This window comes from Globicephala melas, chromosome 10 (genome assembly GCF_963455315.2).
Source record: "Globicephala melas chromosome 10, mGloMel1.2, whole genome shotgun sequence".
NCBI classification, from domain to species: Eukaryota; Metazoa; Chordata; class Mammalia; order Artiodactyla; family Delphinidae; genus Globicephala; species Globicephala melas.
In genome coordinates, this window is record NC_083323.1 from 5,371,292 (window position 1) to 5,433,351 (window position 62,060).

The 62,060-nt window shown below is 55.4% G+C and overlaps 2 protein-coding genes across 2 annotated transcripts; both read left to right on the forward strand.

Annotated features, from left to right (window-relative positions):
• Positions 1-638: 638 nt before the first annotated feature.
• On the forward strand, positions 639-10,082 carry PNPLA5 (patatin like phospholipase domain containing 5). Its single transcript, XM_030855420.2, is given in 12 exon segments — positions 639-644; positions 1,812-1,877; positions 2,169-2,202; positions 2,205-2,369; positions 3,671-3,727; positions 4,801-4,887; positions 4,890-4,956; positions 6,894-6,970; positions 6,973-7,020; positions 9,270-9,293; positions 9,296-9,383; positions 9,968-10,082. Coding segments are annotated over 12 exon segments (834 nt in total).
• Positions 10,083-20,858: 10,776 nt separating this feature from the next.
• SULT4A1 (sulfotransferase family 4A member 1) lies at positions 20,859-52,908 on the forward strand. The gene is made up of 7 exons (XM_030855703.2): positions 20,859-21,091; positions 38,842-38,972; positions 40,247-40,327; positions 41,523-41,649; positions 45,635-45,729; positions 48,143-48,281; positions 51,384-52,908. The coding sequence occupies exons 1-7, from the start codon at positions 20,923-20,925 to the stop codon at positions 51,494-51,496; spliced, it is 855 nt and encodes a 284-aa protein (XP_030711563.1). The 5' UTR covers positions 20,859-20,922; the 3' UTR covers positions 51,497-52,908.
• The last annotated feature ends 9,152 nt before the right edge of the window (positions 52,909-62,060 follow it).

Here is a 62,060-nt window from a genome sequence, read left to right on the forward strand (position 1 = left end):
CAGCTTGGCCCTAACTGGCTGTGTTACTTGAGCGAGCCCCCTGGCATCTCTGGGCTCCAGTCCCTTCATCTGTGAAAAGGGATACTAGTCCTGCTTCATAGGATTGGGGGGCTGCATGGGAAAAGACTTTGCTCAGTGCCCGACCCTGGAAAGGCACCCGAGGGGGGACCTTCCACCCTTGGTCTCCTGAGGACAAATAAGGAGGTTGGACCCTGCGTCCTGAAGGAGGCCTGGGGAGCCATCCCAGCCCCTGCCCGCTTCTCCATGGGCCTCTGCTGGTCTCTGTCTGTCCCTCCGCCCTGCACACACCGAGCAGCGGGGGCCTTTGGACAGCGCTCCCAGCCCCTCAAGTCCCGTTTGTCCGGAATAGCTCGGACTCCAATGTCTTACAGGCAAAGCCTCAGAGCTGGTCGTCTGAAGTCTTTTTATAAATACTCTGTGCAAATCATTCTCCTGGACTTCTTAAAGTGGGACTTGGGTGGACTCTCTGGTCCCTATGCCTGCCCCCCAGGCCCACGGCCCTGTTGCCTCTAGACAGAGTCAGGACCTGCTGTGCCCAGGCTCCATGCTGGGCATTGGGCACGTGGAAGGGAACTGGTGGAGGCCCCAGACCTGGGTCCACACCATGCAAGCCTGTGATGGAGGTAAACAGATCGCTTTGGACACACAGGGACAAGCATTTTCCAGTATTTGTTGTGACCAATACACTGCTCACCTTTACCCAAGTGTTGCTGAATTCACAGCAGCTCTTGGTCGTTCGGTATTTTCTCCGTCAGTGGATGCTAAAACGACAATTGCCAGGCGACTCCCCGGGTGTGTGCGTGAAGTGAGACCCTCATTCTTGAAAAGGTTGAGGTCTATGATGTAGCTCAATTTCCCCGACTTACAGGTGGGGAAACTGAGGCCCAGAGAGAGGCAGTGACTTGTCCCAAGCCTCAGTGGCAGAGTCCACCCCAGAACCCAAGTAGGCTGGCATCCACTTGTCCAATCTGGGTCTTGGGTCCTGGGTGAAATGCTCCTGGAAGATCCTGGCCCATCCCCAGGATGTGCACATGGGCACTAAGTACTGGCATCTCGAGGATACAGACCAGGGACGGTTGCGAAACGTCCTGCAGTGCACAGGACAGCGGCCCTTCCCCCATCAGAGAATTCTCCAGCCCCAAACGTCACTAGTCACTAGCGTCAGGGTCTCTGTTAAGCACCTTTTTCACTGCAGGACTTGTCAGAGCCTCTACTGGGAAGAGTAGACCATGTTTTCCAAGTGGGGAGAGAATCAGGATTTCTTGTTTGAGGTACCCGTGGTAGGACCAGTGTCCAGGGAACGCACTTTGGGAGACATAACTAGATTCTCAGTGGGGAATTCCTGGATGTTGGATGAAGGAGAAATGGTACTTGATGCCTGTCTGTCCTTGGGGGAAAGGTTTCTGCAGCAGTCCTGAGTCAGCAAGGGTCCTGTCAGTAGGAAGAGGAGGGCGGGTGTCAAGATGAACCTGTGTTCAAATCCCCCCCCCTTTTTTTTTTTTTTGCTGTGCCTCACGGCTTCCGAGATCTTACTTCCCCCACCAGGGATCGAACCTGTGCCCCCAGCAGTGGACGTGTGGAGCTCTAACCACTGGACCGCCAGGGAATTCCCTCAGATCCCTTCTTAACTTTGAGAACTTGGCTGGGATGTGGCGACGCCTCCCTGGCCCTCAGCCCCCCTCCCTGGACACAGCACTCCTGACACCCACGGGTGCAGACTGCTCTCGGGTTAGACACCATGCCCAGAGCAGGTTCTGAACAATCGTGTTGCCACTGACTTTTTTCCCCAGGCCTTGGTCTGCACCTTATCCTTCCCTTTCTACTGTGGGATGATTCTCCCCGACTTCAGAGGGGAGGTAAGTGCGCTTTGGGGGCTCAATGACCGGGCCCTGCCTTGTGCTCTGGGCCGCCCGGGTCCCTACTGCTGAGAGGTGTGTGGGTGGAGAAAACAGTGCTCCTGGAAGACTTACTGTGTGCCAGGGCCCCTCCCCCCGCTGCTCCCGGGGTGCTCAGAGCATCCTGGACTGGGGTCCACCTAGTGGTTTGGGGCAGCTAGAGGTGACTGGCTACAGCGTGTTTCCTGGGGTGGCTTCGGGGCTGTGTGGGCAGAGGGCACCCTGAGAGCAGCACGGCCGCCTGAACTGCAGCGCTACATCGACGGCGCTCTGAGCAACAACTTGCCCTTGTGGACTCCCCCTCCACCATCACTGTGTTTCCCTTCCACGGGACAGTGGACATCTGCCCCCAGAGCAGCTTGGCCAGCATGCATGAGCTGAACGCCTTCAATGCCACCTTCCAGATCTGCACCAAGAACTTCTTCCCGGGGGTCACCTCCAGCCCCGAGGTAGGTCGGGACCCCGTGAACGGCCTTGAAGGTTTTAGAGGTTTGGCTGTGATCTAGTGCCCCCTTGAGTCAGACTCTGTGCCCCTGAGCCCTCCCCACAGCCTCAGGGCAGTCAGGACACATGTCCTGAGTCTCACAGCCAAGCCCTTGAACTCAGCCTGGGCTCCAGTTGTACCCTTACTCGTCCCCCACTTCAAGGCAGTGCACCAAGGCCAACTCTGCTGAACTTCGGTTTAAGCCAGGCCTCTGCCGATGCTCTTCTGGGTCAGGCTCTGTGACAAGGTACTGTTGTCACCTCAGGTTCTTGGGGGAGGATACCAAGGCTCAGAGAGGTTAAGCAACTTCTTCAAAGTCACACAGCCTGGAAGCAGCAGAGCCAGGCTTCAAATCCTCAGCTAGCCCAGACCCACGCTCTTAAATGCTGCCCTAGACAGTGGCCAAATTGACTCTCTGTATGGTGGCAAGGCACAAGCATAGAAAACGATGGACAGTAGACCCGCATTTCCTGCTTTTTGCCCCTTGGTATTTCTGGAAGTATTTCTTGCCAACAGTTTACCGTCATCACACGTTCCTCCACCCCAATCACATCCTGGCCCTCCCCTATTCCTTCACACCTCTTATGGTCCTGCAGTATTTTGTAATTTATGAAACAAGGTCCTGTTCATTTAAGCTGATCCTCCCTATGCCCATGGGGTGGACAGAAAATCTCAGCCCTATTTTATAGACAAGGAAGGCAAGACTCTCAGAAAGACAGTGTGGATGTCTGGAGGTCACACAGAAAGGGAAAGCAGAGCTCCTTCCTGGACCTGCGGGTACTTTTCCCCCACGAGTGGGGCTCTGTTTGAGACAGACAGGGCTGGGCTCCGGCACTCCTCTTCCATCTCAGGCTGGTCCTGGCAGTTCTGGCAGTGAGCATCAAAGGGCAAAGGGAACCACCATGTACTGATCTTCAGGGAACCAGGAATCTCTGGCCAGGCCTGTTTCTCAAGGGATGGAACTGAGGCCAGAGTAGCGTCTGGAGCAACAGCCCGCAGCCAGGGAGTCTCAGAGCCAGAAAGTGAACGAGGCTGCGGGGAAGAAGGCCATTCAAGCAGATCTGCTCCACCTGAGGTCCTGGGACCCTCTCTGCCCAGTGCTGGGCAGGGACCCTCAGGGTCCTTGAGCCCTGCTGAGGGGTCTCTTGGGAAGCATAGGCTGCCCTGGGATCACTTGCAGTTGAAGATGAGTCTCTGGCCTGTGACCACCAACTCGAGGGGCAGGTCCAGGCCTTCCCCATCCCACCCTGACCTGTGTGTTGGCAGGGAGTGGCCGACAACTGCAGACAAGGCTACCTGGACGCCCTGAGGTTCCTGGAGAGATGCAGTAGGTGGCAGCCTCCACAGTAGCTGGGGATCCCTCCCCGACGTGAGTGCCAGGTGAACCCCGCTTTTCAGCTGTTTGAGTTTTTAGCGACCTCGGCTCACTCATTCTCTTCCTCAGCGTCTGCTCTATGTTTGGCCTGAGCTGGGGACACAGAGAGGAATCACACATGTGTCCTACTCTCAAGCTGCCCACCACCTGGTGCGAGGGAGACAGATCCAGAGAGAGCATCTCCTCAGGGTGATGGAGGGATGCTCAGGGCCGTGGGAGCCCAGCGGGGGCACCTAACCCAGCCCAATGGGTTAGGTGGGCAAGGAGGGCTTCCTGGAGCTGGTGACATATAAGCTGGATTTTAACTAGTGATGAAGACTATAGAGAGATGGAGGATGGAAAGGAAGAGGGCACTCTAGGCAGAGGGAAGAAGGACAAGCGCAAAGGAACAGAGCCTGGTACCTTGAGGGCACATACCTCCGTGGGGCTGCAGGAGAGCGTGTGTGTGTGTGTGTGTGTGTGAGTGTGAGTGTGAGTGACAGAGCACTGGGTGGGCCAGAGAGGTTTCTTAGCTGGAGAGCTTGGATGTCATGCCACAGGGCAATGCTCTTCAAAGTGGTAGAACTGAGATTTGAACTCAGGCCGTCTGGCTCCAGAGCCCTTGCCCTGACCCCTGCTCTACAGCCCCAAACACACGGCAGCTGGAAGCATTTGCTGAGCACATACTGTGCCCAGACCTGGGCTTGAGCTTTCTGTATTTATCACATCTAATTCTCGGAACAGCCGTATGCAGTAGGTCTTAATTTCCCCCTCTCCCAGGGAGGGAAACCAAGCATGGAGCTGTTAGGTCACAGAGCTATAGCAGGTGGTGACCACAGGATCTGAACCTTGGGCTGAGTCTTCAGGGCCTGGGGTCTGTTAACCACTAGCAGGTGCGTAGGAATCGGGGGGCAGGGCAGGGCCGGGGAGCACAGGACGGAGTCATTCAGGGCAAGCCACGGGTCCATCCCAGAGCTGGGTAGGCCACTGTCACCGGGAGGCTCCAGATGTGCTGACCTGTTGTATCCCTCCTCTCCCCGACCCAGGACTCACCAGGGAGCCAGTGCTGTGGACGTTGGCATCTAAGGAGCCCCCAGCCCCAACGGATGGGACCCGGGATGCTGACTGTGACAGAGGCCAGTGCCCAGTGTGCTGGTCAGGGATGTGCTCGGCTTTGAGCAGCTCTCCCCGGAGCTGGAGGCTGCTACTGCCCCTCCCGTCCTATACTTGCTCACCTACCAGGTGCCCTGCACGCAGGAGCCCAAGGCCAGGGGCCCTGCCCTGCAGGTTCTCGTGGTCTGAAAGAGGACTCATTTATCGACAATCTAAGTGCTAGGCGTGGAGCTGGGGCTCCTTTCATGCTGCCCCCTTCACTCCTCACCACAACGGGGGCCCATTTTCCTTAGCCCATTTCACTGATGAGGAAACTGAAGCTCAGAGAGGGGAAGGGGCTCACCAAGGTCTCAGAGCCTGCAATTGGGGGATTCAAGCACATGCCTGTGTCTGAGAAAGCCAGGTCTTTGCCCACTGCCCAGGGAAGGGCAAGAGGTGCTGAGGGACAGAGGAGAGGCACACACAGAAGGTTCTGGACTCTCCAGATGGAGATGGACTCATTTCATCCCCCCCCCAATAATTCTCTGAGGATGGTACTGAATTGTCCCCATTGGACAGTTGAGGAAACCATAGCACAGAGAGCTTAAGTGACTTGCCCAAGGCCACACAGCTAACAAACCATTTAGTCAGCTCTCTTGCTCCGTGACCTAAAGGTCACAATTGCCTCAACAGGAAAGGATAGGCACATGTAATCGTGGTGGGAGTGGGAGTTTGAGTGGCATCTAAGTGAGACTTGAAAGGAGGAGTTGGCCAAGCAAAAGAGGGGGAAGGTGAGCATCCAGGTAGCGGGCACAGCAGGTGCAAATGTCCTGGGTTTGGTGGGGGAGAGTTGGAGGCCTCTGTGGCTGAGGGAGGGGTGGGGTAGCAGAGATGAGCCTGGGGAGGCTGGGAGGGTGGGGCAGGCGGCCTTGAAAGCTGCAGGAGGAGAGATGGAGAGCCCCCGGGGTGGGGGGGCGACCCCTCCTTTTCAGAGTTCGCTACTGCTCTGAACTCTGGGTCTAGTGTTTGCTGTACTTAGCCAGGAGGGGACAGGCTGACACGGTGGGAGGCTGGGTGGAGAGATGATGGTGGTCGAGGCCAGAGCAGGGACAAGGGGGTGGGCAAAGGGATAAGGAGGGCACCTCTTTCTGCGCAGGACACCACACAGGGCACGCAGAAGGGGACCTGGATCTGCGCTGAGCCCCTGAGGCCCAAGCTTGGGGCTCTGGGACTCTGGCAGTGTCTCTGCAGCCACATGGGGGCACCAGAGAGCCTCTCAGATGGGGCAGAGACCGCCCCCTCAGGCCCCGCCCTTACACACATCCCTTGATCCTCACCTTCCCCAGGGAGGTAGGTCCTGCCCGTGTTCCCATTTTTCAGAGGAGGTGACCTAGGCTCAGGAACAGGAAGGGACTCGTCCTAGGCCACATGGCAGATAACGGGGTGCCGGGTCCTGGGACTGTTGTTCGTGAACCCCGAGTCGAGGCTGGTGGTGTGTGCGTGGCCGAGCCGTGGTCTGGAGGCCGGGATTCGGGCTCCGGCTCTGCCCCGGCCAGGATGCCGGGCCCTTACGCTCTGGTTCGTTAAGGGGCTGGGGGCTCGGGAAGTGGTCACGTGGTCACGGCTGCTGTTATTAATACCGCTGATGTGTTGCTGTTAGCCAGGGAAGTATGGGGGGACACTTGTCCCACCCTGGGGGCCACAGCAGACTTTCCAGAGGGGCGGGAAAGATGGAAGCAGCGTGGGGAGCCTGACAGGCCTTGGGTCCATCCTGGCCCTGCCACTTCCCGGCAATGGGCTTGGGCGAGTCACTTCACTCTGAGCCTCAGTCTGCTCATCTGCGAAAGGGGTGCACTCTGTCATTTCAGGAATAACAAGGGAGCCTGGTAGGGGTTCCGTAAATGCAGCTGCTTCCTCTGCAGACCGGCTGAGGGTGGGGTGTCCTTCATGGCCTGTGCGAGGTAGAGAGGGGCTCGGGCTATCTTCCCTAAGGGTGACCTTGAGGGGGTGGCTGGGGGAAGGGGTGGGCCACCATGGCCTCTCTTGTAGCACTGAAGAAAGCCTGTCTGAGGGACCCCCGCACCAGGGCTTCCTTCTGCCAGGCGGGCCCTGGGTGGGCGCTAACATACCTTGCACACGGCCCTTTGAGTATGTCTACTTCCAGAGCAGAAGGTGAGGCCTGGCCAGGGGTACTGGGAAGGGCCTGGCTCGTTGAGACCAGTGCCCGTGGCAGGAAGGGCGGCCAGAACACTGCGGGGGGCAGAGCCCGGCTGGTGTCCCGACGCTGCCTGCTGTTGGCTGCATGACCTCGAGGAGTCTGGTGGTCTCCTCTACAAGACAGGACTGATGGGAAGGCGGGGTAGCAGCTGTGACCCATCCATCTGTTGGAAACAGGGCCGCCCGGTCAGTGCCTGGCCCCTCCTGCCTCTAGGATCTTTGGCCCACTGTTGTACCTGTCAGAGCCTCAGAGAAAATGTGATGTTTCTGAGGATAACTCTAGGGGCTGGTCTGCCTCAGATTAACTGTGTGGCCCGGGCCAGGTATCTTGACCTCTCTGGGCCTCAGATTCCTTTTCTACAAAACGAGGCCTTTCCAGGGCAGATTGGCTGTAGTTAGGCCCTCACTAACGGTTCTAACTCTGTTGGTTAATGGATCACTCTGCATTGTTTGTTCGTTCATTCCATCAATAGCTATTGAGGGTCTACCAAGGGCCAAGTCTGGGCTGGGAGCTGGGAGGCAGCACTGACTCAGACCCAGTCCCTTGCCTTGTGGAGCTCACAGCCCACCGATCATCACACATTCCCCTGTGCGCTCCAGCTGTGCCTAGGGATACCTAGAGAGGTCTACCCTGGCTGTAGATTCCTAGGAGAGGTCTACACTGGCTGTGAACTGGGACAGTTCACAAGAGGGTCTATCTGGTCAGGAAAGGTTACCTAGGGGAGATATCTTTTGAGCTATCATCTGAAGGATGAGTAAGAGTCCTCTAGGCAAAGAAGGAATGGAAAAGTGTTCCAGATGGATGAAAGAGCACGTGCAAAGGTCCTGGGGCAGAAGGCAGAAGGGAGTAAGGCTCATCTGAGGAACAGAAAGGGGGGCTGCTGTGGCTGGGGCCAAAATGTGGAGTGTGTACAAGGTGGGGCTGAGGAGGCTGGCAAGGGCTGGACAGGCAGGAGTCTGTAGCCAGGTGAGGGGTGTGCTCTTTATCCTGATGGTTGCATGAAGGCAGTGAAGGGTTTGGGCAGGAAAGTGTCATGGAGAGATCTGTATTTGTAAAACGTCTCTATTCCCTACAAGAAGGTCTACGACAGTGAGCCACAGGTCTCTGTCCTGCTCCATGCTGAGTTAATGACTAGCTCATCCCTGCTGTCTAAATTGCTGGTGACCCAAAGCTGGCAGACAGCTTCCTGCTGACATGAATTTCTCTTATGCTGAGAGCTTCTAGACTGAAACCACAGGTTGAAATCAAAAAGGATAAATGCAAGTGCTAGCCTTTGCAGTTAAAAAAAATCCACTTATGAGCATTGATGGGGAGGCCCGCCCAGACCGCAGGGAAATTCATATTTGGTATTTTCTGTAACCTACAATCTCAACGTGTAGGCTGCAATAATAGAGGCAGAAGGTCCAGAACAAATGAGGGGACAGTCCACTGTGACGCTACACCCTGTGGACTGACTGTCTGCCCAGTTTGAGGCCCTGGTTTAGAGGCCCCTTGAAGGGCAGTACATTGGGAGGGGAGGCCCTGCAGTGTCCAGTAAGTCTGAGACGGTGCCTGGCCAGGTATCCCCTCAGCCACAGCTGGATGCTGCTGCCCTCTGCTGGTCATGAGTGGCCACGGCAGCCATGGGAGGGCGCTGAGCAAGAGAGGACCAAGGTCAGATGTGTGTCTAGAAAGTTGCTGGCTGCCGAGAGGGTAGTGGATGAAGGGGCGTGGAGGATGGAGGGCAGGGGCTGGTCTGAGGAGGAGAGAGAGGAAGGGACAGAAACATGGAGGAGGTGAGGTAATGATCCTCACTTGGCTGTGAGAAACTGAGGCCCAGAGAGGTTCCCTGACCCACCCAGGTCACACAGCTGATGAACAGGGGAGCGGGCTGCATCCCAAGCCAGCCTGACCCCAAAGCCCCGCCCTTTCCACCCCTGGGCTTCCCACTTGTGCCCTGTGGAGCTGATGACCCAAAGGGCCCAGCGGCCTCCACCAAGTTCAGAGTTCATCGGGGATCAGTCCCTGCCCCCTCAGGCCTCTGCAGGTGCCTGTGTTCAGCCTGCTCTGCGGTGGAGCCAACACCCCCTTCCCTTTCCTTTAGCCCTGGCGCCTCGTTGCAGGGCCCCCGGCTCTGCTCTGGACCCGTGGGGACGGTGGGCTTGGGGGCGCTGCTCGCTTGGGCTTGGCCGGGTGGTGGAGCTGTGGCCGCCTCTCCCTCCGGGGTGGTGACGTGGCTGCCCGACATGCCGGCGACCTGCGGTGGATGCGGGGCTTGCTGAGGAACTTGGTCCTCAAAGTCTATTCCAGGATGAAGGACCAGCTCCTCAGGCCGGGCAGGTGAGACGGGCAGACCGGGCAGAACAGGAGTGGCTGAGCCGGGAAGGGAAGGCGCTAGCTGTTTCCCCGGACCCTGGACAGGCAGTCCCACCATCCGTTTCCCTGTCCCTCCATCCGCGCAGCCCCCAGCACGCGTGTTTGGTCCCTGCTGTGGGCCAGACCTGTGATGGGCTAGATGCAGCAGCTGACCCATCGCATCGGTCAGTCTGGGGGGAGTCACTCTGCCTGCTTCACAGAGACGGCCTGAGCTCACGGAGGACGAGTGCATCTCCCTGCTCTGCCAGGTCCCCACCGGTCCTTCTGCCATCCTTCCAGACATCTCCACGGGCCCTGTGTGGGGTCTGGGTGGGGGCTGCCCACCTCTCCCCGACCTGCCCTCCCTTCTGGCTGGAGACCCCGGCAGTCCTCCCACACCCAGTGGAAATCAGTGCAGCGCTCCCAGGGAGTGGCACCCTGGAACCTTTCTGCAATCCCCGCTCAGCCAGAAAAAGGGCTTATTGCAAGGTCTGGGAGAAGAGAGATCCAGGCTTCACCCAACCCCAAGCTCTGAAAACCACATTCGCCGACGTCCTCTTCCTCTGCAGCTACTGGTCGCCAGCCCCCTCCAGCCTGAGGCTGCTCCTCCCAAGGACCTGGCCAAGGAGCCCAGACCCACCCATCAGGCCTGAGGAGACCAAGTTGGACCAGCCCAGTGACTGACCTCTCCTGAATTCCATCGTGGCCCTGGTCCTGTGCCTACATCTGCCCTGAGTCCGTGAGTCCTGACCCATCTCCTGAACTCAGAGCCTGGCCCCTAGCCCAGGGTGGGCACTGGAATTGTCAGCCACATGGAGGACCGAGAGGACAGAGACTCTTGTCCCAGGCCTTGTGGGCAGGTGGCCTCCAAGGGCTGGAAGAGGGCCCCCGAGTCCTTCTGCAGCCCCCGCTCCTGGGGCCCCGGGTACTTCTTTTCTGCGCAAGGTGCAGCCTCAGTCCACCCCGGGTCGCCATGTGCCCAGGTCACCCTGCGTCTGTGTCATCAGTGGGAGAAAGGAAGGCGGGAGGTGAGACACACATCTTGGTTCTGGAATTTCCATATGGGGGCGCTGGGGGCGGAACCTCCTGAGAAGAGGGCTTTGGGAGCCGTTGTAGAGCTGCTTGCAAGGTACTTCACAGAAGATGGAAAAATGCCGCATGCTCATATCAGATTGGGGAGCAGGTTGCAATGATGGGGTGGGGTGTGCCTCCCTTCACATCCTTTCTCTGTCCTGCACCAGCCCTCGGGGGTGACCCATGGTCTACGTCACTCTAGAAACCTTGACCTCTGACTTCCTCTGGGTCCATCGGCAGGGAACCCCTGACTGGAGACGAGAGGGCGGGAGGAGAGAGGGATTAAAATCTTCTCAGAATCCCAGCTGCGTGTGCTTCTGCTGGGGTTCCAAAGGCCCCGGGATGCCACCACACAGCGCTCCCCGCCCCTTGTTCCTCAGGGAGGGTTAGGGGGCAGCAGTGCCTCCAGCCCCGCCCCGCCCCTCCCCCTCTCGGGCACAGAGGATGCTGAGGCCCACACGCCTCCGGCCTCTCCTAGGAGTGGCTGCTGTTCCTGTCCTCAGAGCAGAGCCCACACTACGCCCCTGGCCAGACTCTGTAGAGACATTCAGCCCGAGGAGGGGTGGGGAGGGCGGAGAAAGGCAGGCGGGTGTGAGAGAAAAAGGAGCAAAGGGGTAAATATGTGAGCAAAAGACATATTCATCCATGCACTTGACTTACACTTAATGAGTTATAGGCTCTGGGGACACAGCTGTAAACAAAACTTACATTCTGGTTTGGGTGCAAGAGCAGATGCTAAACAGCAAATGGGAAAATGGGAAAATAAGATCATCCCGAGGAGTGGCAGTGCTGTGAGGAGACAGGAGGCTGAGAATGACGGTGGGGAGGTTTTCAGGAGGAGCAACATGGGACCAGGTGGTCTGGGAAGGCTTCTTGGAGGAGGTGGTATTTGAGGTGAGACCTGAGATGAGAAGTGAGAGCTGGGGAAAAGCTTTACGAGCAGAGGGAACAGCGAGGGCCAAGGCCCTGGGTTGAGAATGAAGGTGGTCTGTTCAAGAAACCGAGCAGCCAGTGTAGCTGGACCATGAGAGTGACGGGGTGCACTGTGGGTGGGGCATGGAGGGCACCGTCGCCGTGATAAGGGGTTTGGATTGGGCAGTCATTGGAGGGTCGAGAGCAGAGAAACAAGAAGGTGAGTGAAGAGTGAGTGGCATCCAGGAGGGCCTGGGGATGGGGGTGGAGGTGAGAGGGAGAGAGGAGAGGGACGGAGAGTGAGGACCTGCAGGAGGGTCTCCAGCTCCCAACCCGTCTCCACGAGCCGAGGGGCCTGAGCTGGCCTTTTCCCCCTCCTGCTGTCAGCTGCATGGGGGCAGGCACAGATGCTCACCCCTGCAGCAGGAAGGGGGCTGTCCCCCCTCGAGTCAGGTGATCTCCAGGCCCTGGCGGTCCTCTCTGACCAGGGCTGGTGTGCTTTGTCCCCACTCCCACGCTCTGGGTTTGGGATTTCCTCTGCCAATGGAGAGGGAGGCCTGGCCACGTGGGTCTCCAGGTTAAGGATTTAGAGCCTCAGGAGGCCTCTGAGTATATCCTTGCTCCCTTGTCCTTTGTCCCCGTCAAGGACACAGGCCTCTATTCCCATGGGCATCAGGCCTCCCCTCATTACCCCCTCTCTCGTCAGTTCTTTGGGGCTTGCCCTGGGGCCACCTTTGTCCCCATTGCTTTGTTTTGTGTCTTAGACGGGGAGAGAGAATCCCACCTTCCGCTCCATCATCCTCCTTCACTCAGCTGCATGTTGTTAAGTGTTCCTGGCTTACCTGGCTGAATATCTCAGCTGCTTATAATACTATGAGGACTTTTCTTTGGTCTTCATTATTTGTGGCTCATGTGTCAAGGTCATCTATTCTCAGCTTGAAAATTGCAGAGACTTTTCCCAAGCATCGCTCATGGTACTTCACAGTTCATAAGGACTTTCCTGCTTTCTCTTTTATTTAGCTCTAGACGTTGTCTCCTGTGGCTTTCCCCCATGGATCCCAGCTCTGCACTCTTGAGCCCATGGACCCTGCCTGCACCCTCTGCCTGGGGGCAGCCTGGCAGAGATGGAAAGGTGGTGACCTGGTCCCTCTGAGGCTGCTCTTCCCCATGGAGAACAGCCCATGTCCTACAACCACTCCTCAGGGACATCCCCAACCCAGGCAGTCTGCTCAGTAAGCTCCAGCCCCTTGCTTGTCCAAGTCCCTCTAGGCACATGGAGTCCAGCCCTGCCCTCAGTATGATATGACCAGCGCCGGGCCTGAATCGCCTTTCACCTCCCACCTCCTGGTCACTGCACCCTATTGATGTGGCCTCAGAATGAATGAGCTTGGTTTGAGCAACCCCTGTGGACTTCACCGGGCCACCATCCACCAACAGTGCTTTGCTCTTCCTTTAGCCTAAAGATGGTTCAGCGGACAAAGCAGACAGCCCAGGAGCTGATCCAGGTCAGAGCTCCCTGATTTGTTACTTTACGGCCTCCTGACACAGCCCTGAGGTGTTACAGAGCAGAGGAGGGATCCTGGGTTCTGAATTCAGGTCGACTCAGGTTTGAGTCCCATCTCTGCAGCTTAGCAGTGAAGTGACCTAGGGAAATCCCCTTACCTGTCAGAGCCTCAGTTTCCCCCTGTATAAAATGGACACAACAGCACATACCTTGTGGAATATTTACTTGAGAAAATTAAACGCTCCTTGCGGACTACATCATATGGGAGGGATTGCTGCTCAGAAAGGGAGAGCAGGGAGTGACAGTGCATTAGCCACACTTCTGCTTTGTGTTAGGCATCCGACTAGGAGGACCTCTGGGCCCCCTTGGTGCCTCATACTGCCCCTGGGTGGGGGAGAGTCCAGACAAAAGTCAGGGGAGCTGAGATGGGGGCCAGGACCTTTATGATGTCAGAGCCCTCCTGGACCCTGCACCATGGTGTCCCATCATGGGTGCTAAAGTCATGGGGCCGCCACCCTCCTCTTTCTCCTGGGGTCCCAGCCAAGGACCTCTCAGGGCCCTGGGGCCTGGTAGAGCCGTGTGGCTCCATTCTTGAGCCGCGTTTCTGGGCTGGCTGCAAGCCCCCCGCCCTGGCTTTCTGAATGCCAGTTGTCTGCTGTGTGTGTCCTGATGCCTGAGGCAGATCTCTGCCCCGAGGAGCTCACATGCCTCTATTGCTATATCTGTGGAGGTAATAGGGAATCTAACCCTCACATGTGCACACCACTTACAGTTTTCAAAGCCAATCATCTCAGTTAATTCTCACAGCACCTCTGGGAGGTAAGCATTATTCTCCCCCATTTTATGGGTGAGGAAACCGAGGCACAGAGAGGTTATGTGCATTGGTAAGTGGTAGAGCTGGAAATGTCCAAGGGCGCTCCAGACAGCAGAAAGATCCCTGGAGCAACACAGCTTCCTTGTGCACCTGCTCTACGATGCTGGGCGAGTTCTTTCCTCGATCAATTCCTCATTTCTTTGTCTTTAAAATCACTAGTTGGCTTCTAAGGGGCTTCCAGCTCTGCTCTGAGCCCATAACATAGACAGTTAATACCACTGTGGTCAGAGGGAAGAGAGATGATTCCAGGAGGGGATTAGCCACAGAGAAATAGGTTTCTGAACTGAGTCTGTACGGAAGCCTAGAATTTAGATTGGCAGAGAGCCATTCCAGGAGTGGGGACTGCAGATGCAGAGGCAGGTTGTGGGTAGCAAGTTAAACAGACAAGGAATCTGAGGCTCAGAGTTGTGACGTGCCTTGTCCCAGGTCCCACAGCAAGTCAGTGGTAGAGCTAGAGTTCTAGCCCAGGCCAGGCTGTGGTCCCATCCTGTCTTCACACTAGAATGCTGGGTAGAAATATTGATGCTCAAGATTCTTCTGCAGAAATTCTGATCTTGAACTAGACCTGTCTGGGCAGGAATGTGGTTGGAGCTTGTAGTCCCTGGGCACTGGTGTCCTCAGGGGCCATCCTGTGGGTATGACCACCTGCCTGAGCCAGTCACCCTGTGACTCAGACTTCCTTAATGTCACCTGTGGCAAGCAGGCTGGTATGTGCCAGTCTGTGTCTGGGGTCACGTGATGCTCGTGGGTGACCTCTGCCCCAGCACTAAATCCTGGCCGCGTTAGGCATCCACAGATACCTCAAACCCTCTGAGATTAGCATCCCACCCATAAATCTGAGAATGTACACTAGCTGGATATTTGGTGATGTTAAGAAATAATCATTGCTTTTTAGTTGTGTTAATGTATTGGGAATGTGTTTTCAAAGCGTTCTTATCTTTTAGAGATCTGTGTCAAAATGTTTGTGAAAGAAGTGATATAATACATGAGTTGCTTCAAAATAATCTGAGTGGGGAGGGGTGGGTGAGAGCTGATGAAACCTGAGTTGGTAACAGTTGACAGTGGGTGATGGGTACACATTGATATAGAAGTTCATCGTAATATACTCTTTAATTTTGTATTTGTTTGACATTTCCTTAATAAAAGAGAACGTAACCTTAAAGATTTGATAGTACATACAAATAGGAAAATATGCATCAACATAGAACATAAAACAAAGCACAACCAGGGCACCTGGGTGTTGTGGCTACCCAGAGTGCCAGATTGGGAGGGCGTTAGGATCTGGTGAGCTGGGTGCTTTCAGCACCGCGGACAGCGGCCGGCGCCGGCTTCCCTGCCTCTTTGCAGCCGCAGCCTTAGGGATCTCAGAGGGCAGGGAACTTCCAGATCCATATTACTTAGGAAGAGTCTCTGCAGGACAAAAGACTATCCAGCCTCTTAAATACCCCCTGATAAGGGACGTTCACTACCCATGGGGAAGACCAGGCCTTGGTGGACGGTTTTGGCTCATAAGAAGCTTCTATTTCCTGCTCTTTAAGGATACCTTTGTCAAAAATGAATCAATCATATATATGTGTGTCTATTTCCGGGCTCTCCGTCCTTCCATTTATTTATGTCTATGCTTATGCCAATCCCACAGTGTCTTGATTTATAGTTTTAAGGTACATAGCTTTATAGTAAGTCTTGAAATCAGGTAGTGTGGTAGTGTGAGCCTTCCAACTTTGCTATTCTTTTTCAAAATAGTTTTGACTATTCTAATTATTTTGCTTTTCCATATAGATTTTAGAACCAGCTTGTTAATTTCTACAAAAAAGCCCATTGGGACTTTGCTTGGGGGTGCATAGACTCTGTACATGAATTTTGAGAGGAACAGGCATCTTAACAATGTTGAGCCTTCCAATTGATGCACAGGGTATATGTCTCCATTTCTTTAGGTTTTCTTTAATTTATCTCCTCAATGTTTTGCAGCTTTTGTTATACAAATCTTGCACGTTTTCTTAGATTTATTCCCAAGCACTTAATGTTTTTTGATGCTATTGCAAATGGTATTTTGAAAATTTCGATTTTCAATTGTTTGTTGCTAGTATGTAGAAATAGAATTGATTTTTGTTTGTTGGCCTTGTGTCTTATGAGCTTGCTAAACTCATTTATTCACTCTAGTAGCTTTTTTGGTAGAGTTCTCAGGGTTTTCTACATTAACAGAAAACAGGGTTTTCTACGTTAAATTCTTTAGATTTCTATTCTGAAACAATTAAACCCAAAGAAAAGGTACAAGAAGTAATACAACCGTGGTAGGCAGAATAAAACCTCCCCCCATCAAAATATGTCCATGTTCCAATGCCCAGAACCTATGAATATGCTATATGTCAAAGGGAATTAAGGTTGCAGATGGAATTAAGGTTGCTAATCAGCTGACCTGAAAATAGATTATTCTGGATTATTTATTGGGTAGACCTAATATAATTATAAGGGACCTTAAAAGTGGAAGAGGTAGATAGAAGGAGAGTCAGTATCAGAGTAATATGATGTGAGAAAGACTAAACCCGGCATTTATGGCCTTGAAGATGGAGGAAGGGACTGACCACGAGCCAAGGAAGTGGGCGGCCTCTAGCGGCTGGAAAAGGCAAGAAACTGGCTTCATCCCTAGAGCCTCCAGAAAGGAATGGCGCTTTGCCGACACCTTGATTTTAGCATAGTGACACGTGCCTTAGACATATGACCTACATAGAACTGTAAGATAATAAATTCGTGTTGTTTTAAGCCACTCAGTTTGTGGTAATTCATTACAGCAGTAATAGAAAACTAATACAACAATGAAATTATACCATCACCTACATTCACCAACTGTGGCATCTGCCACATTTTCCTTCTCTCTCAATGTATATATACACATGCACTCAGAGTGTCATAATTGTTACTTTTTTTTTTTTTGGCAGAACCGTTTGAAAATAATTTGCAGACATAATTATACACTCCCAAATACTTCAGCATGTAACCCCCAAGAAAAAGAACATTCTTTTACATACCCACAGTACAGTTTCAAAACTCATGAAATTTAAAATTAATATATTATTACCAGCTAATATAGAGTCAATATTCATATGTTGCAAATTGTCCCAGGAACGTCCTTGTCAATTATTTTTAGTCTCCTTTTATCTAGAACAGTTCTTTCAACTTTTCTTCATCTTTCATGACGTCGACATTTTTGAAGAGTACTGGTCAGTTGTTTTACAGACTGTCCCTTGGCTTAGGTCTTGTATTTTGTCCTCATTATTAGATTCAGGATATGAATTTTGGGTGGGAAAACCACATAAGTGATTCTGTGTCCTTCTCAGTACATCATATCAGGAGGCACAGGTGTCAGTTTGCCATGCAAACTGGTGATGTTAATTTTGATCATTTGGTTAAGATGGTGTCTGCCAGATTTCTTCTCTATAAAGTTATCCTTTTTCCTTTGTTATTGATAAGTAATATGTGGGTAGATGCGCTGAGATTGGAAAGATACATTTTCCCCGACGATCCTTCACCCATTGATGGTTTTCGCTTCACATGATATACTTATCTGATTCATTATTATTATTATGACTGCAAAATGGTGATTTTATAACTCCATCATTCCTTCTATATTTCTTAGTTGCCATTTTACTGAAAAGACCTTTTTCTTTTTTCCTCATTCATTCATTTGTTTTTCTTAGTTTCAGTATGGAAGTTCTTTTTTCCCACTGTTCCTTTCCTAATTCATTTTAACGTATACCCATTAAAAATATTTTTGTTTAGCTTAAATACAGATATGCATACACAAAGTAAATTGTTATTTAGGTACAGAGTACATACACAAATCTTGTGTACGCCTCAATAATTTTTTGACATGTACAACTTTATAGGACATAATTTGCAGGTCCCAGTGCAAGATTAAAATGTAGAGCCATTAATGTAATGGCATTAAAACATGCCATTAAAATTACTAAAATATAAAACTTTTTGCTTTCTTCCACAATCTCTCAGCCTATCATGGTGTTTTTAATTTCTATTTAATGCCACTCTCTCCAAAACCGGGGTACTCATGGGGTACCTGCAGACCTTCACAGGAGCCTGGGGGACCCAGCCCATGACTTCCAGAGCAGCCCATTGGCTGTCCATGTCCTCCTGTCAGCTGTGGGGCTGAGGCATCTTGCCCTGGCTGGGAGCGAAGACCTCAAGCCAGGCATCACCCCTTCCCACTGGCCTGATGTCCCAAGGGAATTGCAACATTCCCCACCAGAGGAATGGATACCTGAACTGATGGTGGGAGAGAGGTTCACCTTTGTTGATTCATCCACCAAATGTACCAGGGTGCCGCCAGTTTAGGACAGAGAAAGACAGGGATGGTTTCTATCATGCCCCACTCTGAGATGCCATGGGGTGTCAACAACAGACCTGACCCTCTTGGCGCTGGCCCCAAGTCCCCATGGCCATGGGGTTGGGACACTAGAGAACAGAGGAGTGAACAGTCAAGACCTTGGAAGGTGGCAGGAGGTGGGACCTCCCATGAGCCCAGGCTCCAAGCCCTCGGCACATGCCTCATTGATCATCAGACTTCATTTATAAAGCACAAGTTCCAAGATAAAATTATTAAGAATTTTAAGATGCTGACCACACACAGAGCATTAAACCCCAAGTGCAGGGCCCTTCTGACTCCCCTGGTTGCATGACCATGAAGCAGACCCTGTGTCTGCATCTGTATCTATATCCACATCTATATTCATCTATACTTATGCGTATATCACCTTGTGGCCATCACTGAGAGCGAGATATAATGTTTCCAATACTCTGGAGGGTACTCTTATGTCTATTCCCAGTCAACCCCCTCCCGCTGCCCCAAATTAAACACTTTTCTGACCTCTGACCGTAGATTAGTTTTGTTTGTCCTTGAATTGTATATGGATGGAATCATAGAACATATTGCCTTTTGTGTTTGGCTTCTTTCGCTCATCATTTTGACTGTGAAATTCACCTGTGTTGTTGCATATACCAGTAATTCTTTTTTTAAATCACTATGTAGTAAGAATTCCATTGTATGAATACATCACAATTTATCCAGCCTAATGTTGATGGACATTTGAATTGTTTCCAATTCTTTTCTAACATGTGCAAAGTGCTCCTCATTTGATCTTTCAGACTAGCTCCTGCGTTCTTTTGACCTATTCCCATCATTTTAAACAGTTTCTTCTTATTTTTTTTTTTTGCCCCAAAGATATTTTAGGCTCATCTTTCACTTTCTTTGCCCAGCTGTGGAATTAGTCTTTTCTCCAAGAAACCCTGGTTCCTTTTGGTGGGAAGTATTTAGAAACCAAGATTTGCACACTGACTGTGCCTACTATTGCTGGAATACAGAACCTAAAGTCCTTTTCAGCAAAGATAAGAAATAGATAGTTTTTCAAATAATAAATTCATGTCAATACCTTAGACCCCAATCTAAAAAGAGCAAGCGTTCTCCCTTGCTCTTCCATAGTGAGAACCTCACCTGAAACATCAGCTTATTCATTCACTCAATTCCTCTAGCCTTTGGCTACCTGTCTTTGTGCCATTACCTAATTGTTCTTAACAGTGTCTTGGTGCTTGGAATCTTCTCTTTCATTTTTGTAAAGACATCCTTGGGACTTCCCCTGGCGGTCCAGTGGTTAGGGCTCTGCGCTTCCACTGCAGGGGGCACGGGTGAGTTAATGATCTCCTTGTTCTCTCCATCCACCGTGTACATGTGGCCCACGCCTCTCAGCCCACGTGTGTGGCCCCCTTGCCAGACTGCAAGTGTCTCAGTCCAGGGGAAGAAGGAGAGAGAGCAAGTAGGTCCTGTCCACCTGCTCTGCTCTGGATCCTTGCTGGTGTAGTTTCCTCTGTCCTCTCAACTACAGTACCTAGGGGTAGAGATTATTGTTCCCTTTTCAAAGCCAGGGACACTGAACCTCAGAGAATTAGACCAGGACATTATCATTTTCATCTTTGTGTTCCCCTAGGCATACAGTAGGTGCTTAATACAGGCATACCTCAGAGATATTGCAGGAATGGTTCCAGACCACTGCAATGAGGTGAATACTGCCATAAAGCTAGTCACACGAATTATGTTTACACTGTACTGTAGTCTATTAAATGTGCAATAGCATAATTTCTTATAAAAAAAGAATGTACATGACTTAATTAACAAGTACTTTATTGCTAAAAATTGCTAACCATCATTTGACAATGCAGGGTTGTCACAAACGTTCAATTTGTAAAAAAACAGAACATCTGCAAAACACAATAAAATGAGGTATGCCTGCATCTGTTTCTTGAGTGAATGGTTGAGGGGTTGTACTAAAGCTTCTATAGAATCCTCTTGTTCTCAAAATGTGGTCTGCATAAGAAGTACTTTTGAAATGCAGATTTGCGGGGCACGATCCCAAGAGCCTTGGATAGCCGGAGGTCTGCGGCTTGGCCCTGGGAATCTGCAATTAACAGCCCCCTTTCCGCCCTCAGGATATTGTGAAGCATCTCATTCACAGCTCCCATTACGATCTGAAATTATCTCGGTTGTTCACAAATGTAAGCTCCAAGAGGAGCCAGTCTCACTGGTCGGGAACCTCGACCAGAGTCTGGTACAGATCGGATGTTCCCGAAATATTTGTTGAATAAATGAATTAATCTTCAAGGTCACTTCTAGCTGGAGTATTTCTGTGTTGAACGCCTGCTGAATGACGGAGTCACTAGGTTAGTGAATGTACGGGTGATGGAGGTGATGTGGACGGAGGGCTGGGAGGAGGACGGCGGACTGAGGTCTTGGTCGGCCCTCGGGGCGGGTGGGTGGCTGCTGCCGGGTGTGGGGCGGGTCGGGCCCGGAGGCCCCACTACCGCAAGTCTGCGGAGGGCAGCCGGCGCGCGTCGGGCGGGGCCATGACGTCATACCCGCGGAGCGCAGCTTCCACGCCGGCTTGGGCGCCGCGGCGTCGTGACGTCACGGCCACGGAGTGCCTTCGCCAGCGCCGGTTGAGGCGGGGCGCGGGCCGGGCGGCGCCGTGACGTCACGCCTGCAGAGCGCCGCGCGGCGGCTGGGGGTGGCGGGCGCGGGTGAGGGCGCGGGTGAGGGGCGCGGGCCGGGAGCGGGCGGCGCGGCTGCGGGGCCGGGCTGTGGCGGCGGCGGCGGCGGCATGGCGGAGAGCGAGGCCGAGACCCCCAGCACGCCGGGCGAGTTCGAGAGCAAGTACTTCGAGTTCCATGGCGTGCGGCTACCGCCCTTCTGCCGCGGGAAGATGGAGGAGATCGCCAACTTCCCGGTGCGGCCCAGCGACGTGTGGATCGTCACCTACCCCAAGTCCGGTGAGCCCCGGGCAGACCCCGCCCAGCTCTGCGGCGCGCCCGCGTAGACGATGCGCCAGCGCCGGGGGCTTCCCGTCGGGGGCGGAGGGCGAGGGCGCGGTGCCCAGAACCCGACCGGGCGGGGTGGGGGGTGGTCGGCCAGCGTTTGGGGAAACCAGTATTTGGAGGTGGGCCCCGGTGCCCATGGCCAGCTAGCGTCCCGTGGGGATGGAGCCGGTTTGGCAGGAGCTGCCAGGAGGATAGGCCCAGGCCCACCACCCTTCCCTGCTTCCTCTCCCGTTGTCCAGCTGGCTGTGTGACCTTGGACAGTCACTTAACCTCTCTGTTCCTGGGCCCGGTTCAGCCTTTGATGAGTGCAGAGTCCTGGTGGTGATCTGGGGAAGGGGATAAAAGGGGCAGCAGGGCTGTGTGCGTCCCTCATTTCCTGCGTGGGCACCGGGTGGGGGATGGGACTGGCCGTGCCCGGAATGCGTGCCTGGTGTGTTCCCTTGTTTCAGGGCCGCCTCCATCACCCTGGTGTCGGGCAGAACCCAGGGCATTCACATTTCCCAGCATTAACTGATGTCATTTTCATGACAGCCGTGTAAGGTAGAGGTGATCATCCCCACTTTACAGTCTAGGAACTGAGGCTCAGAGAGGGGAAGTTGCTTGCCCAAGGTCACACAGCTGATGAGTGGCAGAGCAGAGATTTAAAGCCAGGCTGGTCTGTGCCCGGGACCTGATATAAGACATTATCGTGTACTGCCCTCTGAGGTTCGTAGGGAAAAGAAGCAGCTTTCCTGTTTGATCGTTCCTGCGGGTTTCGATTGCTGCCGCTGCATTGGAGAGGCAGGGAGACGCCTGAATCCAGACAGTGCAGTGCGTCTGACGCCTGGTGTGGAGGGGGGCAGCCTGGAGGTCGTGTTGGAGGAGCAGGGTGGTAGGTTGCGGGAAGAGCTGTACACTTGGCTGTCCCAGCTGTGCAGGGTCCCAGACACCCGGGGAGTACGCCCGGTCCTCCGAGGAAGCTTGGAGAAGGGGCTGTCAGTGGAGGGTGGGGAAAAGTCTGGAGGTGCTGCTGAGCCATCCTTGGGAAGAAGGACAGGAAGGAGGTATGGGGATTCAGAATTGGTCAGATTTTAGAGCCACAGATACCATTCTTACATGTAAGACCACCCCCCCCACCCAGCTGGGTGTGGTGGGGCTGTACTTTGAACCCTCACGTTAAGTGGGATCAATAAAGACTAAAAATTGTCTCATGTTAGTTTAGGGCAGGGTTTGCCTCCACATGAATTGTGAGAAACTTGGTGTGGGGTGTTCTTGAGGATTTCGGAATTGCAGATGAGCGGTTGTGGTTCTGTGTCCTCCCTCCATTTCATGGCAAGGAGATGGAGGGTGAGAAGTTAAGTAGCTGGCAGGTTGGGGGGGAACCAGGCTTAGAGCTTAGCTGAAAAGCATGTACTTGGGGCTTCTGGGGGATCCTTTAGAGGGGACCTGCACTGGGGGCCTGCTGGGGTTCTTTCTGGGCACCTCGATGGGGAATGAGGTGTAGGTTTAAGGAAGTTTTCTAGGTAACCAAAACTCACATCTTGTTTGTAACTTGCATCTTTCAGAGACAAACAAAAACATATCCTAGAGTTTTTCACAAGGAGAGTAAACATGTGGCTCTTTCTTTTGGTGACGGAGAATCCAACGGTGGCCAGAGATCCTTGTGTGGGGTCCCTTTGCACAGAGCCCCAGGGAGCCTCCTTTTTAAAACTTAAAAAATGTTTTCCACAGACCTTATAGCCTTTCCAGGCCCTCGTTGTTTGTCCGTCTGCCCCCTGCCTGCTCCTTTTATCTTTTACCTTCTACCTGAGGGCTGGGCAACCTGAAGACTCCCTTGTTAGAACTATGTAAGCCAGGAGCAAATGACAGTAGTAACTGCACAGCTGACTACCTGCCGTGCTTTGTCGCTCTGTGTGTGTTCGTCATCGCAGCAAACTCGCTTCAGAGCTCTCTGATCAGAGGTGGTCTCCCCTTTCACAGGTCGGGCACGGAGCCTCTGGGAGGTGAAGTTACGTGCTCAAGCTCATGTGCCCGGTATGAGGCTTGTTTGAGCTGACCACGAGCCCAGGAGTAAAGGAGAAGCAGAGTCCTGGGTTTTGTGTAGGCCAGTATCTTCTGTTCCTTTTTTGCTTTCTTCCTGGTTCTCGACCTTGGCCCAGTCCATCCTTCTCATCCAGTTTGTGGGATGGTGACAGGATAGGTGAGAAGTTTTCTCAGGAAGGATGACCTGCACTAGCTGAAACCAGTGCTTCTGAAGAGCCCCCGTTCCCCCAACCCACACTGCCTGTAAAGTTCATTACACGAAATGATCACGAAGGGGACTGAAGAATTGGTCCCAAAGATCTGCCCGAAAGGTTTTCTCTCAACCAGAGGACGAGGGCCCTGGAAGTCATCTCCAGCGGCAGCTGATGCAGCAGGAGGGGCGGTCTGCGGGGACAGGATCTGGGTTCTCCCAAGTCGTCGCCCTTGGGTGATTCTGAGCCCGTTCTTCCCCTGCTGTGAAATCCACATCATAAATTGCATAGCTGCAGAGGCGACTCTGGCTCTGGGATCCTTGGAGGGACTGTTACTTTGAACACAGGCCATTCACGCTTTGCGATGGGACCTGGGATGCCCTAGGAACAATGAAGCGGCCCCTTGGCGAGTCCCGTGTGCCAGGTGCTCTGCCATGTTAATCCAGAGGCTCAGAGAAGGCAGGAACTTGCTCAGAGTCACACAGCTGCTGAAGGACAGTCAGTCTAGTCAGGTCCCCTGGTCCGCAGCCAGCCTTGCCCCTTCCCCTCCGGAGGAGGACAGCCAGACTCGGGCCTCAAGGCGGAGGGAGGCTCCCACCTTCTCTTGTGCGCTTTGGGATGGAAGCCGCAGGGCACTTTGGGATTTTAGGGTTTTTGTCACTGGTCTGAGTCAGTGAACTTCAGGTGGCCCAGCTCCCGCTTCCTCTCCCTTCCCGTCCCTTCCCTCCCCCGCTTCTCCTCCCCACCAGGTGGATTTGTAGGGGGCACTGGTGCTTAGAGACTCAGAGCCTGGCTTTGGAGCTGGAGGGCCTGGGTTTGAACACAGCTGTGCTACTTACCTGCTGGATGGCCCCGGACAGATGACATCACCCCTCTGAGCTGGGCTTTCCTCGGGGATAGGAGAGACCACCTCAGCGCCTTGCCGGGTGGCTGTGCGGATGAGTGAGATGATGGGCGAGGGCTTCTTCCCGTCCCGGATGCACCGTAAGCACAGGATAGGCTCGTGCTGTTGATGCCAGCTTTCACTCCCTGAGCGCCCGCGGTGCCCAGACGCTTTCCTAGGTGCCGGGGGTGCAGAGCAGAGTCCCATCTGGTGCCTGCCCTCAGTGAGCGCTCAGTCCGCTGGGGTCAGGCAGCTGTAGGGTGGTCGGTGCTGGGACTGGGGTGAGTAGTCAGGTCTAGCAGAGGCCCCTCCTTGCCTTGCAGGGGGCCACGGGGCCCCTTGGGTTTCCAGTGCCCAAGTCTAGGAGGTCTTAGTGAACTTGCAGGTGGCCCCAGGGTCCCTTGTCCACCCTGCCCCCTCTGGTGGGGAACTGGGGTTCACAGGGCAGGGGACGTCTGGTGGTAAAGGTAGTAATAAGTGGATCCTGCTTTTTTCCCACAGCACTCCACTACTTCTAGAACTTTTTTCTGTTTCTGACGTTTGAGCTCGGGTGACAGGTTAGGACTGTGCTGTCTGATACAGGAGCCTCTAGACACAGGTGGGTATTGAAGTTTAATGAATTGAAATGAAATAAAATTAGAGATTCAGTTCCCCGGTGGCAGTCGCCACATTTCACGAGCTCAGGAGCCGCATGGCTAGTGGCTCTCGTGTTGCACAGCACGGATGTCAGCTATGTCCGTCCTCACGCTGGTTCACACCGCAATGCCAGCTGTGGGAGCCCCTTGTGCCTTCTGAGGGGGACCCTTCTCATTGTCGCTTGTTGGTCGTCATCCGTTCTTATAGCCTCTTTGGTCCCAGGATGTTGAGTGTTGAACCCAGTTGTGTCTGGGAGACGTCTTGTGTCTGCCCCCGGGGTCCCCGAGGTCGTGGAGACTGGCTCTGGAACATGCTCCGTGGCTCGGCCAGAGCGCCCACCTCCTGACTTCCCTTTCCTTTTGGTTCCCACCTGTCTTGAAGTGCATCCTCGTTCTCCTGCCACTGATGAGGAGGGAAGCAGCGCGTCACTGCTGGGGAGGGGGGAGCATCTGGCGCCAGCTCTAGCCCTGTCACTGTGCGACTGCCGTTTGCTCATGAAGTATGAGAGGGTTGGGCCTGATGGGTTCATGTAAGTCTTAAATGTTAAGACACCCTGGGGCGGGGAGGCCCACAGGCCCCAGGCTGGAAGAGCTCTTCGTTTTCTTTGACTGTGTGTGTCACCATGCCCAGGAGAGGGGGGCTCGGGAAGTGTCATGAATGAGGTGATGCTGTCCTCAAGGAGCCTGCAGTGATACTGGGAAGCCAGGCCCCTGATGCCGAAAGCCGTCTGACAGGCCAGGGTGGTCATTCCCAGGGTCAGGTCAGGGGCCCAGGCAGGAGGAGGATCACTGGGGGCCTGCATGGAGGAGGTGGGCAGGGAGCCGGCCACGAGGGCAGGTGGGATTACCAATCGCAGCTACTCCCTCTCCCTTGTGTGAGCCTCAGAACAGTCCTGTGTTCTTGCGACTGTTTCCTTTTTTGGATAGAAACAGGCCCAGTGAGGGGAAAGGGTGGTATCGGCATGTGAGCGTACAGTTTTCACTTGTAGATGGTGGAGAGGAAGCAGCCACGGGAAGAGCTGGCAGAGGGACAGTGGGGATGGGAACCGGCGCCCACCCAGCATGCATTCTGTGCCAGACGCTCCCCAGGTTTTCACATGCAGTTACCGCACTGCACTTTCCCACAGTCTGGGGAGGAGCCTGGTCTCAAATGCGGATCAGGAAGCAGCCTGCGAGGTTTTAGGGAGGGACTTGCCACCCACCCTGAGCTCACGTTTGTGCCAAGATCAGGGTGACTGTCCCTCCCTTCCAGCAACACAGGGTGATGAGTGCTACCCAACCCAGCGCTCAGTTCCCCGCCCCCCGGGAGAGCGTGCAGACGCCTGAAGAGGTACCAGGAGGTGTGAGCAGGACAACTGCCGACTTCCTCTCCCCTCTCCCCTCTCCCTCCCTCCTCCCCCTTCCTTCCCTTCGCTCTTACTCAGCATGTTTGCACATAATGAAGAGGGCTTGCAATTGGGGAAGGAGGGGGCAAGTCCAAGCGCCTGGGTTGGCCAGGGGAACATTCTTCTCATCGCTGTATGGGGATTCTGGAGGAAGGAGCAGGGCCTCCGGGAGGAGCATCTTTCTGATACCAGTGGAACAGGAAGAGACCCCCGGCCCCACTCTGAGCTCCAGGGTCTCATCCGGGCTTCTCATTTCTCATTCCCCCAGACAGTGACGGCTTCTCCGCACTCCCCCACCCTCCGCCCCCACGTGCACTTTGTTACTTGCTTCTGTGGCTCCTGCACCCAGTAAAAGGTCTCAGGTCCGTCTGCGCCCTCAGCCCTCGAGACAGTCATGGGACCCTTCCTGTCTGACCTGGACTATTGCATGGCCTCCCCCCTTGGTTCACCTTTCACTCTGCAGCGGAGGTGACCTCTTAGAAACACAAACCTGACCTCGGGCAGTCCCTCGTTACACCTCTTCACTGCCCCCCCCCCCCATTGCCTTCAGTCAACGGTAAACTCCACTCTGTAGCCCATCGTCCTGTGGTCTGATTTCACCTGTTCTGCCCCCTTTCTCCCCAGCCACATAGGACTGTCTGAACACGCCTGCTTCCTTCTTCCCTCCAGTCTTTCTCCCTCTGTCTGGTGTGCTCTTCCGCTCCCCTCTCTTCCTCTCCTTTTCCTTCCCTCTGATTACCTGATGAGGACTTCCCATTTTCCAGCTCCTCTCATCTGTTCATTGTGGGACTGAACATCCTCCCGTGCCTCCCTCCTATCTTTCAGCACTTTAGAGCTGCCACTCCATTGTCTCCTGGCTTGCATCGCTTCTGTTGAAAAGTCAGCTGTGATTCTTTGTTCCTTTTGGAATGGCCCTTTTTATCCCCTGGTTGCCTTCAAGATTTTCTCTTTATCTTTGATTTTCAGCACTTGAATATTATGTGTCTAGGTATGTATTTTTTCAGGGAGGGGGATGCTTATTCTGCTTGGGGTTCTCTGAGCTTCTTGGATCTATGGTTTGATGCCTTTCCTACTTTTGGATGAATTCTCAGCCATTATCCCTACGAATATTTCTTCTGTCTTCTCTTCTTTTGGGATTCCAATTACACATGTGTTAGATTGTTTGATACTATCCTATAGCTCTTGTATATTCTATTTTTTCACCCTTCTTTTCTCCTTGTGTTTCAGCTTGGGTAATTTCTGTTGACCAATCTTCAGCTCAACACATTTTTGACCAGAGGTGTATTATGGCCACAGACATTAGTTTCTGCAAAAATCCCCCAGTCAGTAATGTGTTAACTGCTTCTTCCACTGTGTCAGGTCTACTGATGAGCTCACTGAAAGCATTCTGTATTTCTGTTACTGTGTTTTTATTTTTCCTCTAGTATCTCATTGTTTTGGTAGCTTCCATCTCTCTGCTGAAATATTCATCTGTTTATGCATTTTGTCCATCTTCTCCATGAAATCCTTTAACATTTTAATCAGATTAATTTTAAAGTCTGATTCTGTTGATTGTTTTGTTTCTTGACTGGGATATATATGTGTGTGTGTGTGTGTGTGTGTATATATATATATATAATTTTTTTTTCCTTTTCTTAATGTGTAGTACTTTTTGATTGAATGCTGGACACAGTGTGCCCACATTAGAGATTGGAGTCAGTTGTATTTATACTTGGAAATGGGCCTGGCTTTTCTTGCCATTAGTGTAGGTGGTGAGTCAGTCTGGTAGGAGGAGGGCTGTGTTTGGATTCTGTTGTCCCTCTGGGCACTTGAGTGACGACTGGTTTTAATTCCTATAGCATCACCTTGTGCTTCGCGTGGGAAGCTGAGTTTCCAGAGGGTCTTTCCTCAGTGTTTCTGCCCTACCCTCAGCTTTTGGTCTGAGTCTCAGAGGCGTTTCTCCCCACACCCTGTCCCCTACCTCAGGGGTGGACTGCTGTTTCTGGTTGCTCTGCTGCTGGCTGAGAGGGGAGGTCCTCTGTCACCTGGTCCAGCTGCAGCCTTAGGCAGGCCCTGGGTTCCTGGGTCTTGGTAGGGCTTTCTCAGTGACGCCCTTAGTGGCAGCCAGCTCTGCCTTGATGGTGGGTCTTGCGCAGGAAAGAGTTTCCTGTTCCTCTTTCAGCATTTGGGGGTCTCAGAGCCCAGGGGCAAGTTCCTACCTCTCCCGCAGGGGCAGAGTTCTTTCCTTTCACCCAGTCTCCAGCGTGTTGGGTCTTCACCAGCGCCCTGGGGGGTAACAGGTTTTGCTGCCCCTCCCCCAGTGGCTTAATGCGTTCTTCCCATAGAGGAGAAGAGTCCCAGCAGGTTTCTTTCCTTTTCCTGCAGCCATGATGTTGAGGAACGCTGTCTCCACCCTGCCACCCCTTGTCCTTCTCACGAGCACCTAGTAGGTCTGCAGAAGAGCGTCTGCTTGGTCCCAGCTCTCCCCTTGTGTCTCTTGCTCTGCAAGCCCGCCGTCAGCCTTTGCACCTTGGGGAAATTCCAGCTGGATTCTTCTTTCCTGCGTGCGTGGCGCCTGGCCTCTCCTCCCCCTGGCCCGTCCTCCTGGGGTTCCAGCCTCTTGGCTGCCCCGCAGCTTCAGCTCTCTGACGGACTTGAGTCGGGTGGGGCCTGGCAGCTTGTCTGGCCGTTGCCGGTTAGTGTTGGGCCGCGCTCCTCCCAGCTCTCTGCACCCTGGCTGGGGCGGCACTGCTTCCCGCTGTCCTGATGGTCAGGTGAGGCGGTGGGCATGTCTGCAGCTTCTGGGGGGTCGGACAGGGTCTGGACAGAGTGATGCTCTGCTGTTAGCAGGGGGTGGGGATCCAGCTGGGGCTTCTGGAGCACGTTAGGGCAAGTGCAGGGGCTGTCAGGAGGCAGAAGCCCCCCCAAAACATGCTTTGCAGACTTCCTGGGGTTTCCGGAAGCTACACAAGTCATTCCCAGAGGGGCTGGAGAGCCAGAGAGGCTTGGGCTTCCAGGTGGCTCTCATGAGGCTCAGCTCAGCCTGGGATGAGCCAGGGTCTCCTGGGCCCCCACTCCCACCAGCGGCAGGCCGTGGGTGGGGTGATGGCACAGATGCTCGAGTCTGCATTGATCCTTCTCAAGCCTCAGGCAGACTGGGAGCTGAGAGCGCGGCCCGTCTCTGTGCCGGGAACGGGGGCGGGGGGGGGTGTCCTGTCATCCTCAGAGCCTCACGGCCAGAGATGTCCCTTATCAGGTGAGGAACTGAGGCCCGAGGAGAAACGGGCCCGGGTCCTGGGGGCAGAGCCCCCGGGGGCTGGCTCCGGGGCCCCAGCACGTGGGTCCTGGCGTTTGATCCGTGGGCGGTCCTCCCCTGGGGTGTGGTGGGTAGACCTGCTGGGACGGGCTGAGTCTTCCTGGGGTCCAGGCCTCAGGAAGCGGCCGAGCCGGGATTTCAGATGTGGCCTCTTGAAGCTCGTGCCCACGTGGTCTTGCCTCCCCCATGGGAGGGGCGAGGCCCCGCACGAGGAGGGCGTGAGCCTGGGGCCTGGAGACCTGGAAGCGAGGCTCGGCGTGGAGGAGTGAGGTGGGAGGTGGTCTCAGGAGGTGCGGCAAAGAGGAAGCCAGGAGCGGTACCCTCGGGAGACGGGTGGGCACAGCACGGGGGTCTCCCTCAAGAGGTGGGGGCCGGGCCTCATCCGTCAGCTCCCGCTTCCCAGCAGTGGAGGGTGCTTGGGGCCCAGGGAGAGCGGGTGCAGGAGCTCCTTGTGTGGGGTCTGCCCACCGCGCTCCAGGGCGCCGAGGTGGGATGGTGGGCGCTGACAGGGTCCGCTGGAGGAGGCGTTGTAATGACCTAGGCCTGAATCCGATTTGGGGCAAGGCGCTCAGCCTTCCTGAGTCTCGGTGTGCTCCTTTTCAGATGGGGTGGTGTCTCTCTGGGCTGCTGGGAGGACCGGGCGTGATGATGGGCGTGGAAAGCCTGATACGCTGCTAGCCCTTAATTTCATTTCTTCTCTTTCATTCCGGCTCCACCCGGAGCATTTTCTGCCTGTGGCTGTGTAAGAGACCGCCCAGACTCAGCGCCTAAAGACAGGGGTTATTACTGTAGCCCAGGGTCCGCTGTCCTGATCCCAGCCCGTGCATCTGCGGGCTGCCTGGGGGCCCTGCAGCAGCCTGGTCGCGGCTGGGCGGTTCTCATCAGGTGTCCCTGGACCAGGAGGCTAGGCTGGGAGTGTCCTTCCCTTCGCAATGCTAGAAGCACAGAAGAGCAAGTGGGAGCATGCAAAGCTCTGTGCCTTCGCCTCCCTGGCTACAGCCAGTCCCTGCTGTGCCCGCGATCATGGGGACCCTCTTCTGGGAGGGGCTGTGAAGTCTCAGGGAGACAGTGTGGGTGGGGCAGGGTGGAGAACTGGGGCTCCTACCGCTGTACCCCCAGCCCCTCCCTGATGCGCTGCATCTCGCTGGTCCGTGCTCCTGTCCTTTGGGTCCCAGGTCGAAGGCTGCTGTTTAAGAAGAGCCTTCCCAGACTTTCCCAGACCCTCCTGGAGGTGGGGCCTCTCCCTCCTGGGGGAGCCGCCCGCTCTGCCTGAGGGATCAGCAGCCTCTCGGTAGGGGGCTGTGTGCGGGGTCCTGAGTGTGTGTCCGCATCTCTGAACCCAGGAACCCGAGAGCTCAAGGCCCGGGAGAATTTCACCCTAAGGAAATTGAAGGCTGGAGCCTGGTGGCTTCGTCAGGCCCCCCCAGTCGCTGCAGAGCGCGGCTGGGAATGTGGGCCCCAGATGCCAGGCGTCAGCAGCAGGGACTGTGGCAGCCAGGGCTGTCTGGGGATGGGCAGCCTCGCCGTCAGTCCAGCTGTGTCACAGCATCTGGCATCGCCCCACAGGAGGGACAGTCACACCCAGTAGACAAGTCTGTTTCCCCTCTGTGTCCAGCAGGGCACAGAGCACAGGCCAGGCTCACTTTCCAGGGTGCAGCCCCGCCTCCCTCTGTCTCACCCTTGCTCCATCCGCAGCTGGGAAGTGGTGGGGTCTGCGGTTAGAGCTTCAGCCTGGAAATGAGAACGTGTGGCTTGTGGCCTTGGCTTTGCTGCCCACTTGCTGTGTGAGCCGTGTGTGGTGTGTGTGTATATGTGTGGGGGGGGTGTGTGTGCGTGTGTGTGGGGTGTGTATGGTATATGGGTGTGGTGTCTGTGCTGCGTGCGTGTGGTGTCTGTGTGTATGTGTGTGGGGGGCACATGGGCGTGGCGTGTGTGTGTGCGTGCGTGCATGTGGTGTGGTGTGGTGTGTCGAAGCACTCTGGTTCTGGAGTCAGACTGTTCTGGGTCCTGGGTTCACAGCCCACTCGCGTCTGTGGCCCCAGGCAGTTCGCTTCCAAGTCTGCTTTGTCGTGTGTGAGATGTGGCGGCAGAGGCCGCTGAGCGGCCTGTGTGGCTCAGATGGGGAGGGGCCGTGTGAGCTCCTGGCACAGCGCCTGGCACGCTGAGCACTGTCCTCAGCTGTCCCTGGGGGCCTGCAGGGCGCCTCGTGTGAGCCAGCCTGGGCCTCTTGTCCCGGTTCCCGTCCACTGCAGCCTGAGACGGGAGCTGTGCCCGTCCTTGTTGGGCTCCGTGTCCCCTGAGTGTCAGGATTGTCTCGGGAGCTGAGACAGCCCCTGTGAGGTGCTCAAGGAGAGCAGCTCCCTTTGCTCCTTCCTTTCCAAGGGGCGTGTCCTGGAGGCCTTCTCAGTGTCTGCTGGGTTAGCACATCCCACCCCTGGTGAGGGGCCTGCAGGACCCCAGGCCCGGCTGGTTTGGCAGCTCCGTGGGCTGCAGCTTCAGGTGCGCAGCTGTTGCTGTTTCTGAGGGAGCTGGACTGACCCCAGCTGTGACACCTTGACGTCCGGTGCCTGCAGAGTGCCCGTGGGGCAGACTTGAGCACGCCTGCTCATCGCCGCTTCCTCTTCAAACCTCACTACGTGACGCTCGAGGAGTAGGAAGCTCTGAGGCCCTCCTCCCAGGGAGAAGGAGAGGTGGTGACTGTTTGGAAGCTCAGATGTGGTGGCTCAGTGTTAGCTGACTTAGCAGGTAGAGAACCTAATGCCAGCAGAGGGCAGCGCAGCCAGCACGTGAACCCCTTCGCTGCAGGGCCCCAGGAATCATGCCCCTCAGGGTGGCCGCCGTGATACGCGGAGGCTGAGAGCAGGCAGCTGTTACAAAGACGGGTTTCTTTGGGGGAAGTTGATCCAGAGAAGCTGTGGGCTTGGGGATGCCATGCAGAGCTACAGGCTGGGGTACAGTGCTGAATTGGAAATGGGGGTCGAATGAAAGCTACATGCTTGAAAGGGAGGTTCCCAGCGCCCTCCCCTCCTTGGCTTCTGGGATGCCTGTGGTCCCCCAGGACAGAGAGTGGAGGCATCTTCTCTGGAGAAACTGACCCCAAAGAAAAGACTTACAAATACTTGCGTGTGGGCATCTCCCATCTCAGCTGTGAGGGCACCCAGGCTGGGCTGTGTTTACAGACACATGAAGCCCTGCAGTCAACAAGCCTTGTCCTGGACAAGCCTGGACGCAGATGGCTGCGTCCGGTGGCTCGTTCTTAACCTGTGGATGGACTCAAGGTCTTCAGATCTTAACGTCTCCAACGTGAAGGACAGAGACCTGCAAAAACCGAACAAAACAAAAAGCAGCAAAAGGAGCTTGGCGGAATCAAAGACAATGTACAGAGCAGAAGAAAACCTGAAAAACAAAACACCACCCGCACTCCTTTGTTTTTTTTTTATTTTAAATTCTGCTTCTAGTTGCAAATCCCTAGTATGTAGGACTATGATTGATTTTTTTAAAAAATTAATTAATTAATTTGGTGCGTTGGGTCTTCGTTGCTGCACGCGGGCTTTCTCTAGTTGCGAGCGGGGGCTACTCTTCATTGTGGTGCGCGGGCTTCTCATTGCGTTGGCTTCTCTTGTTGTGGAGCGTGGGCTCTAGGCGTGTGAGTTTCAGTAGTTGTGGCACATGGGCTCAGTAGTTGTGGCTTGTGGGCTCTAGAGCGCAGGCTCAGTAGTTGTGGCTCATGGGCTTAGTTGCTCCATGGCATGTGGGATCTTTCCAGACCAGGGATCGAACCCGTGTCCCCTTCATTGGCAGGTGGATTCTTAACCACTGCGCCGCCAGGGAAGTCCTACCACCTGCACTCCTAACTCTGTAATGTCGTCAGAGAGTGAAGACAGGTATTGTAGTTGAAATTTTAAGAACTCAGTTGTGAGGTTTGGGTGGTCAAGCAGAGGAAATATCCCAGGAAGTAGAGCAAAAATTTTTACAAATTGATGACAAATGGGAGCAAAAAGAGAAGAAAAAGTGGAAGATCTGAGCTGCAGAAGGAGAGAACAGGGAGAATGGGAGAGAGAAAGTGACTGAAACCAGGATTTCCAGAACTCCAGGAGGGAGTTAAAGACTCCCCTTGTGTCTGAATGTGCCCCCAGGCACCGTGATTGAGTAAGAGACCCTGCTGCAGCACTTAGCTGTGAAATTTCAAACCTGAGATACAGAGAAGATTGCAAAGCTTCCGGAAGAACGGCCACGTTCAAAGGACTAGGAACGGAGGACCTCAGAGTTCTCGACGCAGCATGGGCAGCTGGACGACGGGAACAGTGCGTTCAGGGTTCTGAAGGGATGTGGTCCCCAGCCTGGAATTCCATACCCAGCCCAACTGCCGGTCCCGGGCGAGGTAGAAACAGGCACTTGTAGTCACATACCGTCCCACACAGTTGTCACAGTCAGGAGGCAGCTCGGGGTGGACTCTGCCACCGTGTGCATGGACACCAGCGAGGGGCACACGGGTCAAGGACGCAGTCCATCCAGCCCGAGGGAGATTGCAGGAAGACAGTCGTGGGGCGCTGAGGGGCAGGGGCACCACCCCAAGAGATAAATGGGATTAGAGCACACCTCCTGCGTTTGGCCGTACGGAGAGGGTTTGCCACAGAGCTGGAGAAGGAATTCTTAATAGGTCCATAGAACACTAACAAGCAAGCGAAGGAAACACAAAATCTTGTGCAAAGAGGCAGTGTAGTCACTACACGGTGTACTTTGAATTAGGCTGAAAATTGTCCCGGGACCGTGTCGGGGAGGGAAGCCTGCAGGAGGGAACGTGGCTGGGTCGTCGTCTTGCTCAGTCAGAAATCAGTAGCCCATGAAAACACACAGATTGTGAAGCAATGATGTAAGCCCGTCAGAAACCTGAGGGTAAGAGAAGAATCAGCAAGGGTTTGCTCTGGACGTGGGAGTGGGGTGGGGAGGGGACCTGGATTTTCTGTCCTGAGTCTTTTGACTTTTAAACTAGGTACATGTGTGACTTTGGTAAATAATAAAAGTGAAAATAAAAGAATTCCAGGACTTTCCTGGTGACCAGTGGTTAAGAGTCCGCCTCCCAATGCATGGGACACGGGTTCAAGCCCTGGTCTGGGAAGATCCCACATGCTGTGGAGCAACTAAGCCTGTGCAACACAACTACTGAGCCTGCGCTCTAGAGCCTATGCTCCGCAACAAGAGAAGTCGCCGCAATGAGAAGCCCGCGCACCGCAACGAGACCCAACACAGCTGAAAATAAATAATAATAATAATAAAAAGAATTTCAAAGGGTTCCAGCCCCGGGATCCTGGTGGTCGGGGGCTCAGTTCTGATTGGTTCTGACCCTAGAGTGCTGGCGTCCCCGTCCCCAGAGTTCTGGTGGGAATTTTGATGGGCTCCACCCCAGCCTTGTGGCAGGTCGGACTGGACTTTGGATCCCGGGGGAGTTCCGCCCGGAACCCCGGTGGTTTTCTACGGGTCTTGGCCTCAGAGGGCTGGTGTCAGAGTCACTGCCGACGCTGAGGTGCCACCGGGAGTGATTTCACTGCTGTCAGCAGAAGCAGGTCCGTGAAGGATTGCGTCACGTCTGTTGAGTTGAAAACGAGCTGCTGGAAAGCGTGTGGCCTGTGTTACTCCCTGCCAGGCGGTCCCACCCACCCGGCAGCCCTGTGTGTTCCCGGGTTGAAAGCCTGGCTGTGCCCCGCCTCACCTCGGACTTGCTGGGCGGCGGGCTGGCCTCCCGGGCGCCTCTCCCCAGGGGCTTCGAACGCAGGGGGATGGTGGGGTGGGGGCTGAGGCCCCGCTTCGCCCGCACGCACCTGCGGGAGGGGAGGCCCCCCAGCGTCCTGCTGCAGCAACGCGACGGCCTCGCACAGGACCCTCCACCCGTCCCCCCTTCCCTGGGGGTGCTGGGGAGGCCGCGTAGGGAGGTGGGGATGTGGGCTCCCCTTCCGGGGTAGCGCTCCCCTTTCCGGCTCTGTGACCTTGCACTGGAACCTGATCTCTGAGCTTCCTTGTTCATGCGGGGGTGCTTGTAAACCCTCCCTCTGCCGTGTGCAGCCTCGCAGGTAGGGCGCCTCCTGTGGGCTCTAACGAGGCTGGTCTTCCGATGCTGATATTTAATGGAGGCGTGGATGGGGCTTGTGGAACTGGCATGTCGATATTGATGTAAGACATACTAACGAGGTGTGTCTGGGTCATTACCTGCAGGGGCTGCAGGGGCGGGCGTCCCGAAGACCTCCCTGGGAGAGGCCTATTTTGGTGGAAACTCTTCGCACAGTCGTATTTCTAAGAGCACGGACCCGCCCAGTGCAGCTGCCCTGAGCTGCCGGGTGGACGGGCCTCACCAGCAGGAGCGGGCAGGCTCTGTAGCCTTGGGTACAGTTAGGCCGCAGGAGCCTCATCTGTAAATGGGGGTGGTGGTCCCCACCTCTTAGGTTGGTGTGAGGGTCCTGTGGTTGATGGACAGAAGTTCTTTCTGATTGAAGAGCCGCCACAACACTTTCTTCCTTCAGGGCCTTTGCTGCAAAGCTGTCTCCTCAAGGAGTCTTCCTTGATCGACATATCCCGTTGAACAAACCCAGGGTTTGTTCGTGCATTCAGAAAATGTGAACTGAGCCTGGCCATGTGCTGGCTGTCCCGGCAAAGAGCCAGACAAAACCGCTCGTGCCCTGTGGAGGGCGGCGGGGTGGGAGTGCGCAGAGGACCGTGCTCGTGCCCTGTGGAGGGCGGCGGGGTGGGAGCGCGCAGAGGACCGTGCAGAGGACCGTGCAGGCTGTTCCCGGACTGTCGCTGCAGTGGGGACCGGGGCAGGGCGAAGGGTGCTCGTCATGTGGCTGGTCAGGGGAGCGCTCACACCTGAAGGACCTGAGGGAGTGAGGAAAGGGCTCCGGGCACGGGACCAGCCAGGAGGCCGGTAGGAGCTCGGGAAAGGAAGATAGGCGGGGAGAGAGGTGCCGGGCATGGGGCGTGGAGTGTGGCCGGCAGGCCCGCAGGCCAGGTTGAAGACCTTGCTCTGCTCCTCGGAGGGTCCTCGGAGCTGCGGGGTCCTGAGAGGGGCGGGGAGCCCTCGGAAGTCCCTGTGGGGATGGTCGGGTGGTCCTGGCCGCTTTTGTTGGACTGAAAGGAGGCTGAGCAGGGCAGAGGGCTGCGGGGCCTCCAGCAGCGCCCCCGATGGAAGGGTTGGCTCTGCGCTCACCTTGATGGTAGGTGGGCGAGGCGGGCTTTGGGGGGGCAGGAGGCAGGGCACCTGGTCCGGCGGGGAGCTGGGCGGCAGGTTCCATGTGGGTCGGTGCGTGCGGGGGTCAGCGTGGAGCTGGCCTTCGGGGTGGGGCTGCTGGAGGCCCCAGGGGAGTGTGTGCAGCTGGGAGACGAGGGGGCAGCGCTTTCAGGGGGCGGGGGGAGATGAGGAATCAGCAGCAGAGACCGATTCCCCCGAAGCGAAGGGACCAGGGTGGTTGGGGAGGAGGACCTGGCCAGCGTGTCTCTTCTGGGGGGTCAGATGGGGTGATGACCGGGCAGGCCCTGGCTGGCCGCGGTCCCAGAGTGGAGCTGAAAGCCTGGACGGAGTGGGGCCGCGCAAGGGCTGGGGGAGCACAGAGAGCTGCCTTTCTCCCCAGGCTCCCTTCCTGCCACCCCAGGGTGCTGCTGGGGTTCTGCCCTTGTGGGGTCGGCCCACTGCGTGTCCTGACCCAGGCCCCTGCTTTTCCTTCCTGCACAGATGCTGAGATGTTGGGTTTGCCTGCCGTGTCCTGTGTGCTGGGCCCCGGGGGTGTTGGCGGGGAGACGGCGCTGTCGCCTCTGGAGTGAGGCCTTGCAGTCGGTGTGGTAATTGGGAGCGTCGTAAGCAATTCGCGCCGGGCGAGGATGAGTAATGGGGGACGTGGGGGTCCGGGAAGGCCAGCTTGCTGGAGGAGACGACTTGAAGCCACTGTGCACGGGCTGCAGGGTGAGGGCCAGCAGGGAGCCTCCGGGGGAGGGGAACCCGCACCCCAGGGGGCTGGTGCAGAGTACAGGTGAAGGGACCACCGGACTCCAGTGTATGGACACTGGGAAGCTGCAGAAGGGTCTAGGCTGGGAGCCATCCACCCTGAATCTGAAATTCGCTGTTCATAAGGCACAGAAGGGCTGTCCTCGAGTCTGGATGGGGGACCTGTCCAAGCCGCGTTGCTGGGACAGCCCGTGGGGTGGTCTGAGAGGAAGGAGTTGGCAGGCAGGGCTGCAGCTGCGGCCCCACGAGCGGGGGAGGCGCCCTTGACACACACGAGTGCACCTGTTCCCTGGAGGGCCTCTCTCCGTCTTTGAGGGTCTAGGGTGTCCCTGGGCTGAGTTGTCCCATCTCCATGCTGGCTGGGCCCCCTCCATCTTTCTTGGGGAGCAGGTTCTGCTGACCACAGTGCTGGGCAGACAGGTGGTGTTTCCTTTGAATTGAATTATACCTTGTGTGTGCATACTTCCATGTAACTGCCACCAGACCAAGGCAAAGAGCCATCCCGGCACCCCAGAAACTCCTTCATGTCCTCTTTGAGTCGATAAGCTTCCCCCGGAGAAGCACTGTCCTCACCTGTCACTGCATCGTACTTCCCCATTCCGGAACCCACAGGAATGGGGACGTGCAGAATCACACAGCAGACGCCCTTTGCTGTCTGGCTTCCACTGCTGCCTAGTGTCCCGTTGTCTGAGTATCCTGGCTTATTCATTCTGCTGCTGACCGATGTTTCCGAGGTTTGCTCTTCTGAGTAACGCTGCAGGGTCGTTCCGGTACGTGTCTGTCGGTGTTGTCTTGTACATTTCTCCGGTCACAGGGCATAGCTGTGTTTCACTTTAGCAGGTACCAGTAGACATAGTTTTCATTGTAAATCATTATTGGCTGGCGAGTCATTCCCCTGGACCTTCATCACTCCTGGGTAAACGAAAATTCAGCTTCTGGAAACCCAGGACTGAGAATCGTCCGTTCATGACAGTCCTCGAGCCCTGGGGAGGCAGGTACTGTGTGTCCTGTTCACTCCTCACAACAGCCTTGAGAAATCTCCTGCCTGCGTTTAGTGCCAAGAAAACAGGAGCTCAGAAAACCTGGCTCACCCGCGGTCACCCCGAGAGGTGGCGTTCAGGCCAAGGTCTCACGCCTAGGCCGGTGTTCTTCCACTAGACTCGAGGCATTCCTGGGACGCTGCACGCCCCCCAGCTCTGCGGCCCTTCAGCCCTTTTTCTGGGTGGCAGGTGCTGACCCAAGAGTGGGGCTGGCCCTTGGGCTTCCTCTGGGCGCCCCTCACTGGGCTTCTCTCCCTCCAGGCACCAGCCTGCTGCAGGAGGTGGTCTATTTGGTGAGCCAGGGGGCCGACCCTGATGAGATCGGCTTGATGAACATCGACGAGCAGCTCCCGGTCCTGGAGTACCCGCAGCCGGGCCTGGACATTATCAAGGTGGGCCCTGGGCGGGTGGCAGCAGCCCACACGGCCCACTTGGGGCCTTTCCACGGTTGCACCCTGAGTGACGGGTGCTCCTGAGGGGTTCCTGGGGGCCTTGTGGGCGGAGGGAGAGCAGTGAGCTCCCGGGACCCCCAGGTAGCTGGTGGGAGGGGGGAAGACTGATGGGCCTGAGCCGGTGGCAGTGACCCTGGAACTGAACCAGTGGGTGACGTGGGTGGCTTGGAGGGGGAAAGGAGGCAGATGCCAGGAGTAGGGGAGATGGGGGGGAGTGTCGGGGTGAGGGGCCTCCCGCTGTGGCTCATCCCATCTGTTGAGGGGGCTGGGTGGGGTGTGTTTGCATCGAACATTTGGTGTCAGGAGTGAAAAAAACATATTCCCAAGTCCCATCCTTTCTACTCCTCAGACAGATCTGGAGTTTTTTCTCTCCATCCTCCCCTCTGCCACCTCTTCGTTCAGGCCTCATTTCCTGCGTGGCCCGCCTGTCCCTTCTCCCACTAGACGAGCAGCCTGAAATAAGCTCTGAGAATGCCCCCCACCACCGGGTCGTTGTCCCGCATAAGCCGGTCTCTGCACCCCAGCCTCCAGCGTTGGCCCACCTGCGTCCAGCCCCTCCCGCCCCTGTGCCCGCCACGGTGCTGCAGCCCGTGTTGACCCAGCGCTGAGCCTTCCAGTAGAGCTGCGTGGGCCCCTGCCGCGGGCTGCCCTGCTCTTGGCTTTGGGGTCCCGCCGAGGACTGAACTGACCGTGATGTCACAGCCCTCACAGAGCTGAGATCCCAGTGAGGGAGCCCCCAGGACAGGAAAACCGAGAGTCCTAGTGGTTGAAGGGTGACCACGCCAGACGGGAGCAAAGTGGGACGGGACCGGGCCTCTCGGGGAGCGGGGGGCACGTCTGAGTCACGGCCTGGGAGCGGAGCGCTGGCCGAGGGAGGGACCGGTCCGGTCCAGGAGCCGCAGGAGTTCTGCGCTGAGGCTGACTGCGGGGCCCCCTCTCTGCGACCGCTCCGGGCTGCCATCGCGGCCCACGTCCTCTGAGCAGACCCCTGACGATACACTGTGACTCAGGCCACGGGGGCCGAGGACGGGGACCGCGTCGGCCCGTGTCTGCCCCCAGGGTCCAGCCTGGGCAGGGCTGGGGGGTCCTGTCTCAGGTGAGAAGGTTGTTCGGGGTGCAGGTGGTGCCGGTCCTGACTCTCTGTGGCCCTGTCCGCCTGGGCCCCAGAGAAAGGGCGCGTGTCCTCTGAGCACCTCCCCTCTGCCCTGCTGCAGGAGCTGACGTCCCCCCGCCTCATCAAAAGCCACCTCCCTTACCGCTTCCTGCCCTCAGACCTCCACAGCGGCGACTCCAAGGTAACTCCGCGCCCCACCGCTCCCCGCTGCTCCCGGAACCAGCGGCCCATGTGCCAGTCCAAACGGTGGTATGTCACAGGCCCAAGTTCCCAGACAACCTCGGTGTGCTAAGAGCGCCGGAGAGGCTGTCCTTGGCCCCATGTCTCTAGCACTTGATCCATGCCTCTCACTTTCGCTTTTCCTCACAGCTGAACTCGACCAGCCAGAGCCCAGCCTCTGCCCATTGAAGGCCTGAGGACTCATGGCTGCTTTCACTGTCTCTGATTTTTTTCCTTTTTTCTCAACTGCATTAGACGTATGAGGCCTATAATTCTCATCACCAGGGTCAGGGCTGTAAGTTTTCTGTCTTCCGCTGATTTTAAAGTAGCGCTAGAGACACCCCAGTGTCACAGCAGCACTGCTTACAATAGCCGAGACATGGAAGCAGCCTGAGCATTCATCAGCGGATGCATGGATAAAGAAGTGTGGGTTATGTAGACAGTGGAATATTACTCAGCCATGAGAAAGAACAAAATGTTGCCATCTGCAGCAGCATGGATGGACTTGGAGAGCACTATGCTAAGTCAGACAGGGATAGACAAATACTGTTTGACACCACTTTTATGTGGAATCTAAAAAAAATACAACAAACTAGTGAGTATAATAAAAAAGCAGCAGACTCACAGATACAGAGAACAAACTAGTGGTTACCGGTGGGGAGAGGGAAGCGGGGAGGGGCAGGATAGGGGTAGGGCATTAAGAAATACAAACTATTACGTATAAAATAAGCTACAAGGATATATTGTACAACTTGGGGAGTATAGCCAATATTTTATAATAACTGTAAATGGAATGAATATAACCTTTAAAAGTTGTGAATCACTATATTGTGCACCTGTAACTTATATAATATTGTACAGCAACTATACCTCGATTAAAAAAAAAAGGAGCGCTAGAGAAGAGAAATATACTAAAACACTCAAGTAGCTGTCCAGCTGATGCTATTGCGTGGACACGAGTGCATCTCTGCTGAGACGGAATGATAGAGAAAAAGCGTTTGGCCTTGGTGCACGAGGGGCTGACTTTGCTGTTGGAAACGGGGTCAAAAGAGTGGGTTGTAGGTCCGTGGAACCTGCACAGGGCGGCCTGCCTGGGACGGAGGATCGCAGACTGACCTCGTCCGTCCCTCTGTCCCCCCCGCCACTCCCTCTTGCAGGTCATATACATGGCCCGGAACCCCAAGGACCTGGTGGTGTCCTATTACCAGTTCCACCGCTCCCTGCGGACCATGAGCTACCGAGGCACATTCCAGGAGTTCTGCCGGAGGTTCATGAACGACAAGTGTAAGTGTCTGCGAGATGTTACAGCGGGGGTGCTCACTGCTCGCTGAGCACCCGCGTGTCCTTCGCGGTGCCCCCAGTTCTACAGTAACCGCGGGCTTGGCCTGCTTTCCCGCTGGCGGGCAGAGGAGCTGGGGCTGAGGGCTGTCAGGAAGCTTGTCCGAGGTCGAGCTAGTGCCAGACAGAGTGGGTGTCCAACGCTGAAGCCCTTCTCTCTCGCCACATCCTTGGGGTTCTGAGAAGTTTCCCGATTAGAAGCATCCCTCTTCCTGCCTAGATTCCGAGCAGTGAAAACAGTGGCCCAGGTACCACTGTTACCGGTGCCTGAGGCCAGAGTGGAGGCTGTGGCTTCATGTGAGAGCCCTGTGGGCCTTTAGCTGGACTTGTGGGTCAGGCTTGGCCCCCAGCCCCAGGCCCGTGTGACAGGCGGGGTGCACTTTGGGGGAGGGGGAAGGCAGTGTTCTGGGCAGGATGCCTGTTCCCAGGGGAGAGGGGCGAGCTGGGCCGAGCGAGCCGGGGCCCTTCCACGTCTCCCCTCCCCGGGGCGGAGTGGGCCAGGCAGTGGGCCAGGGAGGGAGCCGTCCCCTTGGCAGTGGGGCTGGCAGCTCCTCACTACGGTTCTGTTCCCCGCACCCCCCAGGTGGCTCCCCCATCGCCAACCCTGGCTTCTCTGGGCACCTTCTGTTTAGAGTTTGCGCCCAGGAGGGTTTTGAAAGGGGTCTTACGTACCTGTTGATTAAACCGGCACCCAGACTCCTCTGCACCCGAGGAGTGTACAGATGCGCTCAAGTAACCCTCAGCCTCGCGGTCCATTTGCTGTCCAACCCAGTCAGGGGTTCTGCGGTGAGGTCATGGGACGGGGTGGGGTAGGGTGCATAATGGCGGTCCAGGAGTACAGCGCCCCAAATTTAAATGGGTGGCCCGACTGGAGCTGCCTCCCGAGCCTGGCTGAAGACCAGGTCCTCCTTGGTGCGCCGCCCGCACCGCCTGGAGGCCCTCTCTTCCCTGCCCTTGAGTCTTTGCTTCAGCTGGGACTGGGGGGGGGCGGTGCGAGGGGACAGGCGTCGGTGGCCCCAGCGCGGTACCCTAAGGCCCCTGGCGCCTGCTGAAGGCCTCTGTCCAGCCTCCCTTCCCCCCAGCCCACCCACCGCCTGGCTCAGGCCCCTCGGGGTCTGCCAGGCATTCGGAGCAAGCCACTCCCGTGGTTCCCAAAGCCATATTTCTGAGGCCCACTGTGCATCCCTGCCTTTGCAGAAGCAGTCACTTGCATGGGGACACTGTCGTAGATAGCAGTGTCCCCCAAGTGCAGACTGCCCTGCGGTGCAGGGCTGAAAGCCTCCTGCCTGGGCCAGAGCCGTTACAGGTTGTCTAGTACAGGCCTCTCCGCGCTGTGAAGGTCACAGCACTGCCCGGCACTGAAGTTCAAGGCTGCACACGCTGGCTGTGGTCCCGCCAAGGCCTCTGCGCCCATGTACTGATCCTCCCCAGTCCTGTTCACTCTCTGCTCCCACCCAATTCCGGCTCTCGAGGAGGCTTGCCTTCTCTGTCCGAGGTTCTGAAGAACTTGAAGAATGAAGTGCGGAAGGGGCAGTGAAATGATGCTGTTCGCTAACAGGGCGAGGACACGCTGCCCGAGCCCTGTGTTGGGGGTCGTGACCTGCGCACTGCAGGGCTGGGGGGCCCTGGAGCCATGTGCCTGGGGGACAGGAGCAGGGTGGAGGAGTCCCTGTGTGTGACCACTGTCCTGTCACCCCTGTCCCCGTGCGAGCGACCCTGTCTTCACGTCCTCGCGGTCCCCGAGTCACCGCCCGTCCAGCCTCCCCCGTCCCCGTCCCCAGCAGCCCTGGCCGTCTATCTGCGAGTGTTCTCTGGGAAGGAGTGGCGTTTTCTTACCTCCGTGTCCACGCCCAATGGACTGCTCGGCCCCGGGGCGCGGCTCACCTGGTCTGCGTGCCAGCTGTGGGCCCAGACTTGGGAGACTCCGCTCGGGGCCCCGAGGTCATCAGCCTGTCCGTGAGCTGCGCAGGTCCCTTCCTTCTCTGGACTCGCCCTTGTCCTGTAAAGCGGGAAGGCCGGCCTGGCTGTTATGTCCTGCCCTGTGCGTGCACGGAGCGGGGATGTGCCAGGCCTGGAGTCCAGGGCCCCGCAGCTAGAACTCTGCCGTGGGAGCACCGGGGCCCAGAGAGGGCCAGGATTCGCCCAGCAAGGCCTTTGGCTGAAGCCTGCCCTGTGTTGGTTCATTTCCGTCCCCTTACCCCTCCCCTTCCAGAGCTCCCCCCCTTCGTTCCACATGAAGTATTGGAGGGGCGCCTAGTTGGCCCGAAGAGGGCCTTCTGCTCTGATCTGGTCCCCAGGGCCCGCCCCTCAGCGACCCCTGACCTGCGCCTCCATCCCTCAGGACCTCTCGTGGGGCTGCGGGGCCCAGGCTGCTGCTGTGCTGCCACCTGCTGGCGGGATGGCAGGCTGACGTTGTCGGGTCGCGCTGCCTGGGACCCAGGCGTTGGGTCACCCCTGTTTTCCCAGCCTTGGTCACGCGTGTAGGTGTGAGAGGTTGTCAGCACCTTGAGGTGTGCCTGTGCGGGGGCGGGAGCGGCCCTGCCACCCAGGGGCCTCAGCGCTACAAGTAGGACCCTCGCTGGCACCTTGCCCGTCCCACCCCGTGGAACCTTCCACCAGAGAGGAGGACGCACAGGCGCTGCCCCTGCAGGCCCTCCCGTACGCAGGGCTCTCCGTGCCGCGGCAGCCCTGGGGGGGCGGCAGAAAGGCTCAGGGCCCGCCGGGTCTCACGGCCAGCGAGGAGATGAGGGGCCGGCTGCTTCTGTCCCGAGCCCTTGTCCTTTGCCCTCCGCCCTCTGACCTTGCCAGCTGCTTCTGACCCGCTCCGCGGGCCCCCGCGGCCACTTCTTATGTCTTTAAGGCCCATTTGCAGGCCTTGCCTCTGTGCGCCGTTTCCCCTGCTGCCTCTTCCCCTCCGCTGCCTGCCCAGCCCTCACTGATCCTTCGAGGCCTGCCTGTGTCCGCGGGGCCTCCCTCCCAGTGCCGGTCACTCCATGTCGCCGTGCCAGTCTCCTTGGGGCTTTGCCGCCAGGCCGGGAGCTCCACTGCAGGGCCCAGTGCTTGCGAGCTGGACGGGCGCTCGGGCGAGTGAGGACACAGGCAGCAGGGCCACCACCCCTGACTGGCCCCTGTTATGCAGCCGGACCTGCTTCCCGATGCCCAGCAGGCCCAGGGGCCCCCATGTTCTTCAGCCGAGACCTTCCTCTGATTAACGTGGAAGCCCCCTCGGGAGATGTCCTCACAGCGATGGGCACACCAGTGTGAATCGGCAGTGAGAATCAATCGTTTTTATGAAAAATGTTGTGAAGCAGCTGGGCCACACTGATCTGTCTCTGCCTGTGTGACCTCAACCCCACACCAAGGCCCTAAGGAGCGTGGGAAATGCGAGGGCTGGGGTGTGGGTGTGACCTGTCGTCCCGTCCGGCCCAACCTCATGTGCCAGGACGGGGCCCGCTGCCCGCCTTCATCCCCGCGCCTTCCTGGTTCTGCCTGGTTCCAGGATTCTGGCTGTGACGCGTTTGCCTGGCGAGCCCCATTCGCAGCTCTGTCTGGAGCCTCCCGCACCCCATCCTAGCCCCGACAGCAAAACTCACGGGTCCTGTGTCCCACTTCCTCTGGGCGTCATTCTCTTCCTGGTCACCCCTTGTTAGAGGAACTCGTGGGTGCCGGGTACCGTCAGTACCCCCGGAGAACAGAGACTTCCACGGAAGGGTCGGGGCTTCTAGGCATCCGGGAGGCAGGGGCCGAGCTTGGGCAGGAGGCCAGGGCACGTGGCTCATCTGGGGGGCTGCTGGAGGAGCCCAGGGCTTCCTGAAACATAGCTACTGGGCAGAGGAGGGGAGCCTTCTGGCAGGGAAGGCGGGGAGCAAGGCCGCCTCACACATGCCCGCTCCCTCCCTGTGACTGGTCACCTGTCCCCTTGTCTCCACAGTGGGCTACGGCTCCTGGTTTGAGCACGTGCAGGAGTTCTGGGAGCACCGTATGGACTCGAACGTGCTTTTCCTCAAGTACGAAGACATGCACCGGGTGAGTGCCGTAGCGGTGGTGCCACGGGGGTGAGCGCCACGGGAGGCAGCTGCCGGCACCGCCCTCAGTCTCACAGCCGCCGCCCCCAGTGCGGGCGGGTGGGCGGGGCCTGCAGCGCCAAGACCCCGGGCATCAGGGGTGACAGCTGGACTCAGGAGTTCCAGGAGGGCCCAGGGTCCCCCTGACCAGTGTTTCGCCTCTAGCCGGTGCTGGCCCCCCAGGCCTCTACCCTGCCCTGGCCCCTGGCCAAGCACAGCTTCTGGGTTGGTGGCATGCGGTGCTTTCGAGAGGCCCATTTATTGTTTTTCTGCTTCAACGGCAGTGGAGTGATAGCCGGACTCACCCTGCTGCCACCCAGCACCCTCTCCGTAGGTGACCAGCTTGGGGCAAAGGGCTGAGATGGCAGAGTCCGAATTTCTTGTCCCAGCCTGTTTGCCTTAGGGTGGCAATTCTCAAAGTGCTGAGAACCCCGGCGGGTGTACCTGTGAATCCATTCCTGTGACGAGTTCCTGAGCGCCCGGCACAGAGGGTGGCGGGCACTAGGTGGTGGTTGAGTGCACGTGCCAGGCTGGGCGGTGGTGCTGGGGCAGCGAGGCAGGACCTCTCCTGTGCCCTCGGGAAAGCGAGGTCTGGAAGGGGGGCCGGCACGTCCCGTCCCGCCTCGGCGTCAGCACCATCGTGCGGAACCCCGCTGCCCCCTGCCGGGTCTGAACCCTGCCGCTGCCCGCGCAGAAGTGCTGATGCCCCTCCTTTCTCAGGGCGACAGTGCGAACCTCCCCCAGCCCAGCCCTCCTCCCCGCAACGTCCTTCCCTTTCCTCAGCTCCTCTTTGCCGAGGGACCTCAGACTTGTCTCTGCTCCTGAGCCCCTCCAGGCAGCCACACTGCCTCCAGGCAGTAGTCCCCAGGCTACTCTGTCAAGGTCACCACGACCCCCATGTGTCTGGGTCCCACGGTCCCGCCCTCCTAGCAGCAGGCAACAGGCAGTCGGTCATGCTTGGTCCTGCGTCCCCGCATCCCTGGACGCTCCCCTTGACTCCTCCATGGCAGCAGCCCTGCCTCTGCCCCCAGACCTCAGCTCTGGTCTCCGCCATCCACACTCCCTCCCCTGGTGGCCTCAGGCGGGCCTCGGGCCCCCAGGTCCGATTTGGACCCTCTCCAGGCTCATCTCCGTCCACCCACTGCACCTTTCTGCCAGGGTGTGTGGTGCAGATCGCAGACTTAACGTCTCCAAACCAAACTCCGGAGGTGTCCCCTCGGGTCCTCCGCAGTTTCACCCGTCTGCATCCAGGGCAGCGGCTCCGTCCTCGCTGCTCACGCAGAAGTCTGGACTCATCCTTGACTTCTCCCTCTCTCACACCTGGCCTTCATTTTCCAAATCCTGTTGGCTCTACCTTCAAAACGTCTCTCTTATCTGACTGTTTCTCCCCAGTTCTGCCCCCGTTTCCCTGGTCCAGGTCGGTGTCACTGTGGCCTGCGTTTTCACAGCCTCCCTGCCTCTTCCTCCCGCCCCCCCCCCAACAAACACAAACAGTGAAATGCACTGGATGATGATAAATGCTGAAAAATAAAGCAGAAAAGGGAAGTGCTGGGGAGGGGTGGTGGCAGGTTTAGGTGCAGGTCAGGAAAAGCGGCACTGATGGGGACAGAGACCTGAAAGAAGTGAGGGAGTGACCCATGTGGACACCTGGAGATGAACATTCCAGACCGGACACAGCAAACTAAAGAAAGAACCTGCCTGACAGGCTGAAGGAACAGCATGGAAGCCAGCGTGGTCCCGGCTGTCAGGCCCTGCAGGTCGGGGTGCGGGTCCGGGTGTCTGCCCAGAGGGACGTGGGCCAGAGCGAGCAGGTGGGCGGGGCCCCTCCGGAGGCTGCTGGGCTGCGCCCGTAATGCTCCGCTCTCAGGAATGGTGCGGCGATGGGGCCCAGAGGTGGCTTTATGTCAGCGAGTCAAGTAGAGCTGAATCTTGCTTCACACCAAGCCAGCTCCGCCTGTCCGGTGGGGTGGGCCGGCCCTGAGGCCTGTCTGGGGTCCCGGGGTCTCCCAGTTCTCCCGAGTGCCAGTCGAGATCCCAGCCGATGGCGGGGCGGGGCGGGGCGGGCGGGAGAGAGCGAGCTGCTCTTGCTCCTGGCGCAGCTCCGAAGTGCTTTTCCTTCCTGCTGCTGCTTAGAATGACCGCAGCTGTATCAGGACCTCACGTCTGCCTCCGTGGGACCTGGCTTTGAATCCCAGGTCTGCCACTTGAGAGCTGAGTGCCCTTGGGCCGTTTCTTAACCCGGATTTTATTTCCAGACGAGGCCGGTTTCAGGCTTGTCTTGAGGCCTAAGTAAGGCTGTGGATACAGTCCCCGAAGTCGTGTTCTGTAAAGGCGCCACCTCCGACAGGCTCCCGCGCTCTGCTCTTGTCTTCCAGGACCTGGTGACGATGGTGGAGCAGCTGGCCCGGTTCCTGGGGGTGTCGTGTGACAAGGCCCAGCTGGAGTCCCTGATCGAGCACTGCCACCAGCTGGTGGACCAGTGCTGCAACGCCGAGGCCCTGCCTGTGGGCCGGGGTACGCGCCCGCCTGTCCCACCCTCCTTCTCTCTGCCTCTGCCTGGGGCCCCGGGGGCCTCCTCCCCCTTCCTGCCGGTGTCCTCGCGCTTTCTGGACCACAGTCCCCCCATGTCAGGGTTCCGCTGCCCTGAGCCTCATTTCTCCGGAGCCCTGTGTTCTTCGAGGGGCAGGAAGGTAACCCACGAAGTGTTGCTGAGGCTCCCTGGAGGTCCCCGCTGGAGTTGGTCTTGTCACCCCGCACACGGTGCCGGAGTTTGCGGGTGTGGCTGCCGGGATGTCTCAGGCTCTGTGGGCAAGAGGTGTTTCAGGCGGGCGCCTTCCCAGATGCCCCACAGGGCAGACCCTGGGGATGGGTTGGGGGCTGTCATGTTTAGAAGCGCAGCGTGTGCACGTGGCCTCCTTGAGTTCCAGCTGGCCCGTGGGAGTCGAGGGAAGAGGGTGCAGAGAGTCCGTGTGCGGAAGGGCCGTTTCCCTCCATCCCCCGGGGAACTAGCAGCCTGGGAGGAGCAGCCCCGTCGGGGGAGGGGTGTGTGGTGTGCGCGCGTGCGCACGCGTGTGTGTGTGGTGTGTGTTTGGTGTGTGTGCGTGAGAGAGAGAGCGCGCGCGCGAGCTGGAGGTGCAGGCCTCGGCCGTCACAGAGGCTGGCGCTCCCTCCTGGTGCGAGAGCTGTGTCTTGCGCGTGAAGCAGTTCGAGGTGAGGCAGGTGTTGCAGGCAGGAATCCTCCCCGGGCCCACTTGGGTTGCTCTCCGTGCCCTCAGGGCTTGTGGTATTTGAGGCTGCTCGACTGTGGAGAGCTCGGGCATTAAACTCCCCGGCACTGCTGGGTGCCGGCCCAGGCCTGTGAGCACCCCTTCAGCAAGAGTCGCGCCTGACTCGGTGCTGTGGACCGGAGGCCGGTTCCCAGCTCCCTCGGGTGGTGCCGGTGCCGGTGCCGGTGCCGAGAGGAGGGCCCGGAAACGACGCCGGACTCTGCAGGCAGCTGCCTGGAGCGGAGAGAAGAGCTGGGCTGCGGCCTGGCCTGGCCAAGCTCGGGCCGCGCCTTTGAGCTTCTCTGGCCTTTTGTCCTTCCTCTAAGGAGGGCGGGTCGGGGCTGCCAACCCGCTTGGCTCCCGGGGCTGTTCTGAAGGTCAGGGGGCGAGCGCCTTCCTGTAAAGGCAGGTGGGCCGCTCTCCAAGAAGACACTAACAAGCCGCCTCACCCTGCCGTTTCGTTCCTGGCTGCATCGTCACAAATGTTTATTATTTAAAATTTATTTGCTCTTTTTTATTTTGCTTTCACTGTGTTTTGTTATCCTTGGGTGTGACCTTCTCCAGAATCCCCCTTTCGGTTCATTTGTGTGGTTAAGAAGTGTCGAGAACATACTGCGTGCCCATATGCTCCTTCCGATGTGTTTGCTTTATCATCGTTTACCTTGGTTTTGCTTTATTTCAGTTCTTTGATTTTGTTTTCTTTTAGCATATTGCCTCTTTGCTCAGAAGACCTCCTTGCGTTGGTGAGAATGCAGGGGCTTGAGTAGCCAGCTGCATTGCTTAGATTTGATTCATATCACAGCATAAATTGCACTGTCTTGATTCCAAATCCTAAACCAGGTGGGTGACTCCTTTGATGAGCTCTCAGCTGCCTCAGCTGAGAAAAATAATCATGGAAAAATATATTTATGGTGTGACTGGTCTAGAAGCTTCTAGTTTTGTCCCTTAGGTATCATGAGAGGGTAGCAAGCACAGTTTTTTCCTCTCCAACACTGACATATAATTTTTCATCACCGAAGAGAAAATCCTTGCCACTTTGGATCTGTTAGCACAGCATTTGCAGGGTTGCAGTTTCATATGTGAGGTCCTGCGAGGACAAGGACGACTGTTAATAACAGAGCTAACGAAGGATGTTTGCTGGAGACGGTCAGAGCTCTGATCTCAGAGATGCTGACGGTGAATAGAATTCTAAATGGGCATTTCAGTCCCCCGAGGCAGCTATATAAAAGCACAGCCCCAGCTCTCCGGGTGATGCGTTCACAGCTCCTGTAGGTGGGAGGGCGGGACCCCCACTTGTGACATCTTCACAGTCGCCATTCATATGTGACCAGAACAACTGAAGATTTTGTAGTTAAGGAAAGTGGGTTCAGCAGTTTTCATCATTTTGAGCTCTCTCTTCCCTTCATAAAGGGATGGGTAGGCCTGTGCCTGCACCTCAGTCTGCACTCTCCAGGCTCCCTCACATCTGCCAGGAGGAGGTCTCATTTTCTTTTCTTTTTTTTTTTTTTTGCGGTACGCGGACCTCTCACTGTTGTGGCCTCTCCCGTTGCGGAGCACAGGCTCCGGACGTGCAGGCTCAGTGGCCATGGCTCACAGGCCCAGCCGCTCCGCGGCATGCGGGATCCTCCCGGACCGGGGCACGAACCCGCGTCCCCTGCACCGGCAGGCGGACTCTCAACCACTGCGCCACCAGGGAAGCCCGGAGGTCTCATTTTCTGACCAAGCCTCGCTGAGCTGTGGCTGCGATGGAGTGGCCGGGGGCCCGGGGCTCCTTTTGATGTTGAGTTGGGAGCTCCGACTTTTTCTCCCTTTAAATTCCTCCCTGACGATGCATGAGCAGGCTTCTTGAAATCTTCACCCTTGACCTGGTCAGGAGGCTTCCTGCTCACCATAAAATGTTCTACCTTTTTGGATGATTTTTTTTTTCCTTTTAAAATTCTCCAGAAGCAAATCCTGCCTTGGTGGAGCTGTTGAGCCGTGAGTGAGTAGTGGTGTCACGAGGACCCAGATCCACGTGGTGCCCGGAGCCGCAGATCTGTCCCACAGACACTGTCTGTCCTCTGGGGTGTTGTGACCCACCCGCTTTGTGCCTGGCTGGGGATTCAGTGGTGGATGGGCAAGGCCCGCAGCTCTGCACACTTGTGGTGCTGGGCGGAAAGCGCGTCGGGATGACCAGACTCAGGGAAGAGGGTTCAGCTGGTCTGTAGTCCACATGGCCCATCCTGCCCCAATAGGCCAGGTTCAGAGGGGTCCGGGAATAGATCTGGAACCTTCCAGATCCATTTCCTGTGGTTTGGTAGCTGGCCTGACAGCAAGTGAATTCAGCACATTCTGCTCGTTTGTGTTCTAGGAAGAGTCGGGCTGTGGAAGGACATCTTCACTGTCTCCATGAACGAGAAGTTTGATTTGGTGTATAAACAGAAGATGGGAAAGTGTGACCTCATGTTCGACTTTTACTTATAATAACAGCAACAGCAAACTTGCATGCTCACAGTACCCAGACACTAATAGCTCAGAGTCCCGTTTGCACTCATTTGTTACCCGCTGGACAAACTCTGGAAGCAGCGTAAGACACGGCGGAGAAATGGAGGAAGTGGGGTTATTTCCGATCCAGAGCAGCTGTCTCACCTTTGGAATTTGAAGTCTACATGTCTGATTACAAAGATTGCGGTTCTGATGACCTGGACCATACGTATCCTGTCTGTAACATATGCAGCTAGAATGTCTACCTTTTACAGCCCACATTATTTATTGTATTTTATAGAGCTTTTCACTGGAAATCTAAATAAATGTCAGTAAACCAAATAAAAGTTCATTTCCGAGGGACTCAGGAGCGAGCCACACCCGAATGGTAGGAAGATCTCAGGGTTGACTCTTTATTTTTGTAGTTTTCTTCCGTAAGGCACAGCCATTCAGTTCTTGTCTGGTTGTGAGACGCTGGTGAGGACTGAGGGTGAGTCGGGTGTTGGGGGGACCTTGTTTCTGCTGGTGGTGTTCAGTTCTCAGTAGTCGCCCCGGGATACAGCAGGAACTGTTCACTGGGGCGTTTTCAGAGAGGATGCCCTCCTGCCAGCGACCCCCGGCCAGTGGCTCCGAGGCTGATGCAGAGGACCCAGCGGGACGGGCGCGCGATGCGGTGACTGGAGAGCCTGCCACAGAGACACTGAGTCCACTCGGAACCTGACTTTTCGTTCCGCAGTCTTACTTTCGTTCCCCAAAGCAGAAACCTGCTTATGTTGGCAAACGGATGATTGATGGTAAATTCTAGAACTACTGGGTCTTTACATACCATTTATTCCACCTGGGCCTGCAACTCTGCGCCCCAGAGACCCAATGTGCGAGCGTAGCGCCCTGTCTCACCCAGACGGGGCTGGCGATGTCGCCTTCGGTGCTGTGTCCGAGGGAGGGGAGGTGCGGTCTTTACTGCCCCGCCACTCGCTTCGTTAACTGGCCCACGTTAGCCCGGAGGAGTGATGGAAGGGCAGCCAGTGAGAGCAGGGCCAGTGGCCAGTTTGTACGCACGCTGCCGCCGCGGTGGGACGGGGCCGTCCCGGCTGTCTGTCTGGCTGGGAAGTTCCCGGAGTGGTGGCCGGAGGGGTCGCCACCGCGCGCGAGGGGTCTGTTGTGCATGGTGTCTTTGGAAAGTGTGGACGTGCGCTTTGTTACTGGCTAAGGAGAGCAGCTGCAGTAGGGCAGGTGGTACTCGGCGTCTCGCGGTGCGCTTAGCTGCACCTTTTCTGTGTATCTGCGAGAGAGGCAGCTTTCTGTGAAATTTCTTTTCTATTTTTCTATTTCTAGTACTGTATGGATATTACTGAGCTCCACACATGATACTTCTGTGCTTGCTTGCATCTTTAATAAAGACACGTCCCATGCCTTGTGTCCAGCTTGTGCTGACAGGTGGAGACGGGGGCCCTGTGTGGTCCCCTCAGCGCTTCAGGGCAACGAGAGTGAGTCCCGCTGACCTCCGTCGCTGGGGCTCAGAGGGGCTTGGGCCCGTGTTGGGCTGGGTCACTCAAGGCTCAACGTTCCAAGGGTTGAATTTCCCTCACTGTTTGTCCCTTCGCCTTTGGTATCTTTTAAAAGCTGAAGTGAAAGGAAGGGTGGGGGAGAAAGGAGAAAAGCATGGGAGAGGTTTTGGTGCACCTGGGGGTCCAGGGGTCTCAGTCTCTGTCTTGGAAGGGCCCACTTTCAACAAGGTGGACGGTGGTATAGAGACCAACCCGGCTGATTGCACTTCGCCCCTGTGAATTCCAGAGTCCGTCTAACCGATTCCTTGTGGAAGGAAAGTCCAGAACATTGTACTGAATAAAGCTTCGGCTTTCTGAAAAGTCATGTTTATTTTCAAATGGACGAGTTCCTTTAGGTCTCAGGTGAAATCCCGGAATTTATTTTGGTACCTGGGATGACCCTAGACCCCCAGGCCCCAGGTTAGTTAAAGGAATATTCCAGTCTGCTATGTCCCAGGGGGTCTGCTCCCAGATCACTTACAAATCACCTAAAATAAAGCAGAGCCCTTGGATCAAGAAGCAGGGCAGTGCCGTACAGTCATGGTGCTATTTAGTGAATGTCCACTCTGGCCCTGCCTAGTTGATGTTTCACCACATCCTATGGACTCACTGAGTACACACTTGAGCACCTGCGCTGCACGGGGCCCTGCTAGAGGCACTGGGGATGCAGTGAAGTGGCAGAGGGCCCCGGCCTGCATGGCGTTCATGCTCTCGTGGGGAGATGACGTCACGAAACCATGGGTGAGTACAGGCTCAAGCAGGCTGTAAGGGACCAGTGTGCTCCTGAAGGACCCGGGGAAGCCCAGTGCAGAGATGCTGCTTGAGCAGAGACCAGGAGGACATGAGAGACTCAGGCTTGGGGCCGCCTGGGGGAGGGGCAGGGCAGGGGGAGTGTGTTGGGCAGTGCCCAGAGACTGGGCGGTGTTTGGAGGGAGGCCAGGAGTCAGCTCACGGAAGTCCTCGCAGGTCGTGAGGGTTGGATTTTGTACAAAGAAATGAAGGCACAAGAGGGCTTAACTGAAGGAATGCTACCTGGTTTGCATTTTCAACTCTTAGCTGGCTCTAAGCGTTCTCGGGCCATGTGTGCTGGGAACCGGCTCCTACCTCGTGCACACGGAGCAAAGTCAGGGGCGAAATGATTCAAGGCAGAAGGTGCCGTGGAGCCCACGAGTAGCGCCAGTTTGGAGAGTGGAATGACCCATGGGTAGCATCCGGATGGGATTTGAGGGGCCGTGAGGTGAGGAACGTCTGGACAGATGGAGAGGAGACAGGCCTGGGCAGAGGGCTGATGTTACAGACACCCCTCAGGGTTCCTGCACGTCAGGGGCCTCCAGTGAGTCCCTGGTGGCCTGGCCTTTTGACTTCACAGACCCAAAAGATCCCAGAAAGTATCTGGGGCACCAGCACAGGGCTTTACTAACAGCTGGATTCAGCCACAGCCCCTCACCAGCTGGGACCACCCCTGTGCCCTCCGCCTGGCCCTGACACTGTGCCAGCCTGGCCCTGACACTGTGCCATTCGGGACATGTCACCCTTCCCCCACTCACCCAGTTTCTTTGTCTGAAAGGCCCAGGAGGGCCTTCCTGGCTCAGATTTGGTGGCCCTCCCACCTAAGCATGTAGGCCACTTAATTTCTCTGATCCGGTGTCATAATTTACGTAACGGAGGTTAGCTTCATCCTGCTTACCTCGTGGGATGGTCGTTACATGATCTCAGTGGCTTTGAAAGCATGAATAAAATTCGCAGAATTGATGGTCTGTGCCTGGCACTGCTGGTGAGCACCCCCTAGTGGCCAAGTCGCCGGTGACAGCCGACCTCCTCGGTCCACGGTGAGGTCCCTCACTCCGGATGTGGCCCTCAGCCCTGTGGATACAGGCGAGGTGCACAGTCCCTGTCCCGGGAGGTCCCACGTGAGGGACAGTTTTACCACCTTTCTGAGCAGAGTGACTGCAGTTGGTAGCTGGTGGAGGGAGTCCTTGGGTGTCCCCGAGGACTCTGGGCCGCGGATGCTGTCCTCCCCTAGGGTTTGGCCCTCCGCCCTACCCGTGCAGCATCATCTTCCGCCCTTCACTGTAGAATGAGTGTTTTCAGACTGGGATGGTACGTTGGCCAGATGGTCCAGCCTCACCCAGCTGAGGGATGCCCTCTGACATTCCTGGACATCCGTCCCCGTCAAGCTCACCACCTCCTGGGACAGCCATTCCACTGCTGGCAGTCCTTTCCGGCCACTTGTGCAGACCCCCACCCAAGCCCGGGACTGCCCCCGTCTCTGGCCTCCCTCGCCTGAGACGCCCAGCCCTGCCTTCATCTGGCGAATGCTCCCCTCCGCTCCCAGGCGTCCCCTGCCTTCCTCTCATCCTGCCCGCCTCACTGCCCTGTGCTTGTCTCCCCACGTGGACAGTGACGCCCTGAAAGCAGGACCGTGCTGTGTCAGTCTTTCCCTACGTCGGAATTTGGCATATAGTTAGCACCTAACGACTGAGTGGAATCTTTCATTCTTGGAGTGGGTTTTGTTTTTTCTGAAAACCATCTGCCCTGTCCCTTCTATGCACTGTTCTTGGTCCTGCCCTTGGGGGCCGTAACCTCCCAGGCAAGAACTAGGCTGGTGCCCTGCCCCCTCACCAATCGGGAACAAAAGGAATGGTACAGAGGATGCCGAGCAAGGAGAGGTGACTGCACGGACAGCAGGAAGACTGCTAGATGTAAGAACTAGGGTGAGAGCTGAGTCTGCAGCAGGTGGGATGTGGGTAGGGCAGGGGCCAGAGACGGGCATGCCCGGTGGGAAGAAATAGGATGCACTAAAATGAGTCCGGCAACCGGTTCTAACGCAGCTCTGCCACCAGTGGTGGGACCGAGGGGGAGGTCCCTTTTCATCGCGCAATGAGGAGGTCTCGTGTCAGGTGTCTTGAAAACCCACGCAGCTCAAACATGCTGTGGCTCTTCAGTGGTCAAACTGTCTTATCAATTCAACCCGAGAGGAGCTGACCAATGGGGGAGACCGTGAATTTTTAGCCAGTGATGGACTTTGCCAGCGAGGGCAAAGAGAATTTGTTACAGAAGCACCTGTCACACAGCTTGGGCCCACACAGCCATCGCCAAGGCGTGCTGAGCCTTTGCCAGATCTACACATCAAATGACAATCTGATTCTCACACTCGGATCCCTGTAAGCCAGTTGGCACCCGATGTCTGAGCTGCAGTCCTTAAATCTGTCCCCTCACCGCTGATGGAAGGAATCTGTGCTCTATTAAAAGCATTCTTTAAACACCAGAGAATGCTAAGTGTGTTTAAAATATAAAAAAATCAACCAGAAAATGCATTCCCCCCCTCTTTAAAGTTGTCATCTTTACATGTATCCGTGGTGTTGGGCACCAGCTGGGAAGAGAAGTCTTAAAATATCACGAGCAAGGCCATCTCTGCAGAAGGAAAGACTCCCAAGGCCAACAAGACTCTCTCTTCTCCAATCTTTTGCATCCTCGAAAAACTTAAGTGAATTGGTTAAAATCTCCCCCACCTATTTCTGCTGTCTCTCATTTCCCCCCTTTACAATCCATAGTGCATGTGATTTCCAGAAAGTCCTTCTTACTCAAATACAGCTGGTAGCTTGGAGCCCATCTAACTCTGCTCAAGAACCACTGGCTGGCTGGGCCTCTGTGCCGCCCTCAGGCTCTGCCCTCTGCCTGGATTGCCGTCCCCAGCTCAGCCCGGATTACGGTGATTTAAGGTTGAAGCTCAGCACGGGCAAGGTCTACTCCAAGAAGCCCCTGAAGTCTCCTTTCCATGCCCACTCCTGTGTCTCTCATAACAGACCCCGGCCCTGCGACCATCTGCTGCTTGAGGCGACGGCCGTGTCTCTTTCACTTTCCTTGCTGCCGAGAAGTTAGCTCAGAAGAGACCGTCAGTGACGTGTTGGTGGTCGGAATGGTCCCACCATCCGTTGAATTCAGCCTCCCCTGGTCATCTCAACTGCAAGCACATCGTCTGTGACTCACCACGTGGGCCCTCTCTGGTCCGGCCACACAGCTCACTCCTACACACCTCACGCGCTTTTCCCCAACTCGGCTGGACCATTTTGCCCTCTTGGAAAGCCTTCCCTGCTATTTCTAAGTGTTGCCGATTCACGTCCACCACCTGCCGCGAGCTGGGCTCAAAACAGTCTCCAGGAGGCCGTCGTGAATTAACTTAGCTCGCTGACGCTGCCGTCCTGTAGGTACCCAGGTTTCCATTTTTACCAAAGACGTCAGGAGGGTTGCCAATTATGGCAGACAGACTGATTTTCAGGGGCTGGTGGCTACCTCTCTCCTGGGTCCCTCCCACACTTGGGGGTCTCCAGAGGAGGAGAAGGCCAGAACCTTCCTTAGCCCAGAGAATGAGTGACTGGGGTGTCCCCACTCTCGCTGTGAGACAATATGTGACAGCAAGTACATTTCTCCCTAGAATGGAGTATGCCGGGAGTTAGAGCCTTGAATTCCGAAAGAGTAATAATTCCCTATAATAGGGTATTGGTTTACGTTTGTTAAGAAAACATTTTGTACTTGTTTTCAAGTTTCCTTTCCAAAGTGTGTGTTTTCAGCCCCAAGTAGACCATAAGCAGAGACTGTGCCTCATTCATCACTCTGTCCCCATCCTGTGCTTAGCACAGAGCTCCAATCCTATCAGGTAATCAATAAATGCTTGTTACCTAACTAAAGGCAAATTAAATGCTAAACAGCACTAATTACAAGCTGTTGCAAGATCCTGGCTCTCAGCAAAGAGAACTACTTGTGATTGTCAAGGGTTTGCTAGTTGCCCAGGTGTATGAAACATGAAATTGTTATTTTCTAACTGCTTCTTTGTTCCAGAGGGCGGGCCGTTCTTCTCAGATTGCTGCAATAAAATATCCGGAGGGCAGGGCAGGATTCATTAAAATTCTAAACGCCAGTATTCTACACTATGGAATCTGGTTCAGGGGTAAGACAAGTGGATTTTGATTCCCGTTTTCAAGAACGGAGACAACCAGTAACGGTGAAGGGAAATGAAGAGCTTCCTCATTTATTGGCACATGAAGGGGGAGCTGCTACTCCTAGCCTGTGTAGTCTCTCCACGGACGATCCTAAAATAGGCACAAAAATGGCCCCCTGTTTACAAACGATAATCAATTATTTGTAGAGACAGTGTTTAAAATCTGCAATTTAGTTGCTGGCTGACTGAACTAAAATGAGCAGCTGCGACACGTGTCAAGGTAAGTATCTGAGAGAGAAAGACCTATTTTAGTAGAGAAAAAATAACCACGGTGGCTTTTCCAAAAGAGCGACTTATACCTCATTTCTTCTTATTTAATTTTATTTTCGCCTAAGGATTGCTCAGGAGATTCTGGTCTTCATTTTAGGAGGCCACCAGAAGCACAGCAGTCAGGGAAGTCTTCCTAGCAGATTTCCCAGGGATAGTCTCCGCTTCCCTTCAGATGCATTATGTATCCATGTCACGCACTGGCTCTTCCCTCCTTCTTTATGAATAGACGAGGTGGAAACGTCTGAGGGGTTAATCAGTTCCTGCTGCTTATTTCTCCACATGAAAGCGTAACTTCCATTTATAACATCATTGTTGATTACCGTGAGATAATTACAGGCTTGATCTTATAGCCTTGTCTCCTAGGTGTACTGAATTGTGGTGAAAATGTAGCCATGAGTACTCAGAACCCACAGAGCAGACACAGCTCGCCATGATCCCGAGTTTCTTCGTAGTCACTGAGGGAATGAGTTGTTTGCTGGCTGCCGCAGGCGTAAAAGTATTTCCCTCATCTTTCCACGGTTTGCTTCTCCAGATTATCCTCAAAGGTTTTGAGCAGCAGGTTCCTACAATGGGTTGTGTAGTCGAGGCTGAAACAATTTCTTGCGCAGTGTTTCTAGTTTCCGTGGTACTGCAGGGTATCTTGGACAAGGTAATGGGTTCAGCCCTGCTGGAAGCAGACCCACTTCAGGGCATCTAAGGGAGTGTTCTTTGGGAGGTGTGGCCAAGGAGGAAAACTATCTCCCACAGCATCCTCCTTGGAGCCACTGTCACATTATAGAACTCTGGTCTGTTTGATCAGAGAGCAAACCTAATCTAATAGACTTTATGGGCTTTTACTGGGACAATAAACAAGTAAACACTTTGGAGTGAAGATGAAAGAAAAAGGAAGGAAGGAAGGAAGGGAGGGAGGGAGGGAGGGAGGAAGGAAGGAAGGAAGGGGGAAAGGAAAGAAGGAAAAAAGGAAGGAAGGAAGGAAGAAAAAAGAAAGAAAGAAAGAATAAAAGAGTCCTAGGACAAAACCTCATAACAGACTGATTTAATCAGATGTTTAAATACATGGAAAAAATCATCCTTCTCTTCAAGGAAATAAGCAAGGATTCTGAGTTTCAAGGATTTTGAGCCAATTCTAGGCTATGTTGACCCAATCATACACCACTTATGCTTTACTGTTGAGTTCAGATCCGTTCAAAAGACATTTATTAAGTCCCATGTTTGCTCACACAGCCAACTATTAGCATTTTCCCCCTACAATTTTCCCTCGGAAAAGAGTGTTACTAAAAACTAGAATCTTTACAAAGACTCTAATGTAGCAGCTTATCTCAGTTAACTTTATTTGGAACAACAAATCACCTCAACTATTACTGGATTTGAACAAGAGGACACCTGATGGAATTGGAGAGAAGGAGAGACATTTAACACAGACTTAGTAAATTCCTAATGTCCTATCATTACATTTTTTGGTGTTGGATGTGTTAGGTGTTATTTTAAATAGGCCTTCTAAAGTGAACTTAAAAAATAGATACAGTGAGGGACTTCCTGGTGGTCCAGTGGGTTAAGACTCCACGGTCCCAATGCAGGGGGCCCAGGTTCGATCCCTAGTCGGGGAACTAGATCCTGCAGGCATGCCGCAACTAAAAACATCACCGTGAGATAATCCTGGAGATTACAAACAAATAGCCACAGAATGTTTTTTGTTTTTTTTTAAACAACTGTCCTGGTGTTATGTGAGTAGGTAATTCTGGCGTTAGGACGACAAGAGTGGCTGCAGCACTAGACGTGAGGGAGGAAGCAATGATCATTAAGGGATCGAGTGGTACCATTTATTGAAATGGGTCAGAGTGAGGGAGGTTGGCAGATCAAGGGCTGTGTGGATGGCTGAAGTCCAGGTAGCCTTCAATACATACCAGTGGAGGGGGTCAAGGCTGGCAATAAGTATAAGAGGACCACCTAGGTCGGAGTCAGAGGGACCCTAATGTCCAAAGGCCATACAGAGGAGGAAAATTACCAGTGGGGCCTGAGAGTGGAGTAGCTGGTGATTCAGGATGAGGCCCAGGACCACGTGATGTTATCGGAGCTGATCAGAGTGAGTTTCAGGTAGGAAGGAGTGATTAACTGCGTTGAGTGCTACTAAGAGGTCAAGTAAGGTAAAGTCAAGTATAGAAATATTTATGAAAATTGACCAGGTGTCAGGGAGTAATAGAGCCATGCCTCTGTTAAGACTGATCAAGAGTTAACAGCAACTGAAAGAGAGACAGCATGTGTACATGACTCTACTGAGAAGTGGGTTAAAGGGGAGAAGAGAAATGGGGTGGAAACTAGAAAAGAATCTTTTTTTGTTAAAGACGTGGGACACCAGAACATGTTTCAACAGGGAAGGAGGGAAGAAAAGATAGATAGAAACACAGAGAATGAATGAATGAATGAGATTGTTGGCTATTATGACAGAGAGGGAATAACTTAACCCACCAGTCCCCATACTTTTTGGCACCAGGGACTGGTTTCGTGAAAGACAACTTTTCCATGGACCAGGGTGGGGAAAGGGGCAGATGGTTTCCAGATGATTCAAGTGCATTACATTTATTGTGCACTCTATTTCTGTTATTATTACATTGTAATATATAAGGAAATAATTATACGACTCACCATAATGCAGAATCAGTGGGAGCCCTGGGCTTGTTTTCCTGCAACTAGATGGTCCCGCCCTGCTGTGCAGCCTGGTTCCCTACCGGGGGTTAGGGACTCCTAGCCTAAGCCCTTTTGGTCTCAGGACCACGCCTCAGGATTCATTTACACTCCTGAAAAGTACTGAGGGTCCCCCAAAGCTTCTGCTTTGTTGTGAGTTACATCTATCACTATTTACCATACTAGATAGTGAAACTGATAAAAAAATTTAAATACTTGTTCACTAATTCATTTAAAATAACAATAAACCCATCACATATTAACATTCTAATGAACAATTATGTTTTCCAAAACAAAAAGAATTAGTGAAAAGAAAGGCAGTTTATATTTTTACAAATCTCTTTAAAATCTGTCTTAACAGAAGACGGCTGGATTCTCCTATCTTCTTTCGCATTCAATCTGTTGCAATGTCACACATCACGTAGCTTCTGGAAAACCCTACTGTACACTTATGAGAAAATAAGACTGTAAATGCAAGTAACATCTTACTATGAAGATAGTTTTAACAATTATGGACTCTCTGAAAGGGTCTCAGGACACCCAGGGGTTCCCAGACCACACTTGGAGAACTGCTGACCTAAGCAGTGAAGTCCAAGAGATGGCAAATGGTGATGGGGTTTAGGACGCAAGGGGCGGAAGTAGCCTCTGTGAAAAGCAGCCCTTCACCTTTTGGAACAAGAACAGAAGAGATGGGCGCCAAAGCAGTTGTGAGGCAACCATGTGTTCCCTTCCTCTTCTATTTTTCTGGCCACACTGTGAGGCATGTGGGATCTTAGTTTGCTGACCAGGGATTGAACCCGTGCCCCCTGAGTGGAAGTGCAGAGTCTTCACCACTGGACCACCAGGGAAGTCCCATCTGTTCCCTTCTTATGGACTGGTTTTCTCAGTGGGAACTGAGGTGAGGTCATTCACTCAGTGCAGGAGGTCTGAGGAGAGAGAGGACATGAATTTACTCCCTTGGTGAGTAGGAAAACTCGCCTACCAGTGACGGACAGTCAGACTGCCAAGAGGGACCATAAAACATCCTTCTCCGGGGCACTCAGCAGGCCACCCTGTAACTTACCTG

What these genes read in the sequence shown, in the direction of transcription:
- SULT4A1 (XM_030855703.2), top strand. Translation starts at nt 20,923, where the DNA reads ATGGCGGAGAGCGAGGCCGAGACCCCCAGCACGCCGGGCGAGTTCGAG. An exon ending in GAGGTTCATGAACGACAAGT is followed by an intron (nt 41,650 to 45,634) that starts GTAAGTGTCTGC and finishes TTGTCTCCACAG; the next exon opens with TGGGCTACGGCTCCTGGTTT. An exon ending in GGCCCTGCCTGTGGGCCGGG is followed by an intron (nt 48,282 to 51,383) that starts GTACGCGCCCGC and finishes TTTGTGTTCTAG; the next exon opens with GAAGAGTCGGGCTGTGGAAG.